At 32.7% G+C, this 72,089-nt stretch overlaps 5 protein-coding genes, 1 long non-coding RNA gene and 1 pseudogene across 7 annotated transcripts; 5 read left to right on the top strand and 2 right to left on the bottom strand.

The window, feature by feature from the left end:
- The first annotated feature begins 4,399 nt into the window (after positions 1–4,399).
- LOC120577935 (DNA-directed RNA polymerase subunit beta-like) lies at positions 4,400–12,411 on the top strand (annotated as a pseudogene).
- A 9,190-nt stretch (positions 12,412–21,601) lies between these two features.
- Positions 21,602–22,394, bottom strand: LOC112419881 (uncharacterized). The gene is made up of 2 exons (XR_003009963.2): positions 22,113–22,394; positions 21,602–21,861 (listed from the first exon to the last, which is right to left on the bottom strand). It is a non-coding gene; the product is annotated as an uncharacterized lncRNA (long non-coding RNA).
- Positions 22,395–26,465: 4,071 nt separating this feature from the next.
- Positions 26,466–30,994, top strand: LOC25482378 (clumping factor A). Of its 2 annotated transcripts, XM_024776900.2 has the most exons (4): positions 26,466–26,596; positions 27,831–29,452; positions 29,596–29,710; positions 30,315–30,443. In XM_024776900.2, exons 1-3 carry the CDS (start codon positions 26,579–26,581, stop codon positions 29,690–29,692), a joined length of 1,737 nt encoding a protein of 578 aa, XP_024632668.1. In that variant the 5' UTR covers positions 26,466–26,578; the 3' UTR covers positions 29,693–29,710; positions 30,315–30,443. The 2 variants fall into 2 exon arrangements, with proteins under 2 accessions (XP_024632668.1, XP_013466383.2); XM_013610929.3 differs by lacking the exon at positions 29,596–29,710 and having other exon boundaries at positions 30,315–30,994.
- Positions 30,995–32,363: 1,369 nt separating this feature from the next.
- LOC25482377 (arabinogalactan protein 41) lies at positions 32,364–33,619 on the top strand. Its single transcript, XM_013610928.3, has 2 exons — positions 32,364–32,618; positions 33,358–33,619. Exons 1-2 carry the CDS (start codon positions 32,504–32,506, stop codon positions 33,429–33,431), a joined length of 189 nt encoding a protein of 62 aa, XP_013466382.1. The 5' UTR covers positions 32,364–32,503; the 3' UTR covers positions 33,432–33,619.
- A 3,168-nt stretch (positions 33,620–36,787) lies between these two features.
- On the top strand, positions 36,788–38,813 carry LOC25482376 (low affinity inorganic phosphate transporter 4-like). Its single transcript, NM_001425012.1, has 2 exons — positions 36,788–37,208; positions 37,404–38,813. Exons 1-2 carry the CDS (start codon positions 36,817–36,819, stop codon positions 38,596–38,598), a joined length of 1,587 nt encoding a protein of 528 aa, NP_001411941.1. The 5' UTR covers positions 36,788–36,816; the 3' UTR covers positions 38,599–38,813.
- Positions 38,814–41,555: 2,742 nt separating this feature from the next.
- LOC25482374 (plastid division protein PDV1) lies at positions 41,556–46,477 on the top strand. Its single transcript, XM_013610925.3, has 2 exons — positions 41,556–42,023; positions 45,452–46,477. Exons 1-2 carry the CDS (start codon positions 41,697–41,699, stop codon positions 45,959–45,961), a joined length of 837 nt encoding a protein of 278 aa, XP_013466379.1. The 5' UTR covers positions 41,556–41,696; the 3' UTR covers positions 45,962–46,477.
- An 11,863-nt stretch (positions 46,478–58,340) lies between these two features.
- LOC25482372 (ethylene-responsive transcription factor CRF3) lies at positions 58,341–60,224 on the bottom strand. The gene has a single exon (XM_013610923.3). The coding sequence runs from the start codon at positions 59,700–59,702 to the stop codon at positions 58,659–58,661; it is 1,044 nt and encodes a 347-aa protein (XP_013466377.1). The 5' UTR covers positions 59,703–60,224; the 3' UTR covers positions 58,341–58,658.
- Positions 60,225–72,089: the final 11,865 nt, after the last annotated feature.

The following is a 72,089-nucleotide window of genomic DNA, read 5'->3' as shown; positions in this document are numbered from 1 at the left end:
TTTCATGAAAACTCCATCAAAAGAGATAATTACTTTTCTATTTGATTTTTTATTGATGTTGTTTGGATAGAATGATATAGAAGTTTAAAGAGATAAAGAAAAAAAAATATGGTTCTTTTTTCCAATCGATGTTGATCTCAGCGATGGTGGTATGAGAGAGGTTGGTAGCGGGAGTTGAGAGATAAAACTTTGTTTTGAGATTCAAGAGAATGGGAAGTGAGGATGGGAGGATTCTTTTGTTTGATCAATGTCGATCTCAGCGGTAGTGGTAGAAGAGAGGTTGGCAGCGACGGCCGAGGGAGAAAACTGTGTGTGGGATTTCATGAGAATAAGAAATGAGGATGGGAGGAGACATGCCGGTTTTAATGAGGGAAGTTGGGCTTTGCCCAATTCTGATTAGTTCAAGGCGGTGTAGACCTCAAAAAGTGGTGGGAATAGCAATATGTCCAAAATTGCATTTTTATTCATTTTAAAAAACCTACACCCTAAAATATATCTTTAAAGTCAATATTCAAAATATTTTCTAATCAAAATAATAAAAAAATTTGAATGTTAATTGTTTTTTTTTTTTTTGAGAGAAAATGTTAATCGTTATTGTTGAAATTTAATTTGTTTTTGAAATTCTACTTAAACCTACTTCATTCGATTCAATGCCCAATAAGAATTTAATTATGTTGTTTCATAATTACACTCCACGTATCAGTTATACAATATTTTTTTTTATAAGTCATTTTTCTAAATAAGCAAATTTGACTTGGTATTGTCATACATAAAAATGAATTAAAAAATTATAAACAAAAGAAACTTTATGTGTCGTATTTACTCAAAAGTTTGTTCTACATTTACTCAAAAGTTTGTTCTACATGAATTCGTAATAAACTTTATTTGAATAGTTTTTTTTTTCTCTCAATAATTTGATATATAATATTAGAACAATGTCTACAAGTTCTAACTCAAATAGTAAAAATGTCAAAATTGTTAGACGAGATACCATGACCAAAGTACGAACTCAGGATCTCAAGTTATGTGTGTGGATTTATAAAGATCTTGTCATTTCATCTATCTATAAGCAAAATAAGAACAAGAAGTGAAGTTATGATTGTCTATGTGGTGAACAATGTGTAATACAAATAGATCTGATCAAGATGGCATCATTTTGTACGACGTAAATTGATCAACGAGGATGACATTTTCACCTTTACTGTTGATTGTAATTCATTTTGACTTTGCATGGAAACTCTTCGAATGAGTAAACAGGATATCCAACAAACAATTTGGCGTTGTTGATCACGTTTAAAATTAATCCTTATGTTAGTTCATTCTCGTTTTTTCTGGTATCTACGTTGTCGTCTTTGTGTGGTGTTATAACCATTTGTTTTTTATTTTTATTTTTTTCTTTTTATTAATTACACTTTTGGTCCTCGTGTTTTGGTCTACTCACGAAACTGGTGTTTCCCTTTTAAAACAGAACAAAACGGTCCTTCAATTATCATTTTTGTTGCATTTTTCGTCCTACCCCCATTTTATTCTCCAAAAATTCAGAGAAATGACAGTTTTAAACCTACCCCCTATGCTCAACCATGAAATCAACAAGGAATAAAATATTTGGGCACAAGAAATCTATTCTATTCAGCACAGTAACAAAAAAAACCCTAATTTCTTGTGCCCATATGTTTTATTCCGTGTTGATTTCATAGTTGAGCATAGGGGTATGTTTAAAACCGCCTAAAATTGTCATTTCTCTCGTTTCTTGAGTTTGAAAATAGGAGGTAGGATGAAAATGTAACAAAATTGATAATTGAAGGACCATTTTGTTCTATCTTAAAAGGGCAAGATCAGTTTCGTGAATAGGCTAAAACACGAGGACCAAAAATGTAATTAAATCTTTTTTTAAACAATTTGTTTAAGTATTTGTGGATAGTTGTTATGTAATATGTGGTTACTACTTGAGTTTTTTCTTCATACTCAACTGAATATCTATATTTTCTGACTGGTCATCACAATAGAATTGTTGCAAGAAGTTATTGAATTAATTTCTAAATTCTATTGTCATATATCGATTTAGTACTCTTTTTTAACTGCTTTGTACGCTTTTTTTTTTTGTTTAAAATTTTGGATTTTGTTTTTGGAATTGAAGGTGAATGTAATTTGTTTGTATTCTATGCGTCGTGGTGATATTGTTTTTGTGTTTGGAAACTTTCAATTATGTAGGAGATGTTTTTGGAATTGAAGGTGAAAGTGCTTTCTTTTATTCGTCTTCTATGTTTATGTGATATTTTTAATTATGTAGAATTGTGTTTGGAAACTTTCAATTTTTTTGATAGATAGATGAAATGGCAAAGCCATTATAAAACTCACACACACAAGTGGAGGCACCGGGGTTCGAACCCCGGTCATGGCATCCGGCCTAACAATTTCGGCATTTTGCCAGTTGAGCTAGGACTTCTGGATGGAAACTTTCAATTTTTAACTATGTAGAATTGTGTTTGGAAACTTTCAATTTTTTTATTTTTTTTTGTAACCAAAAAAAAAATAATATGAACCAATTGTTGTTGTTGCCTCATATCGAACTTCTTTTAATTATGCAAAGGTGTGGCTGTTTTTTTTTTTTTTAAGAAGGTAAAATGGAATATATTACTGAAGTCTGGAAAGTTCAGCATAAGAAGTGCAAAAATCCCAGTTGAAAGAGTATCAAATTACAACCTCAAAACAAAGGGTAACAAAATAAAAAGATCAAATGACAAACCACTCCATTACAGATAAATATCCAGACAAGGTAAAGGGTTCAACCACCACAAATGGTAGGAAAAAGCAAAGCTAGGACGGTTCGCTTTCAGCCACCAGTATGATTGAAGTTTAATTTTATCTAGTAATTGATGAAACGAGGCCTCTTTTAGATGAAAGACCCGAGCGTTTCTTTCTATCCAAATCACCCACACACAAGAAAGCCATATGAGATTAAAAGCTGAGCGGTTGCTTTTGGAAAAACCCACCTAAGGTGCCAAATTGATACAAATGATCTGACACATGTTCAGCAAACACTATGTGGAACCTAAGCCCATGAGAAATACCATACCACAGTTTACCAAAGAAATCACACGAGAAAAATAAGTGTTTTGCGTCTTCCATCATGCCACATCCGCCCACACAAAACTTAGCATTGGGTTGTAAAATTTGTCTTTTAACTAGATTGTCTGTTGTTGGTAATCTAATACACAACAGACGCCAAGCAAAAAGACTGACTTTTAAAGGCACTTCCTTATTTCAAATTTTAGTTATGTGATCAGCTGCCAAGTTGTTATTTGTTGATGACAACAAGTGGTTATAAGCACTTGTGAAGTTATATTTGTTGGATACATGTAAATGCCAAATCCACCTGTCAGAATGATTAGACTGCAAAACAATATTAGTTAAGAAATCACAACACTCCCGCAACTTCTCCTCATCCTAAGCTAACAACCGATGCCGCCACTTCCAAGCTTCACCCTCCTCCCCCCACCCAAGCGAATACATTTCAGCCACTGTTGCCATTTTATTAGTAGCAAGATCAAAAAGGCGACTGGAACTATTTTTCAAAACCATGCCATCAATCCAAGGATCCCACCAAAATAAAGTTTGTGTACCATCTCCTACCTCCCGCCCAACATTAGCATCAAACCACCGACCACTTCCCACACCAGCCCCATTTTAAATATTAATTAAATTATTCCACCAAACAGAGTTAAACCGCCCCTCCTCAGCGATTATTCCTCCTACCTCCCTGTATCGTGTTGCTAAAACTCTATACCACAAACTCCTATTTTCAACCCTCATCCTCCAACACCATTTAACAAGTAACGCCAAATTAAATTTCCTTATCCTCCGCACCCCCAATCCTCCATTCTCTATTTTGGAACAAATAGTCTCCTAGTTAATCCAAGAAATTTTCCTAACCTCCTCACATCCCCAAAATAAAATAAAAACAATTAAAAATAGATTCAATAGAGGAAATGATACATGCGGGAGCTTTGAAGAAAGAAAGAAAGTAGACCAAAAGAGAGGACAAGACAGACTTCAAAAGTACTAAACGACCACCCAATGATAGATTTGTACTCTTCCAACCCGATAATCTTGACTTAATGCGGTCAATCATAGGTTGCCAAAATTTTAGTTTACGAGGATCACCACCGATAGGCAGCCCCAGATAGAGAAAAGGAAGTTTTCCCGATTTACAATTAAGAACAGAAGGTGCCTCTGCCAACCAAGAATCATGAATGTTAACACCAACTAACATACTTTTGTGGAAGTTCATCACTTTAAGACCTGAAGTCGCTTCAAAAAGAAGGAGTAAAGCTTTCCAAGCTCTAATATTTGCCCAACTACGATCCCCAATTAACAAGGTGTCATCAGCTAATTGCAAATGAGTGATGGAAAGAAGGTTATTAGCGCCTACCTTATAACCAGAGAAAAGGTCAACTATCATCAAAGTATTCCAACAAATGAATATGCTCGTGATAATGATGCTGGATCAATAGAGGACTTATCACAAAGTGAAGAAGGAAACTTGAAAGGTTTTATTGTTGATGATTTTGATATATCTAGCTGTGAAGTCGCCTCTAGCAAGTCACAAGAAGGAGAGGACGTAACGGTGATGTGGACTCTGATTTAAATGACTCGCATGATTTACAAGATCATGGCAAGGATTCTAATTCGCACAATGTATCTGATGAGGACATTAACTTTGGTAAGAAATTATCTAAAATTCAGAGGAAAAGGAAGCACAAAATTAATTGGGGAGTGGAGGGACTGGAGTGCAAGATGCTTGCAGACTTTGGAGAGGATCCAGTGTTCTTTTCGACAGCAAACTTGTGAGGAGCAGATGAACTTTGTAACTTTGAGCCGCAACGGGCGTGGATATTATTGGAATGATAATTCATTAGTTAGAAGTTTGTTACGTTGTTAGTTTAGTAGTTAGTTGGATTACTTGTGAATAAAGTAACAAACTAGTTAGTTACTTGTTCCATAAGAAACTAGTTTGTTAAGGGAGTTCGTTATTTTTCTCAATGTCTATAAACTTCCTATGCCTTGTAAATGTTCATTAGATTCACCATTCCATAAAATTCAGTTTTTCACATCAAGCTTCTCTCTCATAATCTCATAAACCCTAGAAACCCTAGGTTACCCTTTTTTTTTTTTTTATCAGTTTTTGCACAGTTTGTTACCAAGTAATCCACCTTTTTAAGTAGAGAAATGATATTTGAACAATCATTTTTTAACAACTTTTGTGACAACTTTATCTCTCATACTCACATTGTTCTTCTACTTTCTCTCTCTATTACTTTGATTTTTGTGTCACTATCTAAATCCCTTTGTATAGTTTGGTTGTATAAGAAGTTGTAACAATAAAAGGTTGTTCAAATAGCATTGCTCTTTTAAGTAATCCACCTTTTTCTATTCAGAGATATGAAGGTTAAGCCTTCGCTTTTGTGCTATATGTTTGTGATGAGTGCTATATGTTTGTGATGAGTGCTAATGTACACCCACTTAAAAACATAATGGTGTAAATTAACGCGTAATTTAATTTGAAAAAAAAAAAGAAAGAAAAAACCATTGATGTTTATTATTTAAAAGTAATAGTTGAGGGCGAGTTTTGTAAAACTAAAAGCCAATGCTAATTTATAACCCATGAAATCTGCATGTGTAGTATTATATGATGAAGGTGTGCAATGTCCGAAGTGGACGAGCTAAACCAAAAAATTAAACAATCAGAAACGTAAGATATTAATTTAAAACTAATGGACTTAGCTAGCTCTTAATTAAAAAAGTTATGACAATTGTTATTCTATAAGATTGCATGTTAACTTCATTTATTCATGGTGTACTGTATGATAAAGGAGATAATCATCGAACCATAAATTAATCTCTCTAACATGATCAAGAAATCAGAGTGACGCAGCGGAAGCGTGGTGGGTCCATAACCCATAGGTTCCTGGATCGAAACTAGGCTCTAATAAATAAAATTCATTTTATTTTTGCCATTACAAAACAATCCTCTAAATTGTTAGTGTAATAATTAATTAATTAATTAATAATCAAACTCCACTGACTTAAACACAGCTAAATCTCATCTTCGGCGGTAATGTTTCAACAATTTTCAACAATCATCTCTTATTCCTTAAAGTTAACTCGAACGCAAAATGTTGCCCTAGATTTAATCTAATCATCTCTTATTCCTTAAAGTTAACCCGAACGCAAAATATTGCCCTAGATTTAACCTAACTTTAATGATTAATTTTACTGTATTACCCATATTTAATTAACCCTAATTAATTTAATCAAAATGTTATTTTCAAATGCTTCTGAAATCAAAAACAACAGATCACTCATGAATCCAATCCAATCCTATTTTCGCTCCTATCCTTATTTATTAATTTTATTAGGTCTGCAGCAACTTAACCTAATTTTTCCCTCCTAATACTAACCCTAATTTTTTTAGGTTTGGCTAATACTAACCCTAATCACTTCACTTATTCTTAAAGCTTATTAGGTCTTGACATTACTTAATCTAATTTTTCCCTCTAATTCTATTGCATTAATTTGCCAATCCTCTAAATCCTAAAAAAATTCCCTCCTTCTATATGTTCAATTTGAAATTTCAAAATTTGTCTGCCTATTTTTACGTTCCATCCACTTCCTATGCATTTATTAAGGCATGGTTTTAGCACTATTAGTTAGCTCTTCCATAATATTTGCACTTTGAAATTCAAAACATAGTCTGCTTTTAAAACCGTCGGATAGCTATTTCCAAAGCAATTATACGTAACTCTTCACCCTCCCTTTCTGCTATATATACATGCAAACGAGTATTGGAATTGAACAAGCATTCATAATATTCCTTCTTACTTTTTGAAAATCCTTATGATCTCTCACACATTTCCTTTTGTTGCTTTTTTTTTTCTTCATGTTTTTGAAATTTCTAATTAGGGTTTTTCCACATGCAGATAAAATCGAACTTTGATTGTATTACACGAGATTCAGATGTGGTGGCCATATTTACATATCTAACTGTATTGAATGAACGTGTATTGGCAGCATAGTGGTTCATCTCAAGATATGTTTAGTTAAATGTGAAATGAATTTTATAATGTAAAGTTGGTGGAGAAAGCAGAGTCAAATAGAGCAAAGTAGAGAGAGTTGAAAAAGTTGGCTGTATCACTCTTTCAAAATTTCTAATGCAAGAATGTTTAGGTGTGCACTTTTAGCAACATTATACATAAAGAGTTACCAATTGAACTTTGTTTTATATATTGTGTGCTTGAAATGCAAATATTGGCCGACAAACTACTAATGTATAGCTTGAATATATTTTATTTTAATGGTTACACACATATATATATATATATATATATCTTGAGATTATTTTACAGTTTTATTTAATGAATTTGTTTCTTGAAATCTTTATAACAAAATTTACTTAAAGTTTTTCTGCACTGTTTTGTTTACTGTTATTGTTGTGTCCTCGATAATTTGAAATAATAGCCACAAATTCAACAGTTTTATAATTATCAGTTTTTAATGGTTTAAATTACATCTTAATTTGGAATTCACAATTACAAGTGAAGATAGAATGAGTTTCAAATAATTTCATATGCTACTTATACATTGCGGGAATATATTACGGATCCACTACATGAAATTATTAGGTGTGGTACAGTCATATATTCTCATAAATTTGAACTCATCTCCATTTATCAAATTTCTTTTACGTTATAAATTGCGGTGTTTTTTTTATTTGGCATCTGTTAACGGCAAAGTCGCTAAAGCTCTTGCGAATAAATTCAGCATGGTTAATTATCAGACTTTATTGTTATTAGTCTCTGTGAATTTTGTCAACTATGAATGTGGAGACAATTTTCCCTTTAAAAACTGATGAAGCAATTTAATGGCAATCTGATTAGTGCTTACTTTGTCTGTGTCTTGATACTTAATTATTTTAGACGAATGAATTGAGGATTTTAAGGTTTAAGCTTCAGATCTAAGGAAGAATTACACTTAAAAATTTACAATCATCATAATTTAGAGAATTTGAAGACAATTGATGTAGTATGATATTCCTGAAACTAATATAGTTTCAAGAAGGATCTGTGTACAACACCTCAAGCAATATACAATGTATATTTCATAAGTTGATATTAGATAATTAGGTCATTGTTGAATTCTACTGCTAACTAATATGTTTCGTTACGGTTACAACTTCGAATATTCAAATGATAGTCATCAATGGTTGTCCTATATAAGGATGTTATTCAATACAGTTAATGGCAAAGCCACTAAAACAATTTGCTGTTTATACGCTTTATACTATGTTTCTCCATGAAGACAATTTTAGTTTAATTAAGGGCAAATTCTATGGTACACCCAATATATTTGAGTGTACCAGTACACCTACTCTTTAAATTAATAGTTAAATAAGTTATTTTTTGAAGAAAAATATTATTTTTTATCATTTATAATTATAATAAATAAATCTTATTCATAAAAAATGTCAACAAAATAAAATTATTTTTTTTTTTAATTTTTATCACTCATAATCGAGAACATTCATTATTTTTTATGATAATATGTAAGAAAAATTACTATAATTCTTATAAATAATGAAATTATGTTTTTTCTTATGAGATGATGTTCTATAAAATATAAATTTTGACAAATAGCTATTAATTACATAAAAAATGATCGTTCATTATAAAATTATGAAGTAGGAGTACCGGACCTCACTTTATGAGTGTACCGTAGAAATTCCCTTAATTAAGTATCAAATTTCTTTTCCATTATAAACTCCGGCGTTTTTTTTATTTGGCCTATGTTAATGGCAAAGTCACTAAAACAATTACACATTCAACTTTAGATGTAGCCTTAATTGTAATTTAATCAGTTATAGCAATGGTTTGGATGGTAAATTGTAGCTCCTGATCGTAGCAATAAAAAAATTACTTTTTTTTAGGGAAATAATAAAAAAAAAATTACTTATTAAGCATTAATAACAGATTAGTGCAAAGATCTTATAAACTATTACATTTTGTCGTTATACAAAGATCTTCGCCGCACGGGTCATCAATCTAGTATGATTATAAGTGGTAACCAAATTATAAACAGACAATACATGTGAAAAGAAAATAACAATAAAAAAATATATCAAAATATTACCTCTTTCATCCTCTCTCCTCTCTATTTCTCAAACCCTAGTCGTCACCCTTTTCTTCTTCTTTTTATCCTCTAGGGGTGATTTAGGGTCATTTTTGACCCAAAAATCACCCTCTGAGTTGTTTTTCCTTCTATCATAATCGAATAAGTGATTTCACATATTTTCTGTTTTCTTTCGTTTGTTTTGTGATTTCTTTGTCTATGAACGACTCTATTTATTTTGATTTCCCGTCTATGTGCGGTGTGATTGATTTCCCGTCTTAGTGCGGTGTTTATTTGATTCAGGTTGAAAGTGCAGATCCGATCAATGACTTTGGCGTCGTCAATGTTGCAGATCCGGAGACATGAGTATTCTGGAGACTTGAATATAGTCATATTAGTCATATTTGTAGGCATAGATACTTTGTCGTTTAATGCTATTAACATGGATACTATGAGTTTGTTCACAGATTCATCCTTTTTATTTTTAGCGAATTTGTATTGTATCGATGTACTTTATCAATTTGAATGAATGAATATCGTTTATTTTTTATCAAAAAATAAATAAATATCCTTCAACAAAACAACACATTCCAACACTGACACCAAAATCAGCTTCCTTCAAAAAAAAAAAAAAAAAAAACTGAACCAAAATCAGCTCCAATGGTTCATGATTCTAATTGTTATTGATTTATAGCTAGAATAACAAATTAGCTTTCTTTGCGTTAACGTTTAAAAATTATGAATTGTGAAATTACCAAATAAATATTTGGTCCTTTTATTTTCATTAATTCACAATTATGGTCCCTTTTTCTAAATCTTAGAAAGTTGTCCCCAACAACATGGTAGATACTTGTATGCCTTAACCATTTGGTCTAGGGTTCGATCATTCACCTTTACATCTGTAAAAAATCTTCATTTTCAACCCATTAATTAGATTTTAGTTACTTTGAGAGAATTAGTCTTCAAAGATGGACATAAAGAATGCTTTATATTTTTTAAAATAAAAAAAAAAGTACAAATTTTTGAAAATTTCATATAAGTTTGAATACAATTTTAATCTTGTGTGTTTGCTTTTACTTTTGATGTTGGTCTCCCTATATTTAAACTCACGAATTTGTATTGGTCCATCAATTTTCATATTTTCCCCAATTAGCATTTTGGTTTTTTTTTTTAATGATTTGACAAGTGATATCCTTATACGATAAGTAAGTTGGTGACATAGTAAGAGGCTATTAAGTGAGAATCTGCCGCAAGTGTATGTTGGTTTTTAACGGATTTATCCCTCGATCTGGATTCACGCATAAGTGTTTATATGAAACTGATTGTGTTTAGTTTCATGTTTGATGGTTCTCAGATATTCTAGATTTGTTTATATGAAACTGAATATTGATACACCCGAGAACAATACATTTTTGTTACCGCGAGATATATTGACAGTTGCAGATCATTTGATTGGAATGAAATTTGGAATGGGTACACTTGACGATATGAATCATTTGAAAAATAAATGTATTCGTTCCGTAGCAGATCTATTACAATATCAATTTGGATTGGCTCTCGTTCGTTTAGAAAATATAATTCGAGGAACTATATCTAGAGCAATTAGATATAAATTGATACCGACTCCTCAGAATTTAGTGACTTCAACTCCATTAACAACCACTTATGAATCATTTTTTGGATTACACCCATAATCTCAAGTTTTAGATCGAACCAATCCATTGACCCAAATAGTTCATGGGAGAAAATTGAGTTATTTGGGTGTTGGAGGATTGACGGGGCGAACTGCTAGTTTTCGGATACGGGATATCCATCCTAGTCACTATGGACGCATTTGTCCAAATGACACCTCGGAAGGAATCAATGTAGGACTTATTGGATCCTTCGCAATTTACGCAAGGATTGGTCGTTAGGGGTCTATAGAAAGTCCATTTTTTGAAATTTCTGAGAGATCAAAACGAATATGAATGCTTTATTTATCACCAAGTAGAGATGAATACTATATGGTAGCGACGGGAAATTTTTTAGCATTGAATCGAGGTATTCAGGAGGAGCAGAATGTTCCAGCTCGATACCGTCAAGAATTTCTAACTATTGCATGGGAACAGGTTCATCTTCGAAGTATTTTTCCCTTCCAATATTTTTCTATTAGAGCTTCCCTGATTCCTTTTATTGAGCATAATGATGCGAATCGAGCTTTAATTAGTTCTAATATGCAACGTCAAGCAGTTCCTCTTTCTCGGTCCGAAAAGTTCATTGTTGGAACTGGATTGGAACGCCAAGTGGCCATAAAGGTAAATGCGTAAAAAAGGGGCATATTTTAGCAGATGGTGCTGCTACTGTTGGCGGTGAACTCGCTCTGGGAAAAAACGTATTAGTAGCTTATATGCCATGGGAAGGTTACAATTGTGAAGATGTTGTAATCATTAGTGAATGTCTGGTCTATGAAGATATGTATACTTCTTTTCACATACGTAAATATGAAATTCAGACTCATGTGACAAACCATGGTCCTGAAAGAATCACTAATAAAATTCCACATCTAGAAGCCCATTTACTCCAAAATTTAGCCAAAAATGGAATTGTGATTCTGGGATCTTGGGTAGAAACAGGGGATATTTTAGTGGGTAAATTAACGCCTCAAATGGCCAAAGAATCCTCATATGCTCCGGAAGATAGATTATTACGAGCTATACTTGGGATTCAGGTATCGACCTCAAAGGAAACTTGTCTAAAACTACCTATGGGTGGTAGGGGCCGAGTTATTGATGTGAGATGGATCCAAAAAAAAAGCAGGTTCTAGCTATAATCCATAAACGATTTATATATATATTTCACATAAACGTGAAATTAAAGTAGGTGATAAAGTGGCCGGGAGACATGGAAATAAAGGTATCGTTTCAAAGATTTTGTCTAGACAGGATATGCCTTATTTGCAAGATGGAAGACCCATTGATATGGTCTTCAACGCATTAGGGGTACCCTCACGAATGAATGTAGGACAGATATTGGAATGTTCACTCGGATTAGCTGGGAGTATGCTAAATACACATTATCGAATAGCACCTTTTGATGAGAGATATGAACAGGAGGCAGTTTTCTGAATTATATGAAGCCAGTAAACAAACATCGAATCCATGGATATTTGAACCCGAGTATCCGGGAAAGAGCGGAATATTTGATGGAAGAACAGGGAATCTTTTTGAACAGCAGGGCCTGAGCAAAAGAGGGCTTAGGTGCAGCTGATGTCATCTGAACCGTAGGAGCGACGATAGACTTAACAGGTGAGGGTGCGAGCACTGTTGAAAGCTGTCGTGATTCCTTGATTCCAAAGTTGAGGGCTGGGGGCGCTAGCTCTGCCTTCCAGTCAGTCAAACATGGCTAAGGCGGGCAAAGCCACACCGGAGCTAGGGCAAAGCGTACAACAAATTGAGGAAACAGGAGGATCAATAAACCCCAATCGGTGGCTTGAAAAGTGAAAATGCTATGTGCCAAAGCTAAAGATCACCAATTCAATAAACTCTATGTGCCTATGTGAGAACTAGCAATTACGTGAATCAATTAAAATCACTTTTGTCAATTACCAGCTGCACAATTGCTAAAACGATTTGATAAAGCTTCCAAACGGTGGACAATTATTTGTTAAGATAAGTCAAATATTCTGTTAGCTAAATTAGGCAGTAATATATTATGATGGCAGTAAATGTAAATTAGTTAATTGTATAGTGTGTAGTTAATTGGCAGCTGTCATTCCCTTAATAAAGGAGGAATTATAGGGAGTCTTGTGTATATATGTAACGTTCCATTACTCTATAAAGATATATATGAAATTATTCTCTGAAACTTTTCTATATGGTATCCATAGCCAACACTGACTTCCTCTCTACAATATAGGAATCAGTGCTTGTTGGTTTCTTTGAATAATTTCTTATGGCTTCTTCCGAGAATGATAAATCGGAGAAACCGTTACCTAATTCTTCCGCTGCGATCCACTATCATGATGCACTAACCCCGGAACGACTTGACGGCAGCAACTATGTCGAGTGGTCGTTGAATGCACAAAACAAGATCAGAGGCAGAAAACGTTGGGGTTACGTCACCAGAACAAAGGCTACACCAATAGACCAGAAATCTGAGGAATATGAAACATGGGAAGATGAAAACTGCTTGGTCAAGTCTTGGCTTCTGGATTCTATGACCAAAGAAACCAGATCCCTCTTCATTCGCTTGGCTGCAGCAAAGGAAATTTGGGAAACCGTGAAGGAGACGTATTCGGTAAACCAAGATGCATCAAGAGCATATCAATTGTATCGTGAGGTAATCTCTACTCAACAAAATGGTGGATCTGTTATTACTTACTTTAGTAAATTGCAGAGGTTATGGCAAGAGTATGATGCTATTAATGATTGTACCATGGAATGCCCTAAAGATGTTGAGAAGTATAACAAGATGGTTAATTCCCAACGAGTTTATGTTTTTTTGGCTGGGCTGGATTCACATTTGGATGGAGTTCGTGGTCGTATCCTTGCTACCACTCCGCTCCCAAATGTTCAATCAGTGTATGCAACTGTTTGTGCTGAAGCAAATCGCCAAGAAGCCATGCTTGGTAGTGAGCCTACTCAGGGGTCTGTTTTCTCTGTGAAGAAGTATCCCAAGAAAGGAGTTCGACAGTGTACCCACTGTAATGGTGATAATCATGTAGTCGAAGCATGTTTTAAACTCCATGGATATCCAGATTGGCATCCAAAAGGAAAAAATAATTCCAACAATAAGGCAGAAAATAATTCTACGGCTGCAGGATTCGTAACCAAGTCAGGTATATCTAACTCTGCTCTTAATCTTTCTGTTGTTACTAGGGGTAGAGATTGGATAATCGATACAGGGGCTACTGACCATATGACTTGTGAGCGTCATGTATTTACTAATTTTTCCTCTGGTTCTAATTCTAAAACTATCATTATTAATGCCAATGGAGTCCCATCTCCTATTAAAGGTGTTGGTACTGTATCCCTTTCACCCTCCTTATCAATATCTGATGTCTTATTTGTTCCTACTTTGAATTGTAACCTTCTCTCTGTCAACAAATTAATTAAATCACATTCTTGTGTTGCTATGTTTTACCCAACTCACTGTCTTTTACAGAATATACATACCAAGGAGAAGATTGGCAGTAGTAGAGAAAGTGAAGGACTGTATTATCTTGAAAATGTTTCACAACAAACCCATAATGGAGCATTGGCTCATCTTGCAAGTGATCACATACAAGATAGAAATAAAAAGGAAATTTGGCTATGGCATAAACGATTAGGACATCCTTCTTTTAGTTATCTAAAGAAATTATTTCCATCGTTATTTCATAAATGCAATATTTCAGATTTTCTTTGTGAAACTTGTGTAATGGCAAAAAGCCATCGTGCTGTTTATCCTTTAAGCAATAAAAAAAACGATTTTCCTTTTTCGTTAGTATATAATGATGTTTGGGGCCCTGCCCCACAATCTACGCATAATGGGAAAAAATGGTTTATCAGTTTTGTTGATGATTGTACTCGGTAACTTGGGTATATTTGTTAAAACATAAAAGTGATGTGTATGATGTGTTTTGCTCCTTTCATCAAATGATAGTTACACAATTTAACACATGTATAAAAGTGATTAGATCTGACAATGGAGGGGAATATATTAAAAAGGAATTAATGGAGTTCATGAACTCTAAAGGCATTTTGCATCAAACTACATGTCCTTACTGTAACACCCCGACTTCCCAACAGTTATATTAATAAGTAAAATCAGAGTTAAATCAACAACGGAGTGTTACACTGCTTTTCAAAAATTCTTGAATAGGATAAAATGCTATTCATTAAATAATAGTTCATTAAAACATATCAATTCATCGCAGCGGGAATAATTTTCAACATTAAACATCCTTCAAATAAATCCTTGGCACTTGGCCTCAACAAAATATCTTTAATGATTAAAATCAATATCAACAGGTTCATAACGATACATAAGGAATGAAAACATGACAACGATATCCCATCCCGTTACGTATCAGAGCCCTAAGACACTTGAGCCACCACTTCTAATATTCTTCAATACCTGCAAGTTACCCATACGAAGGGCAACAATTCCAAGCAGAAGGGGTGAGATTCACAAACAATAATAATAGATATATATACATAAATCATCAACTTAATTAAATAACATAATTAACAACATATACCCAATGATAATATTCATACTTCTTCAATTTTAATAACACTTACTAATCCAATCAACAACAACGACACATCAGTATTTATCAACGACTACAACAGCTCATTCAACAACACTCAACAACATCAACCACAACAACTCTCTCAACAACATCTACAACACCGACTTGCTCAACAACATCTACAACAACAACAACGTGGTACTAATTTCAACGGGTTGAATGACTAAGCATTCCGGGGCATAAGCCCCCAACAATTTGAATGACAAGGCATTCCAGGGCATGAGCCCTCAACAGTTTGAATGACAAAGCATTCCAGGGCATAAGCCCTCAACAGATTCCTAATCATGAAGGACTCAACTTGTGTATATCAGCATACAACTCAACTACGACAACGACAACATAGGCAACGACAACGACCGTGCATAATAACTATGACTCACTCCCCAACTTAATCAACATCAACAACCTATGACTCCGTTCTTAGAACGACAACTCGGCACTTACAACTTGAACCAACACATTGTACATTCTAATTGAATGCAGTTAAGTATAAACCAGCGATCATTAACAATCATAATCAATCAACAGCAACACAACAGTATACAACAGCATGATATAACAATATCTTATACAATCCAACGATGTCTAGCATTTTCACATAATCCAAGTATTACTTATACAATTTTTATCACATTAATAACCTCAATTTACCCTATCCAGCTTCACAGTTCATCATTTAAATCCTATACATCTTTCATTGCTATCTCAAGGTTCAACTCACAGCCTCTCGTGCGACAAAGTCACATGAAATCCTAAACAACGCAGTCTGCCAAGCACTAGCTCGCGAGGCGAGAGCCTCTACTCGCCACAGCGAGTTAGGGTAAAACACTCTAGAATTCATTCTGACCCTATTCCGAGTTCAAACTCATTCTAAAACTTTGCCTAATCATTAAGGTACATGTTCAGGCCCTCACAAACACCTAAGGTTAAACTCACAGCTCAAAAACACAGAATCTTGCAAGCTCTCTGCCCACACTCGCCACGGCGAGTAAACTTGCTCGCTATGGCGAGCGATGATCTTCATCACTCGCTATGGCGAGGATCATCACTCGGGAGGCGAGCGATGAATAACAGTACGGCCAGGTTACAGTTTTTCTCAAAAATTCACCCAAACCCATTGTTCTAACCTTAAAACTGATTCTAAACATCAATATATGAAACATTTAAGGTCTGTTCATCATTTCTACATCAATTCCCCCTAATTCCATCATTTAATCATCAATTCTCATCATAACCCTAATTCCCAATTCTCCAAATTTATTCATAACTTTTGTTAAAACATAATCAGAATCATATACACTAAAATTAATGTAAGTTAGCCTCACCCTTACCTTAGATAATCGAAATCGTAGCCCTTCTTGGTTCTCTTCCCTTTTCTTGACTTTTCTCTCTTTTCTCTGTTGTACGTAAAAACTGCTTCCCCCACTTCTATTTTTCTAATTCTTTAATAAATATAATCTCCCAATATTCACTTTACTCCCCCTAAGTTTACTTAATTCTCGTATAACCCCCAAACTCCAATTAAATCCTATTTCTCACTTATTCTATTAAATAATAAAATAGTCATTTAATAAAATATACTACACCACAAAATCAACGTAAATCATTTAAAAATCATATAAAAGACTTTAAATCAACTAAAAATAATTAAATAAAAATGGGGCGTTACACTTACTCACCCCAACAAAATGGAGTGGCCGAGAGGAAAAATAGACACATATTAGAAGTGACACGATCACTCTTAATAGATGGTAATGTTCCATATCATTTGTGGGGCGAGGCTGTAAACTCTGCCGTTTACTTGATTAATCGAACTCCTTCTAGTGTGCTTAACTTTAGAAAACCTCTAGATGTGTTATCTGATCATTGTGTTCTTCCTTCCATTGTTCATTTACTTCCTCATGTTTTTGGATGTGTTATATATGTGCACTTACACCCACATCAACGTACAAAGTTTGAAGAACGAGCTGTTAAATGTGTCTTTGTTGGGTATGGATCAACTCAAAAAGGTTATCTTGCTTACCATCCCACATCAAAGAAATTTTATATTTCTATGGATGTGACATTTCATGAAGATAATTTTTTTTATGTCGATTCTACACTTCAGGGGGGGAATGAAAATGAAGTGCAATATCATGATATTAGTTTATTTGACATTTCAAATGTAAAATTATCTTATGAGGATCACTCTGCAGGAAGTGAGCCAATCTTAAATACGGACATTCCACTTTTAGATAATACAGTGTCTTCTGATCATATCCAACTAGCTCAATCTTCTCCAAAGGTTCAACATGACTCTTCAGAGGTATCTCTTTATCCTATCCTTGATAATACACAAACAGATGAAGTTGATCCTGTTTTTAATTCTGAAACTGATCATGAAATTGATCCTGGTTTACATGAGACCACCATCACACCTAACACTAAGTCGACTATCGTCCAATATATTCTTCCACCCCGTTCTAATCATGGTCAACCTCCTGTCAGATATGAACCAGACCCTCAATCCAAAGCTAAATACCCCATTAGTAATTATGTGTCAACTCACAAGTTATCTCAGTCATATGCATCATTTGTATCTCAATTATCCTCAATTTCTATTCCTAGTAATGTACATGAAGCTTTGGCAGATCCTAGATGGACCGAAGCAAAGGCTGAGGAGATGACAGCTTTAGAAAAGAACAACACTTGGGATCTTATGACTTTACCAAGTGGGAAGAAACCAGTGGGGTGCAAATGGGGTTTTACAATAAAACACAAGGCTGATGGAAGTATTGAGAGGTATAAAGCTCGCATAGTTGCTAAAGGTTACACTCAGTCTTATGGTGTAGATTATCAAGAGACGTTTGCGCCGGTAGCCAAGCTCAACACTGTGAGAATACTTTTGTCACTAGCAGCAAACCAAGATTGGCCTCTTCTACAATTTGATGTGAAAAATGCTTTCTTACATGGAGAAATTTTAGAAGAAATTTATATGGATTTTCCACCAGGTATGGTAGATTCCATGATAAATTCAAATGGAATGAAGGTTTGTAAATTAAAGAAGGCTTTGTATGGATTAAAACAATTCCCAAGAGCATAGTTTGGAAGGTTCACCAAGTCTATGAAGGCTTTTGGCTATAGAGCAAGTAACTATGATCATACCTTATTTTTGAAGAAAGGAGAAGGTAAAATTACAGCCTTAATTATCTATGTAGATGATATGATAGTTACAGGAAATGACCAAGATGAGATTTCTAGTTTGCAAAAATATCTTGCATCTGAATTTGAGATGAAACAACTTGGAAACCTCAAATATTTTTTGGGTATTGAAGTAGCTAGATCAAACCATGATATTTTTCTATGTCAAAGAAAGTATACTATTGATTTATTATCTGAAACTGGGTTGCTTAGGTGTAAACCAGTTGATACCCCAATTGAACAAAATCATATGCTTTTTCAATGTTCAAATTCAGCTGGCATAGATAGAGGGAGGTACCAAAGGCTAGTGGGAAAATTAATTTATTTGTCTCATACACGTCCTGATATTACCTATGCAGTAAATGTTGTTAGTCAATTTATGCATGATCCACGCAAGCCTCATATGGATGCTGTTGAGAGGATTTTGAGATATTTGAAGTCTACTCCTAGAAAAGGAATTTTATTCTCAAATCATGGAAACTTAGAGGTTGAAGGGTACACCGATGCTGATTGGGCAGGGTCAAAAAATGATAGAAGGTCTACCTCTGGTTACTTTATGTTTGTAGGAGGAAATCTTGTAACCTGGAGGAGTAAAAAACAACCGGTGGTAGCAAGATCTAGTGCTGAAGCAGAGTTTAGAGGCATGGCACTTGGGGTATGTGAACTTTTGTGGGTACGAAATGTTTTGTCAGATATGGGTTTTAAACCAAAGGAAGCTATGAGGTTGTACTGTGATAATACATCAGCAATAGCAATTGCTCATAATCCTGTCCAACATGATAGAACAAAACATGTAGAGATTGATAGACATTTCATCAAAGAAAAGCGTGAAGCTGGAGTAATTTCCTTTCCCTTTGTAAGATCGGAACTGCAGTTAGCCGATGTTCTCACCAAAGGAGTGACAAGCAGAGTGTTTAATGAGTCATTATTCAAGTTGGGAATGTGTGATATCCATGCACCAACTTGAGTGGGGGTGTTAAGATAAGTCAAATATTCTGTTAGCTAAATTAGGCAGTAATATATTATGATAGCAGTAAATGTAAATTAGTCAATTGTATAGTGTGTGGTTAATTGGCAGCTGTCATTCCCTTAATAGAGGAGGAATTATAGGGAGTCTTGTGTATATATGTAACGTTCCATTACTCTATAAAGATATATATGAAATTATTCTCGGAAACTTTTCTATATTATTAACCGGAAAAGGTGGATAAATCTACCAAAATCCAACACGCAAAAGTGAAGGTTGATGAACAGTTTAAAGTGAAGCTAATCACTTAATGAATGGAATGATTAGCAAGTGGATTCAAGAGGTACTGATGCCGCCCATCCTTTGCAAAAAGGAAAACCTCACCCAGTGAGGAAAACCTAATGTATGTTTTAGTGAAAGGAATATTAACTTTTAAGTAACCACCTACAAAGTGATATGTCGCCCACTAAGTTTTCACACAAGAATATCACCTACAAACAATCAAAATTAAGCCTCAAATTGTATAGGTGGGAAAAATGTCAAGGACTAAAATTGTCGATTTTGAAAGTAGATGACCAAATTGTGAATTATGAGACAAAAGAGATTTATCAAAATTCTATTTAAGATAATTTTTAAATTTTCCCACTATTAATGTCTCTCTTATTTTTGTTGATTACTCTTATTGAATATAACGAGTCACCAAGTGATGTGACAATACATATTTTTTAAAATTTTACTTTATTTATTTATTTTAAGTTATAGTTTTAATTAACACTTTTTTTATAAACATTTTTAAAATACAAATATCTGACACATTAATAAATTTAGATTTCATGCACTCTACCTTGATTGCTTTTAGATTTCATATAAATGAATACAATAGCTAATTGAAAAGTGTTGCCAAAGTTAATACTCTAAAATTCACCGTCGACTTCAAAAAACTTGAGATTTGGTGCATGAATATTAATATGGGTTAAACCATCCAACATGAATATCAACGCGCAGATGATTCTAGAATTCCTGCTAACCAAGAAATGTATCTGAAAAATCACAATTCCAAGTACCCATTTCTAAAAATTAAACAGTAGTAAACCCAAAACAATAACCATAATCTATACACAATTTATGAACCAATTTTAAGAAACTAATTTCAATTCGTAAACAAAACAAACAACAATTGTTTTCACTTTTCAGCTTTAAAACACTGACACCTCTAATATAAAAAAAAACGTGTTTGTAAATGTCACTGTTCAACAGTTCACATTTCATATTTTCTCAAATTATTAGTGGTGTTAATGTGTAGTCTCGATGTCGTGTCAATGCTTCGTAGCTTTTCAGATCTTAGTTATCATAAAAAATTCAAACTGAAATTAGAGTGGAATGTAACGCAACGTACCATCTTAAACAAGTATGGAGTTTCACCAAAGTTGAAATTTGAATGAAACTGTCGAAAATTTGCTTCGAATATCGTAAGAGTAAACAAGTGTAGACGCGTGTGTCTTTGAGAGACAAAGGATGGAGAAATGGTGAAGAAAATGCTACATCAAGGTGTAAATAAAAACACGTAAAAGGTGTAGATAAATCGTCATATTTGGTCTAAAAAATCATCAAATATGATTTATATTAAGAGAATTGAACAAAGTTTTAATTCATGTTTTGTTGTTAATTAATGACAAATGATAACTACAATAATAAGAATATAACTATTCATTTATAATAAAATATTACTACCTCCGTCCCTAATTATAAGGCCCTTTTGAAAAAATAACGGGAATTAAGATAGTGGATATTTGTATTAAATATGTTTGTAATTACTATTGTTTTTACAATTTTATCCTTTAAGAAAGAGGGTTGCCTTATGTTTTCAACATTCTATTTATTGCTGATTGAAGAAAAAGATGTATAATAAATTGGGGCATGCATGTAAAGAAATAATTAATGTAGTTGGAAATAGAAAAGGGCGCTTATAAAAAGGGACAAAAAAAATTCGGTCTTATAATTAGGGACGGAGGAGGTAGTATAATAATCAAGTTTTGATTGAAATTACAATCTTTATTTTGAAACTTATTTTATGAAAGTCATATTGACTATGTTTGCATATATACTATTACAAGGATATTGAAAACTTGTAATCGTCAAGCCTATCCATAGCAACAACAGTTGTATCCGTTTGGGTGACACCGTGCAGCATGATAGCCCCTTGAATTACAATATTTGAGGCAGTCGGTTGGATTACAATTTTTGATAATACCACAATTAGATCCAAACCAAGCTCCTACTTTGCAGAAAATTAAACAATTGTTAGACACATCATCTAATATTTTGAATAAATATTTCATGTTTCAAAAATATTATAGATTTTTCCATAAAATCCTACAACTTAAAGATTAAAATAAATAAGGAAGTTTTGCTAAAAAAAATGACAATAAAAACATATTCATTTAAAACATTACTATCATATTCTGCAAATATAAATCATTTCGTTGAAAACATAACAAAGGTTTCATTGTGGAACTAGATTGTTACCTGCAATTTGAACTGAAGCAATGCACATAATTGCAAAGGTAAACATGAGAAGAGTCATGCGGGTTGCCATTAGTTTTTGATAGCTTGTAGGTAGTAACACCTTACAATAGGCTATATATAATGACAAGGAAATTCAATGCAATAAATTAAAGGGTAATGCTTCCACTTTTTTTATCTCAATCAAAGTGATAAATTAGTCAAGTTGCTCTTTAAAAAACACAGCATATATGACTACATACATCAATACACGCGCCTATTTACTCTACCAATTAATCTTCTTCTCTTTCTAGCTTCTCACTAGGTTTTTAATAAAATAAAAAAATCTACAGCTTTTAATAAATAAAAAATGAAAGAAAACAGTAGGCTTTTTCATCGGAAGAAAAAAATTCATGAAATTTATTTTGGTCAATGCAATAAATTAAAGAGTAATGCTTCCGGAGCCCCGGACATTATTAAGGAACAATAACTTATTGGGTCCCACTTGTTTTATCTCAATCAAAATGATAAATTAATCAACTTGCTCTTTGAAAAACACAACGTATATGGCTACTCACTTTAATACACGCGCATCTTTACTCTGCCAATTAATCTTCTTATGTTTCTAGCTTATCACTAGGCTTTTAATCAAAAATAAAACCTACAGCTTCTAATATAAAAAATTGAAAGAAAACAATAAGTTTTTTCATTGGAAGAAGAAAATTCACGAAATTTCTTTTGGTCAATGCAATAAATTAAAGGGTAATGTTTCTGGTGTCCGGGTCATTAAGGAACAATAAATTATTGGGTCCCATTTGTTTTATCTCAATTAAAGTGATAAATTAGTCAACTTTTTCTTTAAAAAACACAACATATATGACTACTCACATTAATACACGCGCATGTTTACGCCAATTAATCTTCTTCTCTTTCTAGCTTTTAATTAAAAAAAAAAAAAATCTACAGCTTTTAATAAAAAAGAATGAAAGAAAACAATTGGCTTTTTAATCGGAAGAAGAAAATTTATGATTTTTTTTTTGTATGAAATTTGCCAGCTATCCTGGGCATATGAATTTTGCCAGCTATCCTGGGTTTTTGAAATTTGCCAGTTAACCGTTGGGCTTATGAAATTTGCCATCTATCCGGGGCTTATGAAGTTTGCCAGCTATCCTAGGCTTATGAAATTTGTCATTGATCAACTGGGCTTATGAAGTTTTTAAGCTATCCTTAGCTTATGAAATTTGCCAGCTATCCTGAGCAAATGAAGTTTGCCAGCTATCGTGGGCTTATGAATTTTGCCAAAAATCCTCGTCTTATGAAATTTTCCAGTTATCCTGGGCTTATGAAATTTGACAGCTATTTGAAGGGCTTATGAAGTTTGCCAGCTATCCTGGGCTTATGAATTTTGTCAGCTATCATGGTAATATGAAATTTACCAGCTATCCCGGGCTTATGAAATTTACCAGCTATCATGGGCTTAAGAAGTTTGCCAACTATCTTGGGCTTGTGAAATTTGTCAGATATCCGTTGGGCTTATGAAATTTGCCAGCTATCCGTTGGGCTTATGAAGATTGCCAGTTATCCTGGACTTATGAAGTTTGCCAGCTATCTTGGACTCCTGAAATTTGCCAGAAATCTTGGGCTGCTGAAAATTGCCAGCAATCCTGGGCTTCTTAATTTTGCATGCTATTAGGGGCTTATGAAATTTGCCAGCTATCCTGATTTATGAATTATGCCAACAATCCTAGGCTTATGAAATTTTTCAACTATCCTGGGCTTATGAAGTTTGTAAGCTATCCTTGGCTTATGAAATTTTCCATCTATCTTGGGTTTATGAAATTTGCCAACTATCATGGGCTTATGAAGTTTGCCACCTATCGTTGGCTTATGAAGTTTGCCATCTATCTTGGGCTTATGAAGTTTTTCAGCTATCATGGGCTTATGAATTTTGCCACCTATCCTGGGCTTATGAAATTTTCCAGAAATCCTGGGCATATGAAATTTGCCATCTATCTTGGGCTTATCAAATTTGCCAGCTACACATAGGGCTTATGAAGTTTGGCAGCTATCGTTGGCTTATGAAGTTTCCCAGCTATCTTGGGCTTATGAAGTTTTCCAGCTATCCTGGGCTTATGAATTTTGCCACCTATCCTGGGCTTATGAAATTTTCCAGCTATCTTGGGTTTATGAAATTTGTCAGCTATCATGGGCTTATGAAGTTTGCCACCTATCGTTGGCTTATGAAGTTTGCCAGCTATCTTGGGCTTATGAAGTTTTCCAGCTATCATGGGCTTATGAATTTTGCCACCTATCCTGGGCCTATGAAATTTGCCAGAAATACTGGGCATATGAAATTTGCCAGCTATATTGGGCTTATCAAATTTGCCAGCTACACGCAAGGCTTATGAAGTTTGGCAGCTATTTGCAGGGCTTATGAAGTTTGCCAGCAATCCTGGGCTTATGAAGTTCGCCAGCTATGATGGGCTTATGAAATTTGTCAGCTATCCGTTGAGCTTATGAATTTTACCAACTATCCGTTGAGCTTATGAAGTTTGTCAGCTATCATAAGCTTATGAAATTTGCCAGCTATCTGTTGGACTTATGAAGATTGCCAGCTATCCTAGGTTATATTCTATTATAGTAGTTGTCAATTTTAACCTAGCAAACATAAAAATTCATATTTAATTCATGTTTGATTACAAAATTTTAATTCTTTTTTGAAGGTATTCTTAAAATATTCTAAATATTCCTGTAAAAAAGACATTAAAAAATATGAAACATACACATGACATGACTTAAAAGTTATGACGGAAAATATAAACAGAAATTTTTTGACAAATTAAAAGTCAAAGAAATTTTAGGTAAACAATATCATTTTTTTTAAAAAAAAGGGAGACAAAAACATATGTAACTCTAAAATAAAATATAGAAAAAAAAATTATCTTTTTTTTTTTTTTTTTTGCGTTAACTTTCCAACTTTAAGAAAAAAGATGTCCTATTAATTTGGAGTTCGCCGTAAAATAAAGATAATCTAACCATTACCATCCACGAATCGAATCCGAGTTGAGAAGAAAAAACCTACAAAATTTATTGAGAATTGTTGTTCCCACATTTGATAAGGTTGTGGCACACTAGTAAAATACGATTTTGCCCCATCAGCAGTTAACTGCCGAGGAATTAGAAATCCGGTCGCAGTTAACTGCCGAGGAAAACCTCGGGAGTTAACTGCCGAGGAATATGTTTCATCAGATGAAACAGCCACCTGCTCCCCCTACATACTATTTTCATCATCAATTTCATTTCCACCTCCATTTAATCCCCAAATCCATGATTCTTTGTGGTCGAAATTGTAACGCCAATTTTTTGTGGCCAAGATATAAGTAACATTATGTAATTTATATTGATATATATATATATATATATATATATATATATATATATATATATATATATATGATAATATGACTTTTATGTGGTGAAATTAGTGCAATACTTATTTATAGCTTATTATGTTTACGCATTTGATTTATTTGTTATTACATTCAATTTAATTTTTTTCTAATCTATGATTCTTTTCTGAAAGCTTTTTTCAAGTGAGACATGTCTGAGGTTGCACAAATTGAAGGGCGTGTTAGGTACTTTGCGTTTACAAAGACGGTTAAGGTTATGATAACGCCGGGACTCTCTTGACGATTTGAAGGCACAACTTAACAATTATTTTGAGCATCTTGGTGAAAATCAATATACACGTCACTTGTTTGGTCAAATGTCATGCATAGACCTAGGAGAAGATAGAGATGAATACGCATGAAAAACGGCAAGCTATATGCCTGCTTATTCGCGACGATAGCGACGTCGGATTTATGTTTCGGAATATGGTGAAAGATAATATATTATATATGTATGTTCTTTCCATATGCAATTGCGTTGAATGTAAGTAGGGATTTAATTTAATGATGTGTAATGAGTTGTTTAATTATGGACACTTTGTAACATTTTGATGAATTTCAAACGTTTGTGTAATTTGAACCAAATGTCAGTTTGATTTAATTATGGACAATTGTAAAAGATATTGTATTTATCTTGTTTATGTCCTAGTTTCAATGTTGTATGAATTATTTTACCTTTGGAAATACTCTTGTTTAATTACAGGTAAAAACTGACCGAAAAATGGCTTGGAAATGTTTAGAATTATGCAGAACCCACTGTCTGCATAATTCGTTTTCCTCGGCAGTTAACTCCCGAAGTTTTCCTCGGCAGTTAACTGCAGCCGGATTTCTAATGCCGCTGAGAGGGTAAAAACGTAAATTACTCGAATTTATTTTAGAGAAAACCCCTAAAAAAATACTTGCACAAAATCGAATCGAATTAAAATACATTTAATTCATTCTCCGCCGTTTCTTTTCGTACCCTTTCTTTTCCTCCTTTAACACTTTTTGGGTTTTTTCGTTCTTTGGTTTCATAATCAGTTACACTAAACACAAGTTCAGATGATCTTCCATTCTAAGGTATGCTTACTTCTCCTTCTCTTTTTCTCTCCACTTTTATACAATCTTGCGTTACATTTGTTTACCATTATTTTTATCATTGAAGGTTCTTTTATTCATCTTTTAGGGCTGCATTGTTAAATGAATCCTTTTGAGTCCTGTCAGTATGTGAGGGACTAAATTGATAGTAAGTTGTTATATATAAGGACCTAATTGATAGTAAGTTATTGAATATTGGGATCAACTTGACAATTTAATAGAGTTAAACAGGCAGAGACCATTTTGAAATATTCATAATCATAGGAACTAGTTGAGAGCGTCTTACAAAGTCAGAGACTAATTTGGTGGTTTACTCGTGTCAAAAGTTGTTTTTTTAGGGTAGTGAAAGGGGATGGCCCAAATGGGCCATGCTATCCCCAATTTTTATTTTCAATAAATTTCTATTTAAAATTATTTTGTAGATTTAATATTCTTGAGCTATGAAGCATGGACACTCCTGGATTAAGCGTGTCCGACACCGACACATATAATTACAACGAATTATGTGATTTTCTCAAATTATTAGCGGTGTAGGCATGTCAGTGTCCGTGTCGTGTCTGATGTCCATGTCTGTATCCGTGCTTCACAGTTTTTGAGGTAATTGTCTATTAGCTTTTGCATTTGTTTGTTTATGTGTATTACATTCACCTGCATTCAAATGATCAAATATCACATTTCTTTATATTTTGTGTTTACCACTTTGTTTTATACAAACATTTGGCATATAATTTCTCAGATTGGTGCTACTATCTAATGCAGTGTGTGAATAATTTGGATTGTCTGTGGTCAGTAATCCTAGCATTCATGTAGTCACACATTGGTGGCCATAGGATTGAGATTGGACGGTCTAGATTTCAAGCTCGGTACTTTAGTTATAGAAAGAAAAAAAAATCAAAATCTACATTGAAATTTGGACCATCTGATTTCTATCTAACAGACATCGGGGTACCAACTGTTGTGTGGGGGATTGTTGACTGCAGATAATCCGAATTCATGAATGTATTAGTCGATTTTACACTTTGAATGTTATGCAATCATTAAGTAAGAGCAACTATTAATTTATTTAGTTATTTAACCAGTTGTTGATTTAATTTTTTTTTTTTTTTAAGATAACCAGTTGTTTATTTATGTTTTGGGTAAATAATTTCTTTAGTCTGTTTTACATGAATGCAAAATTTGAGTTAATGAAATGGGTGGAATTCTATGATACAACCAGGGAAGAAAGTTAGATGAGTTATCATTTGAAACTGAAGAGTGTTGCGGCAAAAATATGGCAGCATCTACTACACCCACTGGTGCAAAATCTAGTTCTGTAAATGTAATTCATATCATTGACAGCGACGATGAACCTGATATTTCTCACAATATTTCACTAGATAGGCAAGGTAGTGGAAAGATTTCACTTGCAACATGTTTTGCCAAAGAAGAAGGAAAGAACTTGGACAACAATCATGCCCAAAACAATAAAGAAAAGTTGGACTTTGGTGAAGATATCTTATTTACTGCAAATACCAAGAGGAAACGGCCTTGCAATGTCGTTATGAGCGAGTCAGAAAGTGATCAGGATGATGATGGTATGAGCAACTCTGTAACTAGTGCTAATTTAGAGGTTGACAAGGTCACCGACAGTCAAATGCCAAGGCGTCGTCTACAGACTCTAAGGAAACTTGTAAGCAAAAATCGGGATAATAAAATGTCTTCAGTTAGACCTCATAAGGTCAAGTATCAGCAGAGTATTCCAAAAAATGATGATGATGACCTAGGAGTGGATTTGTCATATAGTGAGGAAGATAACCTTAGTGATTTTATTGTTGATGATGTTGATGCATCTGATTGTGAAGACATATCTGATAAGTCACAGGAAGAGTCTAATAGTGATTTGGATGCTAATTCGAGTAGCTCACAAGATTTACAAGATAACAACAAGGATACTTATGTGCAAGATGCATCTGACAGGCAGGGTAGTGGAAATATTTCTCTGTCAACATGTACTGTAGCAGAAAGGGGAGAAGACTCTAAGTCCAATTATGCTCAAAAGAGTGAGGAAAATTCTGATTTAGGCGAAGATTACTCATGTACTGTAGTTCCGAAAAGGAAACAGGCTCGTAATGTTGTTCTAAGTGAATCTGAAAATGACGACGAGGATGATGATTTGCCAATTAGTAAACTTATAAGGAAGCATGTTGAGGAAGTCAGTGTTGACGATTTAGTAAATGCTGTTGATGATGCTGCTGCTGATATTGACGATGATGATGATGATGATGATGATATGCCGATTAGTCAGGTTATAAGAAAGAAGAAAGCAAGTAGGCGCCGTCTAAAGCGTCTCACGAAATGTGTAAGCAAAAGTAATGATGATAAAACATCTTTGTGTTTTCCAACAAATAATGATGCTCATGATGATGATGATGATGATGAAGAATTAGAAGAAGACATATCAAACAGTGAGGGAGAAAACTTGAGTGGTTTTATTGTTGATGACTCCGATGTATCAGAAATCAACTCTAACAAGTCACAAGATGAATGTAACGGTGATGCGGACTCTGATGATTCGAATATATCGCAAGATTTACCAGATCATAGTAAGGATTCCGATTCACAAGACGTATCGGATGGGGAAATAGACCTTGTTAAGATATTATCCAAAATTAAGAGGGAAAAAGGGCAGAAAATTAAGTGGGAAGATGAACATGACATGCTAAAAGAATTTGGAAACGATGCAGTGTTATGTATGAAGGCTGTCTGCGTTCTTTATCGACAGGAAGTGTTAGGGGATCAGAGGTACGAGGAAACATTTGGCCGTGACGGGCGTGGATTTAGCAGGCATGATACTGCCAGGTAGGTAGCAAGTTAGATACAATAACATCCATGCTTCTGATGTCTTTTTTCCATAGGAATCTTGCACTTTGTCTTTCTGTTTGGAGCAGCCTTCTACCAAATGGTAGCTTTCTTGTTAATACTTATTTTATTTTGAGTATCAGTGGATGTCACGAAGCATACGTACAGGAAACTCACGAAATAATACATGTTTTTTTCTTCTTAAAAAGTGGTCAAACTTCCAACATCCTGTTTGACTGAAAACACTGTAGGATAAAGGTAAAGTTGAGCAACCATATAAGTTTGTAGTTTTTCTCGAAGTTTCATTTCATGACAAACTACAATTTCCTTTTATATTACTTGGTCATGTGGTGTATGTTGACTATAACATATGCTAAAATATTTCTAATATTCCGGTTCAAGTTTTTGCACAAAATTTAGTTTATTTGACATTGTAATAATTGTAATTCCATGCTATTAAAGGAATAGGGAAAATATCAGTGGAGGATCTTAAAAGTCTATTTTGACTGCATGAGCATTGCTAACAATCAAAAACCATATTGCGAAATTGAACTACCATCTTTCTATAAGTCTATAACACTGTCTTATATCCTCTCTCTGTCATAAGTATCTTTCTGATTTCTATAGTTATTCTAGACCTAATTTCATAAGGAAACTTTTATCTTATGACTTCTCAGTATGTATGTGGTTAACAATGTTCCTTATTTGCTGAATTTTAACTTTTTGACTTGCTATGTAACTTTATTTTGGTGGCAAACTTCCTGTGTAACTGAAAACTCAAGATGGAGAAAATCAGAATATTATTAACAATATTCTATCAGTTTTCTAATTTTTTTTTTTGTTGAAATTCCAATTTTTTCAGAGGCTGTGCTTTGGGAAGGTTCCTCACTGATGACAGTCCTTATGATGGTCTAAAGAAAACTGTGGAGGAGTTGGAAGAATATAATCCCGAAGGAGTTAAAACTTGCGGAACACTTGCTTTTAAATACTCAAAACAAATATTTGAGATTTTCAAGAACAAAGAGGATCCAAATTTCTGTTGACTAGCATGGCAACAGGTTCCTTCTCAAAATGTTAAGAAATGGAATCATGCGTATTAATTTTAGCAAACATTAGCACATTAGTAACTGAATCGTGTACATATTCCGTCCCGTCTTGAATATAAACAAAACGGTACATATATTTGGTTCAAATTTAGACCAAATATATGTACCTTTTTACTTATATTTAAGATCGGAGGGAGTATACTCTTTTGTATATGCATGAGTATTTTGAAGTTATTAGGTCTGCTGTGGCAAACTGTTGATTGTATTTATTATATCAATCAACAGCGATATGTAGCTTATGCCTTTGGTCTTGTGCTTTATGTCTATGTCTTAATCCATAGCCTTTCTATTCTGCAGCATGCTTTCCTACTCTATAATCCTTTGTATTCAGTAACTTAGATTCACTGTTGTATTGGACCAGCGTGACACAAGCCTAATGATTGAAGAAAATCTAGAAGCTTCTAGTAGCTTGTTAGTTACTGTTGACCGTTGAGAATAAAAAGGGTAATTTACTTCGCATTTTGACTTGACATGAGTGTGTAGTAAAAACATCTGTTAGAAGTGGGGATGTCAATTTGCACTCGTAACTTTGTAAGTGGGGATCCATGTAGGGACTATCTCATTAGGTCTGGGGTGTTTTTGCCCACGGGGATGAGGGAGAAAGTACTCCGAGGGTGGTTTGAGGAGAAGGACGGGGATTATACCTCCACCCGGTGGGGACCCCGTCCCCGAGCAGATTACTACAAAAGCTTCACATGAATACATTCAAGTATTTAAATCTTAGATTCATTTGTATGTTCACACCATATGTTTGTAAATTTATGTTAATGGCAAAGGCATTATAACTCACACACACAAGTGGAGAAACCGGGGTTCGAACCCCAGTCATGGCATCCGGCCTAACAATTTTGGCATTTTGCCATTATATGTGATATTTATTGTTGCACAAGACTCGAAATAATTTTTATATTGATGGGTCCCTGTGCGGATCTGCAAGATGGGGACGGGAACAAACTCCCCAAGGTGGAGAATGGGGAGCATTTTCAGTGACCAAGACGGGGAGCGGGGGTACTCCATGTCCCTCGTCCTATTGACATCCTAGTTAGATGTTAATCTCTTAAAAAAATTAGTTATCTCGAAAGGTTAGTCTTAGTTGTTGCGTACGAATATCTTGATTTGTAAAAATATATGAAGTAATTGAGTTTATATTTATTTTAATTTTATATTTTGATTACATCTCCTCTATATTTGTAATTTTGTATATTTGTATATGCCATCTCCCAATTATATTTACAGTATACTATTTTATATTTTGATTACATGTATAATGAGAAAATGGACAGTTCAATTAACTATATAAAATTTTATTTGGTAAAAATAATTGACTATTCAATGAATTAAGTAAAATATCGAACTCATTACAATAACTATTTAAGTAAATCATTTTTGACAACGAATCAAAACTAAATATATTTCTTTACATATTTAGTTATTTTACCTACATAGACATATTTTAATGCTAAAGGTTCATTTCATTACGAATATTCTCTTATTCAAAATCACAAAAATGGATAAAATTTATGTCAATTATTAAACATATATGCAATCTGTCAGTCCTAATAACAACCTCAAATCAATGATACATTACAAGGATACACAGCACACAACCAACTCATCAAATTCTTTTTTGTTTTGGTAATAACATAATATATTATACAAACAACTCATCATGTGCTAGAAAATGAAAAAATTAACTGAAAAAATACAATCATTTCCTTCTAAACATGCGGGTGCACCTCTCATTCTACATCTCATCATTGCTGGCTCTCATGTGAATGTTTTCAATCTTATAAAAGGAACACATAACTCTTTGTATTCACCACCCGCCCATAGTTCGCATATATTCTCTCTCCTTTTTTTTTTTTTTTCTATCTCGTTTAAAATTTGTAAGAAAATTAAAGAGAAGATAAAATAAAAGGAGAGAGAATCACTGAAAGAGAGAAAAATGACACTTTCATTTTGGGTGGTCGTGTTCCTTGGTCTTATTTACGCATCTTTTGCGTCAATGGCTTCTTCACAATATGTTGCTCCGGCTCCTGCTCCTGCTCCCACAAGTGATGGTAAGTTTTCATTAAGATTATGATTTTAACATAGGTTTTTCAAGTATTCATAAACTTTATCCTTCTATGTTGATCTCACCATCTTATATAGTTGATGGATGATATTCCAAATTTTGTTCTTTTCCTTGAGAATCAAACTTGTGAAAGTTCAATGATTATAAAATTATAACATAATTCATAAATTCTTGATTTTGATTGTGAAAGATAAGATTTTACCTCATGTTGAGAAACTTTTTTTTGTCTTGATCATAATATCTCGATCAAAAAATTTAAATAGGGTTTATGATTGCAATTTAGACTGCAAAATCTGGTATTTGATGTCTCAATGACCACAATGTGATTGTAGTTGAAGTCGCAATATTCATGTATGGCTGCGATTCTCCAAAATATCAAAAATTGTGATGCGTAGTCGCGATTTGAAATATTTTTCTCATTCGTCTTTGAGTTCGTGTTTCTTTACCTAATTGATTTAGACTATCTTGGGTTTGTTAGTCTAAAACACTGCATGTGTAGTATTGTTAAAAAAACACGAATTAAACCGTTAAATTGAACCGCACCGATAAGAATGAAACTTGTTATTGACAGTTCACAAACAATTCGGTTCATTCAATTTCTGAACTATCTGTTACAATATGATATTTTTGGGTTTACTCTTTGGTTTTTTTCAACCGTTCTAGCCAATATTGTTGTTTGGTTGCAACGCATGGCTAATAATTAAATTGTTCTTAAAAATTTGCAGGAACATCAATTGACCAAGCAATAGCATATGTCCTAATGCTGGTGGCCTTGCTTCTCACTTACATCATTCATTAGGGCATCAACAATGGACTTGTACTTCAATTCTATATCAATACAGATCTTTTTCAAGGGCATGTAACATGTAATAGGAGGAAGAAAGATGTTTTAATTTGACTATTGCATATTTGAATATACTTCCATTGCTCCAAGGATAGTCTCATTCTGATTTTTTGGTTATCTCTATTTATTGTGATTATTCTAAATCATTTTTAGTATTTTTTAAGGGAAAAATCATTTTTTGTTATTGATAAGGAATGAAGGGAAAATAAATAGACAAAATAGAAAGAATGCTGCCTTAGGTTGTCTTTTTATTTTTATTTTTGACAAAACAAAAATAATATTTATTCATTCAAATTGATAAAGTACATTGAATACACCATCGTTAAAAACAATAACAAAATATATAAATACGTAAACAAACGCACATCATCCAAATTAATAGCATACAACATTAAAATCTTACAATTACTATGATAAAATCAAATCAACTAGAATATCTATATCGGTATATCACTAGATCTGCAAAGTTGAAGCTCAAGTTATTGATTGAATTTTTAATTAATTGAAGCTAATGTTTTAATATGAACCAACTAATACCACAACAATATGAGAAATCAAATAATGTCTCACCGAGACATTGAACAAAAAATCGTCGCACTCAAACGACAAGATCACAAAAACACAAGAAAAACGTGTTCGATGAAAAAATCACTTATTTAAATTAAAAATGTACATAAAACTTCTTTTACAATCCCCGGTTTCAGTCCCTTTATTTTGGAGACGATGCAACATTTGAGTTTTGTTCACGGGTTCGAACCCGCACCTCTATCAAGCATATTCACTGTCATTAACTATATGAGTTGTATTTATGGGACAATAGTTGAAATTTCAATCAAAGTAAATAAGACTTATAACATCAGCTAAAATATGTTGAGCTTGTTTTAATAACCCGATAATTATTTATGTTGATGATTCTTTCGTTTAAAATAATGTTATTTCAATTCTTTGAAATTTTATAATTCAATAAGAACTCTCTTGATAATTAGTAATTCAACCGCTGCATTCATAAACTAATTTAGGCCAAGACCCATTCATAAACAATAGACAAACTCATGAGTAAACGATACAAAAACCGCTGCATCAAATTCATTGAACTTAATAACAACCCATTTGTAATTCAACCATTATGTTGACAAGCTTACACATGAGTGGCCAAAGCATACACCTTTGAGAGCATACACAGTTGTTGTTGATGACAGGGGCAAAACTGGAAAATAACTCAAGTTGCACCGTATCCCTTCACTTTCTTCGCATAAGTGGGGAGATTGAGATTTTAGTGGGTCCCATCCAAAAGTTATCACTCTCTTCTATTTCTCTGCTCAACCAAACGAGAGGAGTGTGCCTTCTCTCTTCAACTTCTCTCTATTCAATTTCTCTCTTTCTTTTTTTATTGATATCAAACACAGTGTTAATGAAACTTTTCCGGCGTAGTCACACACCACCCCCCTTCTTTTTACATCCCAAGAGTGTTTAAAGTGTGTCAAAGTATATTTTTTTTGTTTGAGACACTTGACTGAATTGTTCGATACATATCCTACAAATATTTCGTGTAGATGTCACCTCTTATTGTGTCGCAAAAACCCATCTATCTCTTTCTTCTCTCTCAAGGCTAAAATCGATTTCACTCCTATATTTAGAAAATAAAAAAAAAGGACAATCTAAGTGTAAGAAATAAGTAGGAAAGATTGTCAAATTCATCTTCAAATAATTTTCCTTGATTGTTTTAAACTCGTTCTATTTTCTATTTGCTTACATTTGAATATTTAAAACTTGTACTATGTTCTATTTGTTCATGTCTCTTGAACACTTCAACCCTTTAACCATCGGACTACACCTTCGCGGACATAAATGCCTAACTAAAAGTATTAGAGATTTATTGTCCTTTTAAAGACATAAACACATCATTTTGGTCTCAAATTTCGGAGTCTCTAACACTTAATGATGGAATTGAAATTAAATTTTATTTATCGTTTTCCTCTCTAAATTATGGTGGTAATTCAAATTTTCTAGTAGTATGGTGTTCCCTCATATACAACGCAATTGTTCGGTACGAACTCATTAGAGGATTAATGAGAATGATAAACCCTCACATTATGATTGATCAAAGGATCAAATTTGTTGAATGGTAGATGGAAATCATAGCAATGAATAATGACAAAATGTACAAGTAGCTAGATTATTTGTCATCTGATTTGTATAGCGAAGTATTAGAGCTTATTTACATAACTAAGTTGGATAGTTATTCAGTTAGTAGTTTTCCCAAAATATACACGGACTTGACTAGCTAGTTTCTTTGATGATTGTTCAATACACCTCTCAATTTCTCTTATGATCAGGTCGAACTCTCAATCAACTATTTTTGTATGTAAAATTTGATCAGGTAAACTCCTGATCAACTTTTTTCAGCAAGATGAACAATTTTAAGAGATCTATTGAACAATCTTCGTTTTTTTTTCAACATACTCAACTTAAGTTGGGCTGATCCACAACAAAGATTAATTTTTGTTCAAACAACTAATACTATCTGAAAATACACTTCCAAAAATATGTTAAATTTTTGTTTTTTTTAACATGGAGTGAAAAAAAGTTGCTCCCTTATTATTTAATTGGCACACATTTTTGTATGTTTAGTAAATGACACGCATTCTATTCGGTGGTAACGTTTGTCCTCACATACACCTCATTTGAATTGCATTTGTATCCTACTACCTCCCTTTCCAATTATATAAGATATTTTTGAATTTTTTTTGTTCCTTTTTATAAGACCTCCTTGTTATTTCCAATTAAATTAATTATTTCTTTACATATATGTCCCTATTTATTATACATTTTTTTCTTCAATCAGCAATAAATAGCATGTTGAAAATATAAACTATCTCTCTTTCTAAAGGATAAAATTGTAAAATCAATAGTGATTACAAATAACTTTAATACAAATACTCACTTTCTTAATTCCTGTGATTTTGGCAAAAAGGTCTTGTATATAGGGACGGAGGTAGTATTATGTTAGCAAGCAGCTAAAAAACAAAACAATAATCCTCTTTTAACAGCTAACTGTAACCAAAACAAAAGCACTTAGCATTTTTGAACATTCCCTATAAGAATATCCTAATTAATTGATCAACACTAGGTGAATATCCATAACATTTAGCTAGCAATCTCAATTTTTCTTGTTCTCATCTCCTAAGCTAACTTAGGACTAAACGTCACATTGTTACATTATCAAACACATATCAATGCATAGCCATAATAATATATATAAGAGCATACACATAAACACCTAAACCAAATTAACTCCAAAAACCAACTTGAGAGAGTCTTCCTTTTTTTTTTTACCAAAATGGGATTAGAAGTCCTTGAGGCTCTTGATTCAGCTCGTACACAATGGTACCATGTAACAGCTATAGTAATTGCTGGCATGGGATTCTTCACTGATGCCTATGATCTGTTCTGCATTTCAACCGTTTCGAAGCTCTTGGGACGATTATATTACTTTGATCCAAGCACTAACAAACCAGGGAAGCTTCCACCATCAGTTAATAATGTAGTCACCGGTGTGGCCCTTGTCGGAACACTTTCTGGCCAATTAGTCTTCGGCTGGCTCGGAGACAAACTTGGACGCAAGAAAGTTTATGGTGTCACACTCATTATCATGGTTGCTTGTGCCATTTGCTCTGGTCTTTCTTTTGGTTCTTCCGCGAAATCTGTTATGATAACCCTTTGTTTTTTCAGGTTAGTGGTGGATCCAACTTGGTTTTTAAGAAAAATAAAATAATTTTAATAAGAAAAAAACCGGGACAACTTAGTCCCTACCTAAACTACCGCAAGTAAAAAAGTTTGATTTTATATCTTCAAGGGAGAAGGTTCAAATTCGTCGTAATGACTAATAATTTTCCCATTTTGCCATGAATATTTCATGTGATTTAGGTTTTGGCTTGGATTTGGTATTGGTGGAGACTACCCTTTATCAGCAACCATCATGTCTGAATACGCCAACAAAAGGACACGAGGCGCTTTCATAGCAGCAGTTTTCGCAATGCAAGGCGTGGGAATCATCTTTGCCGGATTGGTTTCAATGGTATTTTCAGGAATTTTTAAAGCATACTACCAGGCTCCCCGTTTCAATGAAGACCCAATTTTATCAACACAGCCCGAAGGGGATTTACTCTGGCGATTAATTCTCATGATCGGTGCTGTTCCAGCTGCGATGACTTACTACTGGAGAATGAAAATGCCTGAAACCGGTCGTTACACTGCAATCGTAGAAGGGAACGCGAAACAAGCCGCTGCAGACATGGCAAGAGTTTTGGACATCGAAATCATAGCGGAGCAAGATAAGTTGGCTGAATTTAAAGCAGCAAATGATTACCCTCTTTGGTCTAGCGAGTTTTTCAACAGGCACGGTCGTCATTTAATCGGTACAATGAGTTGTTGGTTCTTGTTAGATATTGCTTTCTACAGTCAGAATTTGACACAGAAAGATATTTACCCTGCAATGGGACTTATTCGTCAAGACAAAGAAATGAATGCTATTGATGAAGTTTTCCAAACTTCGCGCGCCATGTTTGTTGTCGCCTTGTTTGGAACATTCCCCGGTTATTGGTTCACTGTTTTCTTCATTGAAAAGCTTGGAAGATTCAAGATACAGTTGGTTGGTTTCTTCATGATGTCTTTCTTCATGTTTGTCATTGGTGTTAAATATGAATACTTGAAAGACGAAAACAAAAACCTCTTCGCTCTTTTATACGGGCTAACATTCTTCTTCGCGAACTTTGGGCCTAATAGTACAACTTTTGTGTTGCCCGCTGAGCTTTTTCCTACGCGGGTGAGGTCAACATGCCATGCTTTCAGTGCTGCATCTGGGAAGGCGGGTGCTATGGTTGGTGCGTTCGGGATACAATACTACACGTTGGATGGTACGCCAAGGAAGATTAGACGCGCAATGATGATTCTGGCTTTTACAAATTTGATAGGATTCTTTTGCACGTTCTTGGTGACGGAAACTAAGGGACGATCTTTGGAAGAGATTTCGGGTGAGGATGGAAGAGAGAGTGAACTCACTGCAACACCAAATGACAGGGCTCCGGGGATTCGCCAGGACTCAAGAACTGAGAAGATGTGAATTTAATTACATGCTGCAACATCCATGTTTGTTTTGATAATATTATATTAATGTAATAATAATAAATAATGGGGCCAAAATTGATGTGTTTAGCTGGTTTATGATTATAAGATGAACCATAAGTTATATTTTGTTATGTGTTGCTGACAGAAAAATAAACTTATTGTAATGTTTATTTTTTAATGAAACTTATATAGTACTTTATTGTAATGTTATATTTGTTTTTTCTTACATATAATTTGTGTTAAGAAGACAGAAATGAGAAGAGTATACTTCTTCTCACATATGACAGCAATAACCTAGTGTGAACCTCGTTGATGTCAAATAATACAGAAGTGATCTTTGTAGGAGACGTTGATGTTGTGAAAGAAATATAGTACTTGATGCCTAAGTCAATGTTTTGATAATGTATATGAAGTTTTGTCAAGAATGAATGTGTACATATAACTATAAGAGATTCTATCCTAGAAGTTCATCTTTGGGATCAAAGTTCTAGGTCAGTATAGTTTTTATAAAATCATGGTGGCTTGTTTGCTATAATTTTGTCAAAACTCAATGCAAATATAAACAAATTAACTCGTTTTTCATATTCATTGAATGATGAGTTATTCCATGAATATGAAAAATGCATCTTTCTTTATACTTGGGACTAAAGGGAGTATCAAACAAGCACAAATTATTTTATAAACAATGAATTTGGAATGATAGATACTTCAATATAACCTACGAAGTTTGGATACTCTAAATAAGGAGACGTACCCATATAATACGTATTGGATATCGATAATCCGCAGATACATACCACGAAGTATTGAAATTAACTTTTAATTTTTTAAAAAATATTTTGATATTTCACTAATACACACATATACTTATAAGATACTTTATATATATATATATATATATATATATATATATCTTAGAAGAGGTGAGGGGTTGAAAAAAAGACAGTGTTATGATACTTTAGTGGAGATATATATGACTCAATTTAAGATGTGGATAAGTTGAACTGTCTCTAGATGAACCATCCTTAAAAGTTTTTTTTTTTTTTTTGTGGATGAAGGTAAAATGCCCCCAACGACAAGTAATTATGTTTGTTGTTGAACGACAACTAATTGTTGTTTTCCCACTAGCAACAATTAATTGTCGTTTCATTGTGAACATACTCTCTTCAGAATGAAATATAAGCAAAAATGATAGTTGAAAGGTCAATGTATATGGTTAAAAATTTATTTCACATACATCAACGTTTCAACTACCCTTTTGCTTATATTTCATTCTTGATGGAGTATATTAGAGTCAAAAATAGAACCACTCACATATTGAAAAACACTCAAAACACAAATTGTACTCCCTCCAAACTCCAATAAACCAAACTCTATAAAATTTCTTCAAACTCAAGCAATTAATCAAGTAAGTGTTCACAATCTCTAAGCATACTAAACATTGTTAGTTTTATATGATTAGGTATTTTTAATTGCTCACATGTTAGGGTTTTATTTTGTGATATTGATGACTTTTTGGGTAGTTGTTGATCAATTACATACTTGCTTTGAATGTGAATGTAGTTGATGAAGTTATTTATACAAGTGCATTGTGGGTAGTTCAAGAAAGGAAATGACACATTGGACATTGAATGTATATATGGCTGACAACATAGATAAGTTCAGGTTAGGCAGGTTGACCCACACAAGCAGCATACACATAGTGAATGTTGCAGTGAACCTCCATCTAAACAGGGCCGACTTAGGCATATGAACCTCACAGACAGGAACCACATAGGTGGTTGATCCTACACTATATATGCATGAGCATTAGTACGAGGTTCAAGCTAATGACAACCAACATCATGCTCCATCACCACCACCACCACACAACACCCATCACCATACTACCATGACCCACTACCACCTATGGGATTAGGTAGTGGGCATTCTGATTTTTCTATACTGTTTAATTGCTTGTATTATATGTTACCAGAATTTGGATGTGAGAAGTAAGTATAATTATCTTGGTCAAATTTAAGTGTTTTTAAAATTAAGTTTTTTTTTTCTGATTTATATTTGTTAGTTTGCTTTTGTGTTTTAGTGATGCAAACATGTTATGCAAAACATCACACATGGAAATAAGATAAGTATTAGTGAATTGCAACATCAAACAGTGCATATGAATTGATTTTAGGGTCTTGACTCTTGTGCGTGCTTATGGTCTTGTCTCACTTCTTGTGACACCTTTCGTTGAGCGGTGGCATGACAAAACCAACAACTTCCTCTACCAGTTGGGAAATGACCATCACGTTGGACGATGTGTCATGTTGTCTACACATCACGATTCATGGCAAGTTTATCAATGATATGGCTAAAATCTATCAAAAGCAAGGTTATGCTCTTATTACTGAGTTATTTAGTGTGAACGGAGATGATGTTACTAATGAATGCAAAAATATGAAGGGTGCGCGCGTTGAATTTGCTTGGTTGAAGCAATAACGAATATACCGTCAAAACTATCATATTATTTAGATAAACAAAAGTCAAAAAAAGTATTCAACATCATATACAATATAACTCGAATGTGTGGTGTATGGAGTCAAAATTAAAGAGAGAGTCAATAACCATTATATTTTGTGTTTTAGTCAAATTATTTTCGAAAAACGTTTCCATCAAAATAAATTTACACTCTAACAGCATCAGAGCAAGAATTCACACTTTAACGTACAATCAAACATACCGCAAGTCTAAATTCACAAATTCATCAAAATTCAAATTCTCCAAAGTATTTTCCCTCCTATAAAAAAATAGTAATTTTTTTGTGTTGTTGACAGATAGAGAGTGGACTCGACATGGTTATTGTCACCAAAAGATTATTTAAATTCAAATAAAGTAATATACGTGTGGTCACTAGTCACTACAGTACATAACTACTTTAATAAAATAAAATACAAAAAAAGTAAAATACTCATTTCTTCTACAAAAAACGACACAACGTTCAGCCAAAAATTCCTTCCCTTGTCTTCAAGCAAACCCTCACTCTTCATTCTTCATCACACACTTTTTTCGCTTTTTTCATAATCGCGTTCTAAATAATCGCGTTTCGATGAAATGAAATGGAACACGCAAATGGAAGAAGTAGAAGCGATTCTCGAGAAAATCTGGGACTTACACGACAAACTCAGCGACGCTATTCATTCCATTTCACGATCTCATTTTCTCACTTCCGTCAAAACGCTCACGAATTCTGCGCATAACAAAAACGACACTGTTTCTAGCGAAACGACACCGGAGGGTAATAACGGTAACGGTTTTGTTTATGTGAAGGATTTTCGGCCGGTGAATGACGATGTTGATGATGCCGTTCATGAAGCGAAGAGTCTTAATGCTATTAGAACCGCGCTTGAGAATCTTGAAGACCAGCTCGAGTATTTTCATGTGAGTTTTTTCAAATTTTTTTATTTTTTGTTGAATTTTTTGTTTTGAATTTGATTCTAGGGTTTGGTGTATTAAGAATTAGGCGCGAAATTGAATGCTTGATATGTTTTTGCGATTTGAAATTTTGATGAAATTGAATGTTTAATATGAATTTAATTTTTGCTTTGATGAAATTGAATGTTAATTATTTCAAAATTATGTGGCGCTAATCTACACTTTTTGATAAAATTGAATCTTAATTTGAATTTTCACTTTATGATTTGAGATTTAGGTTAATTGACTCTTTGAGGAAATGAATGATAGGTTACAATTGTGTGTAGGATTATTTAACCTTTTTGAATTTGAGTTGATAAAATAATTATTTAATAGGGTTGTTAATTAGCATTGGATGGTGACTGTCAATTGAAGATCGTGAAAAAATAGCAGTTGTTCAAATTTTGATATGCCACAACGCTATAGCGCCGTAGTAACTGCTATTTGACCACATTTTGTTCTAAATAGTGTATTGTGGAACAATAGCGATTAGCTCAAATTTTGCTATGCTATAGTGATATAGGTTGCTATAACTGCTATTTGACAACAATTGTTTATGTCAGAAACTGGTATCAAAATACAATTTGATTGTAGTAACTGACTTTTATTGATGGTAAAATAGGTTTACAACATAAATAGTATTACACCCATATAGAAAATGTAACCACTTTCTCTATTTATTCCTTAAAATAAACAATATATAACTGACATAAAACTGCCATAATAAGAAGTTTAAGAACATCCAAAATGGTGGGTGCTTCACCTATTTAGCACCATACTAAATAGGCACCCCATTGTGGAGTATAACATTTGGGTTGCCTATGGAGAAGGGTGGCTAAGGAAGCACCCTCTCTCTCTCTCTCTCTCTCTCTCTCTCTCTCTCTCTCTTCACTTTTCGCGGCTCCCATTTCATAAATCATAATGAAATAAATAAATTTTGTTGAAATGTAATGATATAGAATTATTTGTGGAACCTATTTTGTAATTTCTTGTGAGGTGTTGTGTTGAATAAAATTGGTGCTTATTAAGTATTACCATAAGATGAATGATGTGGACATAGGTAGCCCATTTAAGCACCCAATATCGGTGCTTTGTCATGGATAGTCTAATGGTATATTATTTTGTTTTTTCTCAAAACAAAATGTAGCCTTTGCTTTATATTGTTTGTAAGTTTTGATTTAGAATATTCTGGTTGAGTATGATGTGTTCTACTAGGCGAGTTTAATTGAGTTGAACAATACTGGCACATGAATATATGACCCCAAGGAATGACAATGTGGGTTGGACAAACGAAAGGAGTGATGAAATGATGAAACATGTCAATAATCTAATCAGATTTGATTAATTATCAATTAGGTTACATTTGACTATCAAACAGAAGGGTGATGATATAACTTCTTGCCTTGTTTCAATATTATTGTATGAATTTTTTAAGGGTTGAATGAGTGATATATTGGTCTGAGAGATTTTTAATTTCAGTTCAGAGTAAATGGTATCTGCAGTAAATTTATGAATTGTGATAATCAAAATGCTTGCAACTTTCCTTGCTATGCCCCAATCATAGTACCAAATTGTTGAATCTGACCCCTAACAATGAACTTTAGGCAATAGAGAAAATTGGAAGGTTGTCTGATAAGTGGGAGCTGTGATATTTAATATGTTTTTTTTTACAGTTTCATTTCATATGTTACATGTGGCAGATATATGTCAATGTTGCAAAAACCAACATAATACTCATTTTTATACTTTATACTATAAACCTGTCTAGGAGAGTAAACCAACTAAGCCAAGCTTAGTTCAGTAAGACTGCTAATGCTACATACCACCAAACTAATGTAATATTGTAACACACAAACACTTAGCATCAAGATGAAGCTTACTATTCCTCTTAGCTTGTTACAAATAGACACCCCAACAGAAAATTGCCTCAACATATAATGCGTGCTTCATAATACATAGCTGGAAAAACAATTACACAAAATTAAACAGCGCATCTTGAAGTCAGGAAGTGAAGTCATCGTTACTGGAAATAGTAAAGATACAACCTATTATTTTTGGAATGCATGATCATGATTAATTTTAAAACATTGTTATTTGGTGGAAATTAGTTTGTTTCACCTCACGCTTTTACTTAATATGCCCCTTGTAGTATGGCATACACAATAGACCATTATTTTTTAACTTAGGAGACCCAAGAGCTTTGAAAACTTGTTGGGAATATGAAAGAGAGCCAAACACATCTAGCTGCTGACAAAATGCATGCGAAATTACAAGTAAACACTAAGAAGTCATGGATTGGTGACCACTAATCACGAAGAAGTAAGAAGTTTATGTCTTGGGATTAATGCTTAAAGTAACTAAACTGTGTGAACATTGAAATTCAGACAAAAAATTTCTATGTTGTAATTATCAATCATCATTTTCTAAATCCAACACTTCCTTACCATTTTCAGTATGATTAGAGCATAGATGGTCTTTGGCTGATGGCTGGTCCCTAGAGTTGGTCAGCTGGTCACCCGAAAGAGAGACGAAGTGAGAAACTGTAAAATAAACCTCTGTTGCAAACCAAAGGGAGTTCTGGTGTGATTTTCCTATGAAACCACTCAAATACCTCCCCGCAAAAATCTCTAATGATTAATATCTAGGTTTTTTTTTTCTTCTGAATTTCAGTTTGTACTCATTGGGTGGCACTATCATGCCGCAAAATTCTCTATTTTGCCGCAAAAGTGGCTGCAACATCTGCTATAGTGAACAGTGACACAATGGAGGGCATTGTATCTGCTATGGGCCATGCTGTGACAATACTATTGTGCAGCAATTCCGTGCAATTGATAATCCTGAGTACGCTATGTACCTAATACTCCAAATTATACTGATAATAGAAGTCAAGTAGCAGTGTAGTACAATTCCAGATCAATGAGAAATACTATTGTTACAAAATTAACATGTATAAGCCAAATATTCTTATACCCATTAATACTTCTAACAAAACAAGTTTGACATCACTTGTATCACATAAATAACCCTAATTCTTTAACGGTCTGGATGAGATAGAGCTCTCTTATTCATAAAGGATTACCCAATTTCAGTAGTAGATAATCAATAGAACTAATGTTCCATGGAACGGCAAGTTTGTATAACAGGGGTAAGTATGGTTTAATGAGTTAATGTAAAGGATTCTTATTTGGTTGATGTGAAGAATAAGATATTTAATTCATAAAATGAGCCGACAATGTATATATGCAATATTCATTGTTTTTTCTGGAACTTGAGAAGGTTTTCCAATCAGTTAATCGCATGCTTAATATTTTTACCATGACTTTTTGGCCACTTCTTGTTTGTTTTTTTAATATGGTTTTGTTCTAAATTAGAATTCCTTTCTGTATGATATGTAGACCATTCAGACTCAGCAGCGTGTTGAGAGAGATGCTGCGATTGCACGTCTGGAACAGAGTAGACTTGTTCTTGCAATGAGACTGGCAGAACACCGTGGCAAAAAATATAAAGTCATTGAAGAAGCTCTTGCTTTTGTTGGAGATGTACATGATGCTAGCGGCCTTGTTTCACCTGAAGTTTTTGGACAACCAAAATGTACAGATGAGAATTTTGTAGCCGAGAAGGGGAAGAGATCTAATATCCTCGTCAATGTTTTTGTCTCAAGTTTCAATTTTGTGAAGAAATCTCTTGGGTTGGATCATATGGGCGGAATAGTAGGAAATGCTGCTCTGGTTGCCGTTAGTATGATTGCTTTGCTTCAGTTGCAGCAGGTAACTAATCATGAACATTCATTTAGGGAAGAAAATAGAGTTCACAGCAACAGAACTATGAGAAGAGCAGCTCACTTGGAGGGTTCTTCGTCCAGTGCCCATTCTGGTAACTTGAATGTTTTTTTGGCTAGAGGATAGGATTAAACCTCTATCAATGTGCTGAAATGACGAGGGTTATGCTTTCAGTCTATCAAGTGATATGTTCATTTTTTTTTTCTTTCTGTGCTTTTTGTCCTTTGTTTCATCTTGATTACAAAGGAGGTCTGAAATCTGGTCTGGTGAAGGGAGAATAGGCTAAAATGGAGGCATAGCTACTTTAGTGAGTTTGCCCAAAAGGGAGTTTGGTGTCATTTGATATATGGTTTTTGTTGCCGCCGAAAGTTTGCACCGGTTGCATAATAGTTGATCTGGTAATTTGTGAGATAGGTAGGTTCTGTTTGCTGATTCACACTTCTGGTGCATATGCTTATACTTAGTTGGATAGCGTCATCTGTGGTAGATTCCTGCACCTTTCTTGTGTGCTTTAGTTTAGAAAGTAAGAATGTCTTTTACCTTGATTTTTCTTGTTCGTTTTGCTTCCCACTTAGTAGAATCTTTTGTGAGAATACATTACTGTTGCAATGAAGGTGATTTTTTTTGTCAATTTTCAAGAAACTGATTATGCAGTACTTTGTTAGTTGTTGTTTTTGGTTCCCTCTTTATTAATCCAACAAATGGTTCCCTAATATTCATATGTGGGTCTTGTGTTAATGAAGATTGATACATGTACTAGTCTATGAAGCACGAGCACCGGACACAGACACTGACACGCTGACACCGCTAATAAACTGAGAAAATCACAATTCAGTGTAATCATATGTGTCGGCGTCGGCCACTGACACGTGTCCGACACCGGGACACGCCTAATCCGGAGAGTGTTTGTGCTTCATAGGTACTAGTGAACAACTGTTTGGTAACGGAAGACAAATGGACTTGGGATATGGAGTCTTAGAAATTAATTCAGAGTTGAATTTCTGGAGGTCAACATTCACTTGTTTAGACTATAATTTATTTGTAGCATGAACTTCAAGAATTATAATTATCAATATTTAAGGGGAAAATATCGTTGGCTTGCCCGTGTCAGTGTTATTATAGTCGAGCTATTCTCCCAAATGGCTTTTAAGGACATGGCTCCCACAGATATTCTCCATTAAAATTGCAAGTGTATTTTAGGCTTAGATCTTACTTGCAATCTTCTAACTGCCCTTCTTTTTGAAGTATCATTCGTGAACAATGGATGGGACCATTTTCTGTCTGTGGATCATTGAAATATTTTGGAATCAGATTCTCAAAGTGTAATCTGATTTTCTTTAGCATTGCTTGGAAATCAAGAACTTCATCTATAAGGAGTTGGGGTTGTAGTGGCTAATCCCTTTTTCCTATATCCTCATTTATTTCTTGTTCTATCAGGTTTTGCTGAGGCCTATTGCTTCAAACTTGATGTAGATTGGGTTGTTTCAGAATCATGACTTCAGTTAAAATGTAACTTATGTGCCATAATTTTATTTTTATCATCCAAATGCGCCATTAGGCTATAACTTCAATATTATTCATGGTTAAAATATAGCTCCAGAATATAGATTACTAATTAAAAGGTTGGTGTACTCCATTTTGTTGAGCTAGTACAACTGAGTGGGACTTTAGCACATGGATTTCACAAGAACATTTTGAAAGAAAAAAAAAAAAAAAAAGGAACATTAAAACAAGTTGACCAGTTTTGCAAACAACAGCTCTTATGAGCTATATAGCTTTTGTATCCCGATTTTTTCATAAACTTTAACTTCCTGATAAACAAAGATAAGTTTATACTAAACTTATTTTTGATAAATAAAAGAACCATGTGTTAAACACCTCCTGTATAAAGGGACCAAGGCCAGTCTGAACCTCAATGCCTGACCTTGGTGGGGATGCTTATGCTATAAAAGAAATCGACCTGGAAATCTACACCAACTTGGACCCCAACATGTACAATTTTGGTTGAAACTGTGTTTTCACTTCTTAACTTAAGTTCACATTAAAAAAGTACTACATATATTTCATTTTTGAAAATACAATTTCAAACAATTTATAGTATCCGTAAATATACTTCCAAAAATATGTAAGAATTTAGAATCGATAGTTGAATTGTAACACCCTCAACGAAGTTATTGAATTCAAGTGATTAATAAACTCTACCAAACAACGAGTCGTTCAGAAGAACTTGAGTTCGATACCTTTATTAAACAATTTTTAATTAAACTGTACTTAAGTTTCGATCAAACTCAGAATAACTATGTCATTTCCCCTAATAATTAGGGGTACCACCCTCCCTATAATTGAAAACATTCAAATAAAGTCATTACCTAATTGGAGAATAATGTCAAAATAGCAATGCCCGGCGGAAGGAATGTCGGCATATTTTCTAGTTCACTTTGCTTTTAGAATTTGACTCTGCCTTTTTGGCTATTAAGGTGTAAAGGGAAAAAAGTATCCCTACCAAAAAACTGGAACATATAATGATATAATTAGCCTCGTCATACTTTCACCTACCTATAAACACTTCTTTTGACTTCTCATTGGATCATGCATGTCTCACATATCATTCTAATTAAAAAAAATTAACGGAATTAAGCTGTTTGAAATGAAGGGAAATTACTTTTTAGACAAATAGACATACCCCAACTTTATTGTTCCAACTTTTTGTACTCATTATCCCGGTTATTTTGCCTTTGAAAATTGATGTTCCCATATGAATGGTGGATATGAAACACCACGAAATTACTAATATAATATTATCGGCAGTTAACTGCCAATAAATTTTAACCGCGGTAATTAATTGTCAATAGAATTTGAAGTTAAATTTATCATTTTATGGTATTTTTTAACATTGAGTAAAGTGTAAAAAGCAACTTTCTTTTTCTTTTACTGTGAAGTGTTTGCACGTCCTTAACCCATCAAATTTGTCCCTAATTTTGTTGGGAGTTCTCAAATAGATTTCTAAGATTATGAATATTTTAAAGAGGTCATTGATTCAGTTGAATTTTACTCATTTTAGTCTTTTTAAGAGTTAAAAGGGGACTAAATTAATAATAAGTGATTAAATATAAGAACCAATTTGATAATATAATGATTAAAATATATAAACATAATTGATAATAAATAGTTAAATATAAAGATTAACTTAATAGCTTAATCAAGTTAGAGGCATTCTTGAGATATTCATAATCTCATGATATATTTGAGAACGCCCAACAAAATCAGAGACTAATGATAAATTAGTCATTTATATGTTCTCAACTAAGAACCACACAACATCAATGGCGGTATGTGTAGCTCCATTTCTTAATTTATTTATTTTTTGTAATAAAAGACGACTAACACCCAAAAATGAAAGAGAGCTATAGAATTACATGAATATTTATTGGCATGCAAGCCTAAAAAATATCATCAAAAGGGAGACTCGAGACCTCACTATAAGGAGTCTCTATAACATCAATGTTAAAAGAATTTTTTAGTTTTTTGTTATGTAAAAGAGAGGTAGAGTGTTGTTATAAATATGAAGAGTTAGTTTAATTTTCTTTACCACAACAGCTCTAGTCTTTTGGGTATATTAGGGCTTGAATAGTTGTGTGTCTTGAGAGGGTTTGCAATTTTCCATGCAAAGATATTAATTGAGAGGGTTTGCAATTTTTTCCCATGCAGAAATTGTAATTAAGAGAAGTTGCAAATTAAGATTTACATCTCTTCATCTTTTCTCTCTATTTCAATTAATCTAAATAAGTGATTTTCACATAGATATAGGTTTTTTTGTTTTTATTCTTTGTGATTTCATCATCTAAGTGTGGTGGTTTGTTGTTCGTCATCTTGTGCGGCGTTGTTTGATTTCCCATCTTCTTGCGGTGTTCATTTGATTCATATTGAAAGATCGATTATTCAATCAAAGATTTGGGCGTCAAGTTGCAGATCCAGAGGCCATGAATATTCCGGTCACTTTAATTTTATCATATATTTTTGTAGGCATTATGTCGTTATATGCTATTAACTTGGATGATGTGAGTTTGTTCGCAGATTCATCCTTTACGTTTTTAGCGGTGTTGAATGATGTAATATCTCGATTTGAATGAATGAATATCATTTTGTTTTTGTCAAAAAAAGAAATTGTAATGAAGAGGATTTGTAATTTTCCATGCACAAATAGTAATTGAGAGGGGTTTGCAATTTTTTTTTCCGTGCATAAATTGTAATTGAGAGTTTGCAATTTTGTCTTTGTAAAAATTGTAATTGTGTTTAAGTCTGAGAGAGTATGTGATCGTTAAGACAACATAAGTTCTCTTTTTTACAGTCGAATATCTTGTCTTTTAATTAAAGATAATATTTCTATCAACTTATAAGGAATTCTCACACATTTTTAACACTCACTTTTTTATTATATAAAATTAAAGTGGATTTCACATTTTAGTTATTGATCACACATAAAACGTTGGGATCCACCAAATAAAAAAATGAATGATAGAAAAAATATTAAAAAGAATGTTATTAGCATTTCTCATCAGCTTATATAATAATTACATAAATATTTGATAGAGTTAGAGTGCAATTGCGCGAATTGAAACATGTAATTCCTATTTCTTCGCACTTAATAGATGAGACTATTTTAAAAAATAAAATAAAAATACCTTATCCATCTATTTGTAAAAAGAGTTTGATCTAACATGGGTCTCACATTGATTGCATCAGATACCCAATATATTGTGTAACCAAAAAAAGATACCCAATATTGAACTATCTGACCTATTTCGTACTCAGCTTATAGTGAGTGAAATATCTCATCTCATTTCTCAATAGAGCACCAAAGAATAAAAAATTCTCTTAACCTATCTTTGGCGCCATAAAATAACAATGCACATGAATCTTCACACTCACTCTCTTGAATCTTGACTCTTTGCAAATCTCTGCTATTGCCAACACAACACCATCACTCTCCCTCTTCACTTGTCTCCTGTCGGTAGATGACTGTTAAAATAGGAACAAATTATCACTATATTTGTGGGCCCCTTTTTAAACTTGTCACACTGTTCTTTGTGCTTCTGAACATAAACACATGACACTCATTAATGCTATCATCAACCCCACCATGCCACGTGTTTCTTCATTAGCATGATGACACACTCTTCATGTTTGCCACGTAGATAATCACTTTTATTAAAAATTCTATGAGACAATGCTACTTGCTTACCATACGTATTTCACGTGCTTACCCTACTTCTTCCTCACTTCTTTTTCTCCTTTCATATTCATATTTTGCACTTTCTTTGTGAAAGTAGAAAAGAAAATTCCATTTGCATGTGACAGCTGGTCGTGCTATTTTTTTTTATGTTAAAATTTATTTTAAGTCTCTCCAAATATGTCAAAGTTGAAAAGAAAGGTATGAAGAAAAATTACACTTGCATGTGAGAGCAATAGAAGTTTTTTTATTCATTTGGTACACTTCGGCATCTTAAATTGAATTTTGTTGAATTTTTATATTTAATCATTTTAAAATAATTTATATTTAATTATCTTTTAACAAACTAAAATGGAATATATTAACATAAGTGATTCATCATCATTCAGTCTTATCCTTATAAGTAACGGACCCAATTTATCTAAAAAATTACATTTTATTGATATTAAGACCGTCGACAACGATGAGATCTTTACATATTAGAATATTTATCATTTAGATATAAATAGTCATATTACCATCGACAATGAAGAATGAAGGTTTTAGACCATGATTTGCTACAATTAACAAATCATACAGGCACACACTTTCATACATCGGTGATCGTTCGATCAGGATCAGACATCTAAAAAAAATCAAATTTTCTTTTGCTGCATCGTTAGATTTTAGTGACCACTAAAGTCATAACCCTATGAATGTGCATGGAATCATAATTTGAAGGATCTTTACTAAGCTCTAAGCTAATTTTGTGGGTCCAATAGGATTGTGTTAGATTTGCACGGGTTCCGTACAAAATGACACGTGGCTAAATTTAGACCCATAATCTTGCTATGAGTTTGAGGGAGACACTATTTGTTTGGAATTTGAGTTAACACAAGTTGGAAAGAGTTATGCACAAATCGTGCATTAGTAGGTGGAGACCGCATTGATTATGTCGGATCTATAAATTGGCTCTAGTGGGGTCCATAGTTTCCACAAAGTCATAATATGGACGGCTGCGATTTTGTTGAAAGTGGTGCTGGCAAGTTGCAACAACTTATACTCCCTCCGTCCCTTAATATAGACAGCCATTATATTTTTCACATTTTTTAAAAAAAGTTATCGATGTAATTAATGTGTCTGTTTTGTGCGTTAATATTACAAAATTGTCCTTTATTTATATATATATATTAAATTTAACTTCATATTTCAAGACAATATAGTGGTATTATTAATTAGGGGTATATTTTAAAAAAAATAATAAATGCATCTAATAATTTAAAAAGGGGTTTACATTTAATAACAAAAATAAAATCAAATGGATGCTTAGATATAAGGACGAAAAATATGTACTAAAGAGGTAGTTAGGGGGTGCCCCAATCCAGAGAGGCCAACTGTTCATCCTTGACTTGACTACTGTTACAAAAATACTTCTATAGTATTAACAATTTTTTCCAAAATTAAAAATGAATTTTATAGCAAATGTACATTTAATTTTTTGATCTCCTACACATTTTGTTCGATTTTTAATCGCACAAAATTTTCCATCATCATTTTTTATCTTTACTTTTTAGTTAATTTTTTTTATCTTTACTTTTTAGTTAATTTGTGTCTAACTTTTATTTTTTTTAAAGAATTTTTTAAAAAAAAATGTAGACTATTATGACAATCTCTCTTAAAAAAAATGAATTTAAAAAAAATGAATTAAATATAATTTTTTAAGCACAAAAAACATAAAACACTATATTTGTTATTATTTGAATTGTCATTAACAAAAATATAAATTAAATATGAATTGTTATTAACTAAAGTTACTTTTTAACACCAAAAAATAAACTAAAATTACTTTTTTTTTGTTTTAATTTGTTCAAGTTCTTTTAAAAAAATATTAACATTTTATAAAATGCATTTTATTATTTATTTATTTTGCACAAAAGTGTTTGATGATCTCAGCAATAAAAGTATTTATATTTTAAAAAGTAATTGTCTATACATTCTCTTATCTAAAATTACTAAGAGTTTCTTTTTTATCAAAAAAATAAACATTCATTTGATATTTTATAAATAAATTCTACTTCAAAAAAAAAAGTGCAACTTATAACATCATTAAAAGTTTCAAATTTGGCACAATTAAACTAAGGGAAATGCATGTCATTGTTCTTAAGCCTTACATGCAACCTAGGATTTCTTGTAAGAAAAGAAAAAGAAACATAGGATTAATGATGTTGGAATGAATGTGCCCAAAAAAATGATGTTGAATGTCAATTGATTTGACCAATAGCTGTCTAGGCTGTAACTGTTCTTCTCCCTTTTCTACGTAAATAATAGGAGTATATAAAGGAATGTTGTATGCTATATTTACCTTAAATTAATTAGTTTATCATATATAGGTGTGTCAATTATCATTAAACATTATCCTTAAATTAGTTTATACACATCCAGTTGAAAACACAATTATGATATGAGTGGATTTTGCAGGGAGAATATACAAATTGATGAATGTTTTGTGAGATTCAGGTGAAAGAGTAGTATATATAATTTTCATAAAGAACGCATGAAATTAACCAATCATAATGCTAATTGGATTTGTATTCATATATATACTTTTAAAACATAGTATAAGATCCTGATATTGCTTGCAAATTACGACATAATAATTGAATGGACCGGTTTATCTCATATTCCACTTTTCAATTTCATTACGCTCCTACCATGCGTCATATAACATAACATAACATGTGTATATATAATGCAATGTTAATGCATGTGTAATTAAAGTGATGTGGAGTAATAGCCAAGCAATCATTTATATGCACACGTTCACTTCTTACGATGAAAGAGTAATTGCCTCACTTGGTCACTCTCAGTACCACGAAATCAAAGGACCACACTCGACACATATACAATAGGAGACCACAATTACAGTACAAATTTTCTCTGATTGAGATAAATTCAATGACATCTTATATATTATAGTTTGTTTTTATATTGTAATTAGTAGAAAATATATGATCAAACTATATTATATGAATAGTGCAAATGATCGTTCTTGATCAGTCATTGTGGGAATGGAGAGTAGCACTGTTAGCATAACCTTTAAACAATTGGTAAAAAATTAGTAGTGTCAAATTTTATGCTATCTTATATATGTGATTGGATTTTATTATATCATGACACTTTTCTATTAAGAATTGGAGACATTTTAAAAAAATAAAACGAGAGAAGTTGAAGAAATAGCCAACATGCATCGAGGAGAATTAGATTTTGAATGTTGACGCTACTAAAATTGTATTGAAGTCTCGTATTGTTAAACTTTTTAAGCGATTAAGTGTATATATGGTTGAGTGGCCTCATCTTTTGAGAGTGTACTTGGACAATAGGGCCATGGTCTATCACTTTTCCGGACCATGACCGATAGATAAGTCGAAGTCATAAAAAGAGATATTTCTCTTTGCACCTAAGATAAAGAGGAACAATAGCTTTGTCAAGTCGTCCATTTAGACAAGAACACCTTTGACAATAACATGAGATATTTCACATAAAAGTTATGTTATTAATTAAAGAGTCATGCTTGTTAAAGATTTAAAAATAAAAATAATTGATAAATTTATGTAGAAATTGTTATTTTTTGTTGTTTTAATGTGTTGAATGCACAATTTTCAAGATAAAATTTCTACCTAACCTTCTTAACAAATGCCTTAAAGTAAGCATGACAATGGAGTGGGATGGGGACGAGTTTTACCTTCCTCGTTCCCATTTCTGACTTTCTTATACTTACATGTTACCCTAATCATATCTGACAGAGATGCGAAACCGAATATCATTATTGTCCCTGATTGGTTTGGGTATCCCCACATCAAATCATTTTTTTAGTAAAAAAAAAAAAAAAAATGATTTTTCAACCCCGAGGGGAATGTTGTAATGTATTATCCAACAATATGCTCACTTTAACATTTCTTTGATCGAATAATTTGGTTGCTCCCTTAAACTTCAATAGCAGATTTATACCATGGCAAATCTCAATGGGCAACAAAATAATTTTCTACATTCGAGATGGATTTGGATATGGGTTCGGGTGAGTACATATATCATCATTATCCATCACGTACCCTTGTTTTGAAATCGGAGAAAACTCAAGTTCATATTCAAATTCAATCAAAGCTGGAAAAGCCCGTCAAATTAGGATGGATTCGGACGGATAACCGCAAGTATGGATTTTGCTGTCATGTCCACCCTAAAAGCACTTATTAGAATTTTCCTTAATTTAATTAGCTCAAATAATCCTTTTATAACTTGTTTGTCTTTAAGGTTATAAAAAAACTATTCACACCCAATTATATAAGTGACAATTGTGTTGTGTATAGCTATAGATTCTTTTTATCGTGACAATCTTTTTCCTATTATCAGATTTATTTTATGGTTCTATCATCAAATCTTGTTGATTTTGCAGTTTGTTGACATTGAGTTCTCGAAAAGAAAATTGAATTAAAAACTGGTTGAACAATAGGAAGAGGAAAAGAAAGCATTGCATTCCAAGAGGCATAATCATGCCTTATGTATGGTCACACATTAAAACGAAAGGGAGAGTGCAATTAGAGGAGGCCGCAAATTAAGCACAAATTAAATGAATATAATTGAGATTTTTTCGATTTAGCACCAAACAATCCTTGTACCTTTGCAACGCCAAATTCAAATTGTGCAAGCAATTACCATATGAGGAAAATGGTCTTTTTGAGTGATCACATTTAAATTTCAATAATCAACAATTCAACACACACCTGTTACTAATTGTTTTTCGAGTAAATAGTCAATTTTTCCCCTGAAATTGTAGGTTTCGTCAATTACCCCCCTGAAATTAACAAAACTTCAATTACCCCCTGAAATTGCATAACGTTAATCAATTTACCCCCTCCGTCAAATCTTTTTGTTAAATGTTTACGGTTATGATCAAATACCCCCCTGAAATTTTGTACTTATGTGCAAAATGCCCCCTAAACTTGAAAATTTATATTTTTTTTATGCTTGACTCAAAAGATATTAAAGACAAACAAATTAACAATTATTGATCATATAAATATGTATGTTTATGCAGTTATTGGTCATATAAATCTTTATGGAAGGTATGTTACTCTCATGTGTTTTAAATATATACATATATAGAAGACTTTTTTTACACAAGTTGGTAATTATGTTAAAGTATGCAGTCATAAAGTACACAAGTCTTTGATAATTGTGTGTCCATAGGTTAATATCTGCAGAAGGAAGAAGAAACAAGACTTGTTGATAAATATGAAATATGAATGAAAAGGCTGCACATGACAAAACCATGATTTCTTTGACATATATTCATTCATTTTCTTGTGAATAGAATTTTTATGACAATAAGTACAATATACTACTTGAAGAACTAAATGTATGATTTTTTGTAAGAAAAAAATCTAAATTTTTAAGTTTAGGAGGCATTTTGCACATAAGTGCAAAATTTCAGGGGGGTATTTGATCATAACCGTAAACAGTTAACAGAAAAATTTGACGGAGGGGTAAATTGATTAACGTTATGCAATTTCGGGGGGGGGGTAATTGAAGTTTTGTTAATTTCAGGGATGTAATTGACGAAACTTATAATTTCAGGGGGGAAATTGACTATTTACTCGTTGTTTTTCTAATCATAATCACAATCAATTTTTTAGTAATCCCTTTGCCCTATAACATTTGTCGCAGTCTAGTATATCCTTTACTTTTCTGCAAACTCAACACTAGAGTTTACATGAAAAGAAGCAAGAATGGTACAATTAGAAATGATATCATCAAACTTAAGTCGTTTTTATTAGAGAAAAATTATTCACCACCAATTTGGAATATAAGTCAAAATCAATAGAATCCAAACTTAGCTCATGAACCCAATTGAGAGCCAAAAGAAAACATAGAGCTTCACCAACATGCACCTCACACTTTAGTGCAAACCATTCCATTTTAGCCAAAATGAATGCATCATTCTCACTCTAAATGTAAATACCGATTTAATGGTAGAGTCCTTCATGGGGTGGGGTCACGACCCACCTGAAAAAATGAAAAATTTAACTGCTATAAGTTAATTTTGCGAGGCATTTTGGACTGAAGAGTCTTTTAGCAAATGCATATATGATAACTTGCTAAAAGACACCTTCAAAAAGGATGTCTTCTAGCAAAACCCACACACACACACACACACGCATATATATATATATATATATATATATATATATATATATATATATATATATATATATATATATATATATTGTTGTTCAAAACTCGCAAAATAAATCAGACAACACACATGTAAAACACGTTAAAACACCCTCCAACATCCTACAACATTTCAGATTTCATAATCCTGCTCCTCCATGATATATAAAGGATCTCAATGGTAGTTAATTTAACATATTTTAGATTTTCTTTTCCCCGCCCTTCAGGCTTTTCGCATACCCTACAATATTTCGGATTTTATAATTCAAACAGTGTAAAAACACGTTAAAAACAACTACAACATTTCGAATTTTATAATCTGATGAACCAGATAAAAAAGATAAACAAAGAACTATCTTTAAGTATACTATATCTGAATCAGACTTCACGCAGTTAATGCGTTAATGTAATAATCAATGCCGACCGTCCTATAAAAAAATAACAGTTGTGATTGAAATGGTGTGATGAAATTGGTCAAATTATAATAAATAAATAAGAATCGTTATATCAGATTTTAACGATCGAGATCACATACTACATGAAACAATTACATTAACCGAACCCAGTCCATACTATACCATGTGGGCTGGTTCTTGTCAATAACCCAATATCGTTTTGTGTTGAGCTAGAGAACTCTTGAATGGAATCGAATTTGTTGTATAAAGCTCAAAAACTATTTTACTTTTAAACTTTTTCCACATGCAGGCATCACTTGTTTCTCTTCGATGTTTGTAGTAGAATTTTCTTCGCGGCAACAAACATAGTACTATACATTTACTCTCACCGACGTTCACTGAAATAACTAAAAATATAAACTATAGTTTTTACATACTAGTGTACTATATGCTATGCTTAGATGAAAAATAAATATTTCCAGCCCTCGATTCTTGAATTCACACCCACCATATGGTAGGTAACTACCGCAATCACCGCCTGCAAGAGGTGTGACTCAATCCTTCACCATTTCACATAAACTTTGATTAATATATTCACACACATAACCAAAAATTTAGTGCATAAAGTCCAAAATATAAAAACAACAAGAATCAAACCATGGAGTTTGAAATAACTTAATACTCTTGCATTGATATTTGAACAATATATATTACATTCTCATAAACCCCTAGTAGTTATTAGGCAACAAAATTATAAAAATAAATAATAAAACTAAAACAAAACAAAACTTAACTCATCTCTCTTCCTTATCTAAATAAACAAAATTTGCAGAAAATATAAAAGGTTAATATATATATTTAACAAACTATATAATTTTTTTTTTTTTTTTGAGATTTTTCTTGTCACCGGAACACCAAAATCTGTTGAGAAAAAATCAACAGGTCAACGACGACTTATGAAGATTCATGAGAGTAACAATTTTGCACTGTTTCAAAGCATAACAAGAGGCTCTAAATCTAACAAAATGTCTTCAAGAAAATCATCCTCTTGTTGTTGTTGGCATAAAGATGATGATGATGAAGGTAAGTGCGTTTTATCAAATTCCACGTGATCACTTAAACGACACTCATCAACCAAAACCGTTGTCGTTTCATCAAAAAATAACATAGGATCTTCATCAAACATAAGTGAATAATCACATGTTGTAGGAAAATTGAACACTTCATCCATGTCTTGTCGGAAAATATCATTAGTTTCGTCGAAAAACCTCGTTTCACCTTCACACTCACCAAACGGTTCTACTTCAACCGGTTCATCTTCATTTTCATTAACCGGTTCAACTATTTTCACCGGTTCACCAATTTCCTCATTTCTGAACCGGAGTACTGAAGTAGGAGAAGATAGATTAATAAACTCATCGCCGGAATCTTCACCGGAACCTGAAACCTCCGTTTTAACGGCGGAAACCTTCATTTTTTCTTTAACAACTTCAGCTTTTACTACATTCTTCGGCAACGGTGGTGCAAAGTTTAAAACAGCGTCTTTACCACGAAACTTTATCGCTGCAGCGTCATAAACCATAGCAGCTTCTTCAGCAGTGCTGAAAGTTCCTAACCATAACCGGACTTTAGACCCCGGATCTCTAATCTCAGCAGCCCATTTTCCCCAAGGTCTCATCCGAACACCGCGATACTTTCTTTCATATCCAGTGATAGCTGAAACCTTCGCAGGTCTGTGCGAAGGTTTCATTCTTCTAAAAGACTTTCTCTTATTACCAGACACTGTCGTTGAGGCGACGGTTTCTATTTCCATTTGGTTGACATATCGCTTTATTCTTCTGCGAGGAATGATAAAATTTGATTCTTCATCGCTTGATGAATCAGTAGCATCCGGATCAGTATATGTTACTCGAATCACGCTTGGTATTTGAATAGATTTTTTGTTGTTGTTGTTGGTGTGTTTTTTTGGTTTTGTGTACTTCATCTTAGTAACACTTTCATGGACAGTGGTTTTACATAGGATACTATATTCCATGATTTATGTTTGTGTTTTTTGTGTGTGAAATGGTTTGTGTTTTTTGGAAAATATAAGAGAGAAACTTGAGTGGGAAGATTGAAGAGTGTGTCTTTTGGAATGAGAAAAAAATCTCATTAAAAGGGGTGAAAATGAAAAGGGAAGGTAGTAAATAGCAATAAATAGTATTAAAATGTGAAGAAATGGAATTGGTAGAAAGAGATAGGAGAATAAAGTGTGAAGAAAAGTGCTTTTAACATCGTGGGGTGATGTTTGGTGGTTATGGTTATGGTAAGAGCTACCAAAAGCTGAAAATCACAACAACACTAGAGAAGGATTAAAGAGAAGCTTAAACTTATATAAAAAAGTTGTAAATTATTTTGAGACGGTGATGATTCTATTATACTCTATAGAAACTTTCGATGAAACTTCTTTTTTGTGATATTTTTCATAAAAGGAACAAAATCTTGAGATTCAAAGAGAAGAGATTTTAAGCTAAAAATAAAGGTGTAGATTCTATGGTAGTGAGTGAGTAGAATGAAACAAGTGTTTATAAGTTGCTGAGAAAACCGAAACACCGAAATCGCTTTTTTATAGGATCAATCAAGCCGAAATTTGATTAATTAATTAAATTAATTAATTAGAATTTCCATCAAATATTTTCTTGCTTTTCAAGTCAAAAAAATCTTGTTATCAAAAAAAGTCAAAAAATCAATTACACCTATTTTATATCCCTTTAATGAGAATTATTTTGAAAATAACTTATAACCGAAAATATGCGAAGCGCCGCATAAATACGATTTTGACAAGTTGGACTTTGTTAATTAAAAATTAAGAGAATCTAACGGTCGTGAATGAACGTGTGTGTTAAAATCTCGAATACCAAGATGAGAGTCACGTGAGAAAGATACTCTGGTTAATTTAGAATTAATCTGTGATATTTGCTTTGACTAATCAAAAGTATCTTTTGGTTAATTGAAGATTTTTTTGCCCTTAATATTGTGCAACTTGGCCTTCAAGCTTACTTGACCATGAGGTTAATTTAGTAATGTTGGTGATTTTAAAAGTCCAAAAATGGAAACTTTTCATTTGTGCTGGCAAGTTGTTTGCGGAATATTTCCTCCATTTTTAATTATAAGTAAATTTTATTTTTTAGATATATTTAATTAACGATGTACTCCCTTCGGTCACTATTATAAGTAAAAATCAATTTCTTAGATTCATTTGATAAATGATGTATTTAGTCTATATAATTGACTAAATACATTATTTATTAAATGAACCTAAAAAGTTAATTTTTACTTATAATAGTGACCGGAGGGAGTATATAATTCATACTATAAAATACATACATCATTAATTGAATGAACTTAAAAAGTCAAATTTGTTTATAATTACTAACGGAGCGAGTATAAAATTGGTCAATAATACTCCTTTAGTTAAGAAATAATTGATTTTAATTAACTGTTTCATAGTACTCCATCCGTCCCTTAATGTAGGCACCCATTGACTTTTTTACGTTTCTTAAGAAAAGTTGTCAGTGTAATTAATTTGTCTGATTTGTGTGTTAATATTACGAAATTGTCCTTTATTTGTATGTGTATTAAATTTGACTATTCATATTTCAAAATAAGATAATAATATTAATTAGGGGTATGTTTAGGGAAAAAAATACATTAGTAATTTGTAAAGGGGTTTACATTTAGAGAAAAAAACTAAAATCAAATTGGTGTTTAGATATAAAGACGGATGGAGTATATGTTAATGTATAGTTTTGACATTTTTTTTGACAAAGTATAGTTTTGACTTATAAAGTCTTTAAAAATAATGACTATATAGTAAAATATGTTATGTGAATAATGCACACAATCAAGAAAACATCAATTATTTTAAGAAAGAGATATATCATTTTGAGTGAACAATTATTTCAGTCTATAAATGTGTGATCGGTGTTTTTAATTTTTAGAAGAAAAACGTGTGAGGCGTTATCAATGTAGTTTTTCTTTTTTTGACAAAACCAATGTAGTTTTTCAACACCAACATTGAGTATGTTTTTGGTTAGTCATCTTGAACACCAAATTTATCATTTTGATATTTTAAAAATATTCATCGAGATAAATTTAAAAGCATCATGTTACGATTTATCATTATATAATAGTAAAAAAAAAATATAGTCAAATATGTTACGTGAAAAATACACACGACCAAACAATGTCAATTATTTTGAGAAAAAGAGATACAAATTACAATTTTTAGTGAACAATTATTTTAGTACATAAATGTGTTATGTGTGTTTTTTTAGAAGAAAAACGTGTGATCTGTTGTCAGGGTAGTTTTTCAACACCAACGTTTAGTATGTCTTTTTTTTAGGGAAAACGATGAGTATGTCTTTAGTTAGTCATCTCGAACACCATATTTATCTTTTGTTAATCATCTTAGTTCCTAAATATATTTTTCGTTGACCAATTTAATTTATAAAATTATAAACAAAAAGCTTTTAAAAATGTATTTATAACTTTGATAAGTTCAAATATTATAATGACAATGTCTACCCCATTCAAAGACCAAAATCATCAATTACTTTTTACAATATTTTTAGAGTAAAAGGAGAATGGATATTTCACTTAATTAAGTTAAAGATTAAATGAATTAAAAAGTTGAATATCCATAATTGAAATTATGAAGAAAAATAATAAATATGACAACGATTAAATAACTTACTGAGCAGAATTCATTTTTAAGATTGATAAACACGATTGTTGGAGTTCTACCCTAATTTCGATCTCTGCATATAACAATGTATCTAAACTATGCTCATATGAACACTAATATATTAACATTTATTATTAAGAAAAAAGGTTTATAATTTTAGTTTTAATAATTTAGAAAAAGGGATTTTATATTTAACTTTTTACAGCTAGCTAGAGATAGAAAGTAACGTGGCGGGCAACCTAGAATTCGCCGCCATTTACAAATGGGTTCTTCTCTCTCACTCTCTCTGGGTTTCTTTCTTTCTGCTTCACTTGTTGTTCCTATAATCGAGGTAGAATCTACGCGCGACATATACTCGTGTGAAGCACAGCTTTTCTTTGCTTATCACTATTTTAATCCAAAAAATTTAAATATGTCTCACTATCACTTATCCCATGCTACATTACTTTTCTTTTTTGCATGCTAGATTGCTTTTTATTTATATTCTTGCAAAAGGCAAGTCATATAACACGAATAAGTCCAACTTGATTTTGTAAGAATTTATTTAGCTTAAAATTTGAATTAAATTTTATATAAATATAATTTTTAGTTCAACTTTTGATTTAATTTTTGATTTATTTACTATCGCTGATAACGTTCGGAGTAGTTGCAGTGCGATAAAATACAATTGTTTCTCACCGGTAGGGATGATATACTTACAAACGTATTCCAATACTCAAGTCAATAATAGCATCTTAAGGAGTTTGAGTTTCTTTTCTTCTTTTTATCATAATAAGAGCGTGTACATATTTTAGAGTAGGCAGATCATTTTATTGGCGATTAAAGCTATCAAGTAAGTGTGATCAAAGGGTTGTGACCCACCTACTTGACGGTTGTTTCTTCCCGCTTTTATGCCTTGTTGTCGTGTTGTTGATTATCATGGTTGTAAATACTCGAGTGTCTAAGTAAGTTTTACGAATTCAATTACTATATTATATTAGTGAGAACTTTCAGAACATTGTAAAACATGTAGATGTAGGTGCTAAGGAAAGTCATGAAGTTGTTCCTTCAGGTTGAAAACTCAGTTCAACAAGGTTATGAAAAAGGAAAAAAAGAATAAACAAGATTATGATGAAGTTTTAAAAGTGCAAGAATCTGAAATCAAGGTGATTTTCTAAATAATTATTGTTTAAAATTGACGTTTTGAATCCCCTTTTTACACTAGTATTGTATATTTCATCTATAATAGTTGTTGAACAGATTTTTCACAAAATTCATTACATAAAAACTCCTTTAATGTTGTAGTTGTCATACACAAAATGAAAACAATCCTATGAAATAAATATATCATTGATTATATAGTGTATTTCTTCAGTTTCTACCAATATTTTCAAAAACAGCTATGCTATTTCCATCGACACTTTTTTTTTTCAAGAAATCATTCCGATACAAAAATTGGCCAATCAAAATTCAGGTTTTAGCGAAATACATGGGTGGTGGGCTAAAAACATGGAGGTCATTTATCAACGGTGATGATACATGTACACCTATAGGTGGCATACACACTTAAACCTCCACATAAACATGTGACACGTGTCCTAGATCCACAAACACTGTCTCTCTTCTCTTTCATCCATCTCTCTCCTCTAGAATATGTGGGGGTGTATGAGTGGTATGGAAATATGAGTGGTCTACCAATCATTTTCCTTTATCAATCAGGCAATGAAAACAATCCATATGTATCAGGATGATTTCGCAAGCCCACCATTAGTTGTAAATAGCATTTTTCTTTAAAAATTTACCACATAAACAAAGACAACACATAATTTTTAGTGAGTGCGAAAATAAAATGATTCAAATATTATTAATAAAAAATTTAGTGGGAGCAGATGCCCCAGTGAATTCCATTTGCATCGATCATTAATAAGCACGGTCGTCCCTATGAAACTGGAGGTTCAGCTCTCACATAAAAATAGGTTCCTAATAAAAAAAACGCACAATTTTTTTTTAAAGATTAATCTTCTATTTAAATTTAAAATAACACTCGTATAATGATTATTAGCCATCGAAATCAAAATTAGCAATTATTTTTGATTGTTCAAAAAAAAAATTAGCAATTATTTTTACTAAAGACGTGTTTTATAACTTTTTTTTGACAATCAGAGACCTGTTTTTTAACTTAAAAATAAAAGCATGGAACATGATTTTTTTACTTAGAAATTGAAACATGAAACATGTTTATTTTTCCTTTTTGAGTGGGGATGGGGATATTGAGCAATAATTTTTTTCTTGAGGCCCGTCACTTTAGGAGGCCCTGCTCGGTTGAACTCTTTACACTCCCTAAAAACGGCCCTGTATTAAGGTGCTATGTTCAAACATTTTTGTTTTTTTAATATATCAAAAAGAAAGTAAATTAACAGACAGTTAATTATTTCTAAATTATCACATATATAGCATTGAATTTAATAAATCATAAAGCCTATAATATAGTAAACTTTAACAGACAAGAAAGATTCATAAACAATGGAAATCATAGCTTGTTATTTTCCTTGGTCCTATATAGGTACAAAGGTTGTTAAATTCCAAAACAAAGTTTCAAAGTTAGGCATATTGTTTCATAATTGGAACCAAAACCAGTGGATGGTTATGTCCAAAGTACTCTTTGTCTTTTCATTTTATGATAATTAGGTGATGGTTATAGCTTTGGTTCAGACAATATAATTAGTGAAATTCAAGTAATGTATATGACTGCATTGGCTTTACAATACATCCTAGTAATTGTTTTTATTTGTATTTGTATGAATGAATGTTCCAACAACAAAGGAACTATCTTAACAAAGTTAACACAAGAATTCAAATAAGTGATTAAATACAACTTATAATTTGTTTGAAGCAAATTTGTTTGATAGAAACATACAAAATCAACTTTAGCCAAAGATATTATGCTGTTCAACAAAGTACATAGCAAAAATTGCTCACTAGTGAAATTTTAACGTTTATTTTGTCAAATTTGTTAAATAAATGATATAATAATTAGGAATCTACTCTTATGGGCCTTGTCCGGCCCTGAGAAAAGACCTAACATGAAAATTAAAACAGTGTATAAAACAAAGAAGCCGACCCGTTTGGTTTTATATAGAAAAATAATACAGAAAAAATGTGAGAAAAAAAAGACTCATAAATAATGCTTATTGTTTAATAAATAAATAATGCTTTTGAGTTGGCTCTCATAATTCCAGCTAGGACATACATTATTATGTGTCTCCTAATGATTGGTGGTTAAGCTTAATTATGCTAAATGGGAGGCTGTTTTGGCCGTTTTTCTAATTAAAAGGCTGTTTTGGTTTATGCAGCATCCATTAGTGGCAAGAGTTATATATATATATACACAAATTATCTTGAAGGTGTGTTATTCAGTTGCATGTTGCATATAATTTAATATTAAGGTGAAAAATAGTTTTAGTTTATTAAATTAAATTTATGTGGTTCTTCTAATTCACAACAAAATGACAAACTTTTGTAGATCAATAAGTTGACCATTGTTTATTTGAAAAGTAATGTCTAATCGTAGAATCTATCAAAAAAAAATGTCTAATAGTAGTTTTTCTGATTCACAGGAATGATCAAATATTTGTTAACCAATGACCTAGTTTTTTTTTTGAAGGAGTTAATCAATGACCTAGTTACTGTTCATCTAATCGCAAGTAATATTTTGTAGTTTATTTGATTCAGGGTAAAGATCGAATCTTATTATCAATGACTTGACAACCACTATTCATATGATCATCAGATATGTCTAACTATAGTTCATCTTACTCACAAGAATGGTCAAAGCTTTCTTGAGCAATGATCTTACCATCATTCTTATGGTCGCAAATCATGTGCAACTATAGTTCATCTGATTCAAAAGAATGGTCAAACTTTTTATAGTTGATTATGTGATAAGTTCGATTCTTCTTAATGCACTGTTGCAGATCTTGTCTAAAATATTGGTGGGAGTGACAAATACTAATAACTACCATATTATTATTTTTTAGACGAAACTAACGTATTATAATTGAAATTCATAACAAAGTTTATATGCATTATTGGTTGCTAATATTTATTTATTATTCTCTATGTTCTCCAGGCTTTTTTTTCTTTCTGGTTTCTCCCAATTCTTTTGTAGATTTTCTCTCATCTCATGTAGGAGATCGCTCTCCTTTGTAGGAGTTATTTCCCCAACCTTTTAAATGTGTGACCAAGCTGCCATTTATATTGAACTTTTGATTATTAATGGCATTCGTTAGTGTTTCTATCATAAAAAAATCTAAAAATTATATAACCCATACTAGCATAACTTTAAATTTAATTTTGTTTGTTATAAATACATTTTCCGAAAATTTATTATTAGCTTTTCTTACGTATGACATTCTTCTAGTAACTATGGAGATCCACATAAACATATGGACAAGGACAACTATGAAAAGCTAGTAGAAAACTGAGAGTGGAAGAGAGGTCCCTTAAGCAGGTGTGCAATAATCATCCATGTATCAGTGTGCTATAGCTAGCCTTAAATAATGTGTCTCCTAATTATCAATATTTTGAGGATATAGCTTATACTCAATGTATTTTTTTTCTTCTCATTAATTCCCACATATATTCTTACCTAACGTATATACATTAGATTAAGCATATAGTCATGAATGCATGTAGTAGCTAGGTATGGCCAAAGTATGCATGCACACCTCACGCCTGCAAGTGTTTCACTGAATCAAAAATATTATTATTGACCTAATTATGGGATGCTGGTCCATCACATGCTCATGTGTTCCCAAAATTTTAATTTTCTGGTTCTTCGAATGACACGAATATATATTATCACTGTACCCTATTGTATTTGTGGGTACGTGTGTGTCACAAGATTCATGTGCATAATATGTGGAGATAGTTATGAGTTAAGACTCCTTATTCTTACATGTCTTAGATCCTCATAAATAGACTTTATAGTCTCAACTATCTATTTTTTGCTGTTATTTTTAGTTGTTACAAATAAGCATGAATCAAATTACATTGAGGTAGGTGTGTTTGGAAAATACAAAACCACAAAAGTGACGTGTCTTAATCCTGAAGCTACTGCTTGTAGAGTTTAGTGGACGTGCAGTAGGAGAATGATAAATGTCAAATCAAACATTCATGTCAAAAAAATGTTTGATTTGACAGTTGTCATTTTTGTCACAAGAATCTTATGACATTACTATATCACTTAATAGTGTTTTACTCCATCTATCAAAAAATGTTTTACTCGACATATTGGTGTAGCATACTACATGATGTTGTTTAAGCAAACAATGTATAAATTCTTATGGCATTAAGTAAATTGTACAAATAAATAATTTTGAAAGTTGAATTTAAAGCTTTTAGGAGTTTTCTTGCAATTTTTGAATGTTGATCATTCAACATCATCAGGCCGTATGTGAGTCATTTAAAATATGTTAAATCGTCTTTTTTTTCGTTTAGAAATATGTTGAAGGAGCCAAAATTGATGAATTTTAATATAAGGAGACCGACTATATGAGCAGATGAATATATTTTCTATTTTTATTCTTTTTTTATATTTGTAAGTTTTTGTTAGTAGTAATGAAATACTTATTTTAATCATATCTAATTTTTGTTAACATTTATGTTTTCCCTAACATGATTTCTTTATGTTTTCTATTTTTTTCTCTATATTTCCATCATCAGCCAAGCAAAGTATAAAGGTGATATTTGTAGAGGCCAGCGTAGGAATGATGATGAGATTGGAACCCTAGAAGTGGTTGACCCTGCATCAGATGCGTCTGGGTAACAGTACGAGGTTCGGGACAACAAGCAACATTAGGCACCGTCACCACCACACCACCCATCACCACACCACCATCGCCCACCGCCACTTATGAGATTTGGTGGGTGGGGGGGGAGGGCTCTCTAATTTCTCTATACTACCTAATTTCTCACATCATATTGCTGCCAAGATTGAATGGGAGAAATAAGTATAATAATGTTGGTCAAATTCAAGTGTTTTTTCTAATTTATATTTATTTAATTTTTTTTTTTTTTGTATCTTAGGGATGCTAACGTGTACTCCGATATATCTCCCATGGCAAGAAGATAAGTGAGTTGCAACAACTAGCAATACATATCGATTGATTTTGGACTCATGTGCATGCTTCTGGTCTTTCCCCACTTCTTGCGACACTGATAAGTGCTCAAAATGATCTAATTCATGTGTTAGTTTAGACATATTTGATGAGTTGTTTTACAAATTATTGATGGAAAAGCTTCAATTATGTGCCTAAATGCCATTTATGTTTTGCATGCCTTACTTTACGCTTTTTGTGCAGGAAAATACAAGCAAGGACCAAAAATATTAGTTTTGACCAGAGACAACACGCCATAAGCGAGTTTCAAGCCAAAAGCCTAGAAGCCAGAATTCAAGCAACTCGCCATAAGCGAGTATTTGGCCATTGGCGAGTTTTCTCCGGAGGCTACACGCCATAAGCGTGTTCAAGAGATCCAACAGGATAAGGGGCACGTGGAGCATAACCATTGGGGTAGAAACTGATTTCGTGCATCTCACTTATGGCGAGTTATTTTGGTCATAAGCGAGTTGTCCAAACACAGCCCATATAAATAGTTTTTCCTTCTCTCTCTTGCTATACAATTACATTTTTATTCATATTTTCTGCATTCTAGAGAGAGGTTAGGGCATTTCTAGAGAGAGAAATACAAGGCAAGGTAGTTAGGAGTAGATTCAAGCCAAGATTTGTTGAGACATCATGGATCTTGTCATGGAATCTTCATCTTTTCTTCATCCTTTGCAAAGCTATCATAGACATATGTAGCTACATACATTCTTGTGGTTTTGAGGTATTCAAACAAGCTATTATGTAATCTTTTGATCATTTAATATATGGTTCTAGCAATTTATTCAATATTGTTGTTATTCTTGCTTTTATTGTTTTATTGAGATTCAAAATGATATGGACACATACTTTTGAATCTAGAAATAGAATAACAATCTATCTTAAGTTATCACTCTAGACATGGATGTTAATATTTGATAATCACTTTTAATCTAGGACTTAATGCTTTTGGGTAAATTAATCGGTTGGTAAATCGTCGATTAAATTATCCAATCGACTTCGTGATCGTTTAAATGTTTGGGAAATCGATGTTTAAAGGATCCCTTAGAAATAACGATATCATTTGGACACGAATGATATTGTTGAGTGATTGTGATAATATAGTTTAAAAAGCTAGAATCCGTTAATTGATCGAGAGATTGAAGCTGTTACGCTTGGTTGATGTCTCTGACCGCAAGCGAAATAGCCCTATCTCTTCTCGTTTTACTTTTATGTCGATTAGGAAAATAGTTTTACACAAACAAACAATTTATACCCAAACACTTAACATGACAAATATTGCGAAAATGCTTATGAACTACGCAACTCCCTGTGGACACGATCCTATTATACTTACGTGTAAATAGTTTTATGAGAGGTAAAAATCCTTCATCAGACACCTTTCAAGAATGTTAATTTAAGCATATGTACAACTTTGATTGAGTGATTACATGAGGAGACCAGCAACTTCCACCTACCAATCGGGGATATGACTATCACTTTGGATTATGTGTCATGTTTTTTACACATCCTAATCCACAATGATCTCGATGAGGCCTCTTGAATCTTCATTCTTTATCTTCCTGAAAAACGTAAGATGACCTATCATCAGGGCCCACGGTGGCTGCCAAATGTACTTGCTGTGAATACAATCTAGAAAACTAGGTTTTGGTCCGTTTAAATCATGCCTTGAGAATGATCTCAATGTGAGTATTTATAGCTATTTTGTTCCTATGTTTTCCTCACTTGGGCCATAAGTAACTTAAACTTTAAGTCAAGAAGTGTATGTGCTAAATGCTTATAGATGCTTTGGCCGAATATTTAGCCCCAAGATATGGGAAAGGCGGTTTCAATGCTAAAGGGAAAGGGCACGCCCTAAAAAAAGGCCAATAAGCCTTAATCACGGTCCATGTTCTTTACATGAAAATACACAACCCTAACTCCAAGATACCTAAGAATTTACCAACAAATTAATATTTTTGGACGATAATTTAGTACTGATGAAAAACAAATATAAGATAATATTAAAAACAAGCCAACCAATCTATAAGTGCATGACGAAACCATTAGTACATTTGTGAACACATTTAACAAACTTTTATATTTGAAAGTAGCACTAATATTTTGCACAATACAAACTACATAAGAAATGTTCCGTATTTTATTCTCAAATAGAGGTACCTTGATGGAAGACAAAAATTTGTCATACAAAGGCATCTAGGCCTAGACATTTGAAGTAAAAATGGATCTCCCTCGCCCATACCAGCCATATGCTTAATAGTTAAGTCATCGCAGGTTTTTGGGTCCAGCTTCTTGCAATTACCTCATAAATTTCCTTGTTTTTCTTGTACATGTAAGCAATTGAAGGATCCAAAGGATCATCTGAATTTGGGTCCGTCAACAAGGAACTAATAGAGAGCAATACCTACAAATGTCAGAGAAATGATTAAAATTTAAATACTGATTATATAGCTCTATAACCAGATCCTTCTATATGAACTATTGTTGATATGTAAAAAATTTAAAAACCTACATCAAATATGTCTTATACGTTAAACCACAATATCTATTCCTAATTATTTCCACAATAATTATAAAATAGGTTTTAGCAAGTTTGTTGAATTCTTCTGTTTGGTAAACAATGGAAATATTAAGACTTCATAACATTATGTAAGGATTATATTTTAGGCTTGATTGAACTTTTTGTCTCCTATTTTATCTAATTCACAAAAATATTCCATTTTTTAAAATCAGAATTCTTGGTCACTCAATTTTCATATTTGTTGTAATTCTAGTCCCAATCTACATTTTCTTCTCCGTAATAGATGATTCTTGGCCAAATGTTAAATCTCAAGATAAAATCTACCACTTTTGGGAGAATAATTCAGATTTTGTGAGGCCAAAAATCATCATTAATGGAGCAAAAAATATAGGTTATGATCAAAATTGCAACAAATGTGAAATTGAGGGAACAAAATGTTCAACTTTAAAAGGGAGAATTATTTTTGGAAATTTTTTAAATTAGAATGACCAAAAGTGTAATTAAATTTTGTTGTTGTTGTTGTTGTATTGTGGCACACTTCACAGATATTGTTCAAAACTTGTGATGAATCCCTAGTTTAGTAGATTATTGTTGTCTACAAGTGTAAAGAACATTCCAACCTCAGTTTAGAAATGGACTGTAGTGTGTCCGTCATTCACAGATATTGTTCAAAACTTGTGATAAATCCCTTGTGTATCTTGTACATGTAAGCAATTACAGGTTCCAAAGGATCATCAGAATTTGGGTCCGTCAACAAGGAACAAATAGAGAGCAATACCTATGAATGTAAGAGAAATGATGAAAATGTAAATAATGATATATAACTCCATAACCATATCCTAGTATATGAACTATTGTTGCCGTGTAAAAAAAATACATCAAAGGTGTCTTCTACGTTGAACCATAATATGTATGTTTAAGTCTTTCCAAAATAAATATAAAATATGGTTTTAGTGTGTTTTGGTGAATTTATCAATTCGGTAAACAATGGCAATATTAAGACTTCATAACATCCTTTAAAAATTATATTTT

The sequence above is a fragment of the Medicago truncatula genome, chromosome 1 (genome assembly GCF_003473485.1).
Source record: "Medicago truncatula cultivar Jemalong A17 chromosome 1, MtrunA17r5.0-ANR, whole genome shotgun sequence".
Lineage (NCBI taxonomy): Eukaryota > Viridiplantae > Streptophyta > Magnoliopsida > Fabales > Fabaceae > Medicago > Medicago truncatula.
This window is presented reverse-complemented; position numbering and strand designations above follow the sequence as displayed.

Bases quoted from the DNA above. Each gene is read 5' to 3' on its own strand.
- LOC25482378 (XM_013610929.3), top strand. The intron at 29,453-30,314 runs GTAGGTAGCAAG...CAATTTTTTCAG, and splicing joins AGCAGGCATGATACTGCCAG to AGGCTGTGCTTTGGGAAGGT.
- LOC25482372 (XM_013610923.3), bottom strand. From the start codon at position 59,702: ATGGAATATAGTATCCTATGTAAAACCACTGTCCATGAAAGTGTTACT.
- LOC25482377 (XM_013610928.3), top strand. From the start codon at position 32,504: ATGACACTTTCATTTTGGGTGGTCGTGTTCCTTGGTCTTATTTACGCA. The intron at 32,619-33,357 runs GTAAGTTTTCAT...AAAAATTTGCAG, and splicing joins TCCTGCTCCCACAAGTGATG to GAACATCAATTGACCAAGCA.
- LOC25482374 (XM_013610925.3), top strand. From the start codon at position 41,697: ATGAAATGGAACACGCAAATGGAAGAAGTAGAAGCGATTCTCGAGAAA. The intron at 42,024-45,451 runs GTGAGTTTTTTC...TATGATATGTAG, and splicing joins ACCAGCTCGAGTATTTTCAT to ACCATTCAGACTCAGCAGCG.
- LOC25482376 (NM_001425012.1), top strand. From the start codon at position 36,817: ATGGGATTAGAAGTCCTTGAGGCTCTTGATTCAGCTCGTACACAATGG. The intron at 37,209-37,403 runs GTTAGTGGTGGA...CATGTGATTTAG, and splicing joins ATAACCCTTTGTTTTTTCAG to GTTTTGGCTTGGATTTGGTA.